General features: G+C 49.5%; 1 pseudogene; it reads left to right on the top strand.

The window, feature by feature from the left end:
• Positions 1-34,804: 34,804 nt before the first annotated feature.
• On the top strand, positions 34,805-40,724 carry LOC114690073 (annotated as a pseudogene).
• Positions 40,725-72,089: the final 31,365 nt, after the last annotated feature.

The following is a 72,089-nucleotide window of genomic DNA, read 5'->3' as shown; positions in this document are numbered from 1 at the left end:
ATCCCCACCTCAAAATTCAATCACAGTGGAGCTGAGGACTGTGACCTATGAATTTTAGGACCACATGAATATCCTCCTACAGACATACCCACCTCTATCTTGTGGTGACACCTCTCCCAGCCAGTAGCACCCAAGAACAGAGCTACAGTTCCACAGGAGACCCCGAGGAGCAAACAGCTCATCAGAGGCCACAGCCAGTGTAGTAGCAGAGAAATAGGCCCCGGCCCTCTCAAGCTTTCCTACCTCAGGCTTCTGTCCTCCTTCCTACTCCCTTGGGGCCTAGCTCTCAGCTGTTTGTCACAGACTCCCACATGGATAAATGGATATGGCTTAAGACACCGACATTCAATATTCTAAACTGAAGATAAGCATTGAGAAGCATGACGGGTGAGTCTGGGCATCAATGTTTACCTCTGGTCTCAGGCCCCTGTCTTGCAAAGGTCATGTTGAACTAGCTTGCCCTTATCCCTCCCCAGGGTTCTCTGGTTCCATAAAATACTTCTAAGGGAGAGACAGACAGACAGACAGACAGTCTACAGTCTGCCCATTGGGTTCTCTGTAACAGCAGGAGTCTAAAAGAACCACCTCCCCTCACCTGCAATGCAAGACAGAATGACCAGCTGCCTCCTGCAGCAGCTCAGGCCAGGTGAGGGCTGAAGGGGACAGGGTCCTGTGAGAAGCTGAAGTGGCAAAGCTCAAGTCTATGCCGACCGGGTATGCCTCATCCAGTTGCCTAGGCAGGCGAGCGAGGTCCATGCCCAACCCTGGGGCACTCTGGCAGCTGCAATCCTTTCTCTGCAGAAGTTATCCGGGGTTGGCTTGGAAAGGAGCAGACCTCTGGAGAAAGGACCTTGCTCACTCATGATGCCAAAAACCCTGAGTGCAGAGGGATGACCAAGGTCCTTATAGGACTGCTGGTGGAATAGGCCAGGCCTTCCTCAGCTGTTAGTGCCCCCCACCAGTCACCCAGCCCCAGAGCTGTCTTCCTGCTCTACGAATTACAGACCTTACATTGTGTCTCTCAGGCTGCCTCTGTAACTCACAGAGTGTTTACAAACCGACTGAGTACAGCCCTAGAGCGGAGGCAGCAGAGACCTGAACTGAAAGAAGAATCAATGAGCCAAGGAGAGAAACAGCTAACTCTTGCACCAAAGTGGACCGTCAGCCACTATCAGCCGCTCATTGGCTCACTCACAGGTGGTTACTAAGAGCCCACTAAGTGTTGGGCATGATGCTAAATGCTGGCATGCCACAGCACACAGGACAACCATGGCCTCCGAGTCAGAATAGTCACACAACAGCAAAGGGGCAGGCCTTGACCAAGCACAAGTTAACTATTGTGATCTTTGTTATAATGAGGAGCTGGCAAGATGGGCCAGCAAGTGAAGGCACCTCACCCCAAGCCAGACATCCTGAGTTTGATCCCAGGATGGTGGAAGGCGAGAACTGACTTCACACACTCTCTTCTGACCTCCACATGCGCACTATAGAGTGAGAACACACATGCACATGCAATCAAAATAAACAAATAAAAACCTAAGTTTAAAAATAGAGTTATCTCTGCAGAGTCAGTCAAGATGCTATGACAGAGCATTCACTGGGGGTGCTGATAGTTTAGTGGAGACCTGGAATGGATTGTAGCAGGGAGACAGAAAAGTGGGAACAGATTTTCCTGAGAAAGGAGGTAATACGGGACATTCTGGAAGTCTGGAAATAGTGTGGTTAGAACTTAGAGTCCTACAGGTTAGAGGAGCCTGGGGTGAGGATGGAGGAGAAGCAGGGTTTCCAGCCAGGAAGAATGGACAGGTAGAGAACCTGAGGGGAGTCTCCACAAGGGACATCTCTGCCCTAGAACTTGGCCCAGGCCCTCTCTCTTGTGAAGAATGATGCACATTGAGACATGTTCTTGCCACAATTCAAGTCAGATTCACCCTCTATTTCTACCATTCTGTGAGGAACTGTGACATTCTCCCTCCCAGATTCTCCTGTCATACACACTGAAGACACATTGGGTAGGTGTCTTTAGCCATGCTCTATGGAGGAAGACACTGAGATTCAGTAAAATTAGCTAACTTGAGACTAGGGAGATGGATCAGTCAGCCAAGTGCTCACCATACAAATGTGAGGATCCAAGTTCAATCCTTAGAACCCACGTGAAATAAAATAAAATAACATAAAATAAAATAAAAACAAGGCAGATGCCTGGGCCTGTAATCTCAGCACTGTGGAGGCAGACAAGAGGATTCCTGGGGCTCGCTGGCCAGCTCACTTAGCTCAGTCAGTGAGTTCCAGGTTCAGTGAGAGACCCTGCCTCGAAAAATAAGGTGGGGAAAAGCAGAGGAAGACATCTGGCTAGCCTTCCAGTGTGCACCCATGTTGGTAACATAAGTTAGGATAGAAAGTGAATTAGGTACATCTTGGACTCACCAAAATATGATAGATAATGGAATATTTTCTCTGAATTTGTCAAATGCAAATGGACTAGACATTACTGATGTATTTATGGCTTATATATTGTATATAGTTATTACATTTATTGTATATAGTTTTTCTTATATTAGTTATAACTTTTTATTTTTACTTTATTAGACAAAAAAGGGGGAATGTGTGATATTTTATTTGTGCATTAATAAATGAAGCTTTACCTGGAGATCAGGGGGGAAAGGTCAGCCATTTTAAGTAAACAGAGAAGTCAGGCAGCACCTGTTCTTAATCCCTTAGCAGGCAGGATCTCTGTGTGTTCAAGGCCACATGAGGGAACAGAGCCCAGTGTAGTGACACATGCCTTTACTCCCAGTACCAACCATAGAGACCTGAAGATCTGTACAGACAGACAGACAGTGACAGAGTTGTGTAGGAAGAGGAAGTGAAGTAGTTGGGCTAAGAGCCAATGAGAGAGCAGAAAAGCGAGGCATATAAGCCTGGGTAGACAGGAAGTCGCACTCCTTGGAAGCTGCAGAGTTAGTGAGGTGAGGTTAGCTGGTGGCTTTCTGTATTTCCCTGATCTCGCTAAGGCTTTAACCCAAATTTCTGGCTCTGTGTTTTTTATTTAGTAAGACCATTTAGAAATTTATTTACACACACACACACACACACACACACACACACACAATTAACCAACTTGCCCAGAACTCATCTGCACACTGTTCTATTCAAGACCCCGTGGTGACCCTATGAAAAGACAAGGAAGATGGGTGACGCAGCCTTCAAAAGAGACAAGACTGTGGATAGCTACAAACACAGTTGAGAATAACTAAGAAGGAGACATTGACGACAAACTTGTCCTCACAAAACCATGTGGGATGTGTCTGTTTTTCCTGAATTGCTTGCTATAGATGAAGGTGTAGAGAGAGCAATAAACAATAGACAGAGGAAAATCGAAGGCTAGAATAATTGATCTTTTTCCATAGTGCAAGATTTAAGTTGCTGGCTTTGAGTCATTACAAGTGGCTCTGACTAACCTCCGAGTCTAAAATTTAGCAGGTAATTGAATAAAAGGCTTCCTCTTGCTGTGCTTCCTATAAATGCCCCCAAAGGTCACTGTGGTAAAGGCTTGCTCCCCAGCCTATCACTCTCCTGGGAGGCGGCAGAGTCTTCAAAAGGTAGAGCCTAGTGGAAGGAAATTGGTCACAGAATAAGTAGGTTCCAAGAGACTTGTGGGAACTCCGTCTTCTCCTTTCTTCCTCATTGCTTCTTGGATGGTGTGAGGTCAATAGAGAGCTCACGTGCCCTCCACATGACTTCCTAGGCTAACACAGGCTCAATGCAACCCAGCCTAGGAACTACACAAAGAATTCTATGGAACCTCGAGCCAAATGGACTTTTCCTACTAATAAGTTGACTGTGAGGAGCATTGTGTTACAGTAGCAGAGACCTCTCAGTTAGAAATGCTCAGTATTTCAGTGACCATTACAACGGAATTTTAAATGATGAGATCATATACATATTATCTTAGTTGCTTAGTTTCCATTGTTGTGACAAAACACTATGACCAAGGCAACTTATAAAAGAAAACATTTTATTCGGAGGTTCATGGTTCCGGAGGGTTAAAGCCCATGACTATCATGGCGGGAACATGGCATCAGGCAGGCAGGCATGTGTCAGGGACAAGGACAGAATCTCTAGTTAGTAGAAAAATACAGACCCCCATAAGACATGGAACTAGATCATCTTACAGTCAGGTTGCCTAGCAACAGGACATTGAGTCAGAGCCCTTGACCCTCTCACCCTGTAAACATCCTATACAAACATCCTGTTAGCTTGCCCCACCTTATGCAGATGACAGCTTCTTGCTCCCCCCACCCTGCGGAACTATATAAACCTTTGTGGAAGGAAATAAAGTGGCACCTTGATCAGAATCTAGACTTGGTGTCTTTTCCTTTGTATCTCCTGTCCCTACATTCCCTCCTTAGGGTGCTCGAGAACCCGGTGAAGCCCTGCAGGCGGGGCAACCATGAACCTGGAGCAATAGCTGAGAGCTTACATCTGATCCACAAGCAAGAGGCAGAGTGAGAGGGCATGGGTTTTGAACCTCAGAGCCTAACCCCAGTGACACATCTCTTCCAACAAGGCCACACCTCCTAATCCTGCCCAAACAGTTCCACCAACTGTGGACCAAGCATTCAAATATAGGAGACTATGGCGGCCATTCTCATTCAAACCACCACACATATACATAGACATAAACACAGATATAGACACACACAGAGATGCACACACACATACATATAGCTATCTCAAACAATTGTATATGTATATACATATATGTATATATACATACATGTACATGGCCTAGATCATAAACTTAGCTATTCAATGTGTATCATTTTCATCCCTTCTATTGACCCCATGCACATTCTGAGCCCTGTCATTAATTAGGCCCACGCCTCCACCCCATCAAAATCTGCAATCATTGCTGACATCCAAAGACCAACATGGAGTCAGATCTGTCAGGAAACATAGAAGACAGAAAATGCATTGAAGAAAACCTCTCCTCACAGGCAGAGTCAGAACCAGGCAGTCTGGGAGCAGGGCACATTTGCCCTTGAAATATGAAATATGGAATGTGGAATGACGCTCACACAGAATCCCAGCACCAGAACTTCTGTGTAAAGTCACTGGGAAACTACAACATAAAAAAATGAACCCTCAACCCATGGCAAATTAGTCATTCAATGAATTGATCATTTGAGAAATTGGCTTTTAGCAAATTGATTTGGGGTATCTAGGCCTTGCTCCTGGAAGGCAATTCAGCAGTCAATAGAGTGTGCAGAGCCTGGAAGACAGGGGCACTCCAGGGAAGCGGGCCTCTCCCCATGCTCCCTGGAAAGACCTCTGGACTTAGGCAGCAGGAGCACGAGCTAGGGAGCCTGAGAAGTCTAGAGACGGCACCTTGGCCACTGGAAGGCTCCTGCCCAACCCCAGTCAGCTATCAGAGTACTATAGTGTAACTTCAGGAACTCAAATCAGGGCCTGTGCTGGTCTCCACAGCTGCGCACGTGTGCAGGAGGCTGAGGCTCAGAAGCAAGAGACTACTCTCCTTCCATCTTACAAGTAGAGTCAACAGGTCAGACATGTCCCACCCTTGAGCCCTCAACCTTCCCCCACACCCAGGGGCCACAGCTAACACCAGTAACTGCCCTTCCTGCCGGTCCTGTGCCTCCGCTGAGGCCATGCCCTCAGGAGGACCCACGGAGCATCACCACTTAGAGGACACAGGTTACCGGACTCACTGTATGGATAAGGAGACTGAGGCTCGGGGTGCAGATTGTGAGTACCCCCACTCACAGACCCCCAGGCATCCTGCCTTTTTGGGAGATATATGCAAAAGCTTTTTTGGTTTTTGGTTTTGGTTTTGTTTGAGACAGGGTCTCATGGATCCTGGAAGGGCCTTGAACTCACTATAGAGCCAAGGATAACCTTGAACTTGGATCTTCCTGCCCCTACTTCCTGAACAGACATGTGCTACCACACTCAGTTTATGAAGCGGTTGTGGAACCCCAGGCTTTGTTCTGCTGTACCAAACGAGCTACACCCCAGCCACGTGCAGAAGCTTTAAAAAAAAAAACTTACACGAATGAATTTACACTAAAATATTTCTGCACTTTATATTTTTTACTTACTAAATTATGCTTTTTCCAACTACTAATGCAAAACACAATACATTAGCACATATTATCATTAGCAGTTATTTTTAATATATAGCATCATTATGGTGTCTGTAGTATACATATTCCTACTAAGGAATATTTTAGTTGTTTAGGGGGTTTTGCATCATGTATATAGTTCCTTAGAATATTTCCAAATAATTGGTCTCAAGAATTTTGTGAATGCGTCAGTTTGCTAATACAACAGACAAGTTTTTCCATCCAATACAACCAAACACAACTAATCACTTTAAGTGACTCCAAGTTTCTATTTTCAGGTTAGCCATTCTCCTCATTCACACACACACACACACACACACACACACACACACAGGCACACACTCACATACACATATGCATACACATATACACACACATACACATATGTGCACACACACATATTTACACAAATGCACACTCATATACACACATGCATACACACACACACTCACATGCATCTATGCCACACATATACACATATACATCCATACACACACACACACACACACACACACACACACACACACGCTCAAGCACCAGCCCAGGAGCTGGCTTTCTTCCTGTTGATTGATTCTGAGTTAAGGTTGGGCACTTGACAGCCGAAGGTCACCGAGGAGAGTTGCAGATGCAAGCTGACATAAAAGCCACAAACTTACTGAGAAATTAGGAGAGGTTTGGTTCGTTTTTGTTTTTTTTTAATTTTTTTCATTTTTGTAACTGAGTTGTGAGTTTCTTGATTGTGGGAGCTTTGTAGATGACATCAAGTGATGATGTCAAAAGTTGGACATGGCTAAGCTGAAGCAGGCTTCCCAGTCCAAATCCCGTATCCCCATGCACCAGAAAGCTTAAGCTTCAAGAATTGTTTGACCTCAGCCAATTCACAAATGGCAGCAGGAAATGGACCCTGAAATCACTTATGAGCCATGAAACTTGCCAAGTGCAATCTGTGAAAGCAGTGACTGTCCACCACCCAGAGCAGAGCTTCTCACCCTTCCTAATGCTGTGACCCTTTAACACAGTTCCTCAGGCTGGGGTGACCCCAACCATAAAGTTATTTTCATTGCTACTTCATAACTGTAATTTTGCTACTGTTATGAATCTTAATGTAATATCTGTGTTTTCGGATGGTCTCAGGAGACCCCTGTGGGGTTGTGACCCATAGGTTGAGAGTCACAGGCCTAGAGCCTTTGCCTCACAAATCTGAACCCTTGCAGAGATGCCTGCTGGTGGAGGCGGAGCATCTGTGAGAGACCCTGCACTTGAGCGGTGCCCACCCCACTCCTCAGATCCACTACAGCGCCCGGCGCTCTCAAGATCACACAGCAGGGCCACTGCAGGGACAATGGTGTGACTCCACGGTCTATCAGACTGGACACTGTCACCAGGCTTCCCCCTACTCCAATGCTTTGCAGCCAGAGACCCAGAATCCTCTGGGCTCAACCTCCATGGCCATGACAGAAGAAAGAAATCTGCCTATCTTCATTTAGCTCTGAAGGGGGATGAGGTAGGGGCCGTACTGAGTAAATATATCACAGAAAACACCAAAGGGAATCTCCAGAATGAGGAACAGAGAGTCTAACAAGGATGACTATGTTAGCCATCCATGAAAATGAGCAGCACATGGATGACCAATGGACACCACAGACACAGCGTGGGGGATGCTGAGACCAGAGAGCTGAGAGCCGGTGACCCAGAAGACCACACCTCAGGCCTGCAGCTAAGACGCTCTGTGCCCTCCTCTGAACCAGGCTTAAGCTAGCCTTGAGGACACAAACAGCATGGACACACAGTTTTCCCTCCTTTCAGAGAGCCCACAGTCCAGCAGAAAGGTAGAAAAGCAGAGGATGATGAGACGACAAAGGGCACCAGGGTCAGGCAGAGGCGCTTTAGCCCATTGTTATGGTTTTAATGTGAAATGTTCTCCACGGGCACATAAGTCTACATACTTGGTCCCCAACTGGTGGCTCTGAGTCGGGGTATGTGGAGGCTTTAGGAGATAAGGCCTAGCTGGAGGAGGCAGCTGTCTAGAGGGCGGCCTTGAAGGTGATACCCACTCTGGTTCTGGCCTGCCCTCTCTGCTTCCTGACCCACCAACCTACGTGGAGCTTCTGGGACATGCTCCTGGAAACATGAGCCAAAATAAATTCTTCCCTGAGTTATTTCTGTCAGGCATCATGTTACATGTGACCAGGAAAGTAACTAACCTACCCAGAATTCCCCTGAAACGACAAAGGCCAAGATAGGATGGATGAAAAACAGCACAGCTGAAGCTGAGTTCGGGAGAGCATCTACATGGTGTCAAAGCAACTACGTGGAGTTACTGGGGACTTAACTCTTCCCTTTGCTCGTTGGTTGCTATGTTACTTGTAGCACGAATCTTAAAAGGTCTTATTAATAAAAACAAACCTGGGTATTGGGGTAAATTCTGAAAGATCAGAGAGACAGAACAAACCACAGCTACCTCACCTTGCCAATTCCTCAGCTGATCCTGTTTCCTCAAACTGGAAGCCTCTTGTCCTCATCGGAATGGATCTCAGCTGAACTGCTGCTAAAATCCTAAGAGCTTAACCAGGCTCTAGTTCCTGGTCCTCATGCCTTATATACCTTTCTGCCTCCTGCCATCACTTCCTGGGATTAAAGGCATGTGTCACCATGTCTGGCTGTTTCCAGTGTGGCTTTGAACTCACAGAAATCCAGATGGATCTCTGCCTCTGGAATGCTAGGATTAAAGGCGTGTGCTACCATAGCTTAACTTCTATGTTTAATATTGTGGCTGTTCTGTTCTCTGACCCCAGATAAGTTTATTAAGGTGCATAACATATTGGGGGACACAATACCACCACAGTTACTGCCTGGTGTGTTCACGTTCCTTGATTGGTGATGAAGCCCCCAGTGCAAAGGACAGAAGGGCTGGTCTTCCTGTGGTATATAGAGCAACGCTAGTTTCCATTTCCCAGCCAGGATCAGGGAAAGGAGAATCCACCACAGCCATCATGGCGAGGGGAAAGAGGGTGGCTAGTGAGGGAACTAAATCCCTGGCAACTTCTGAGAAGGAACAAAAAGCTCAAAGATGCCAACAGGAATTGGGGGTGAAGCTGGTTCCTAGGCTCCCCCCTTTCTGCATGCCCACTGATGCTGCCTTACAGCTACTTCAAAAGCAAAGCCTGGCACAGACACTTCCTGGTTCCAGCCTGTGGCACTGTTTGGAGAGGCTGGAAGCTTTAGGGTCTAGCCTACTACTTGGTCATGGGGGGTGGGGACCAAGGGGAGGGCTAAGGCAGCTCGACCTCACCAACCAGTCAGACACAGCCCGAGGCTGTGGGGACAATGGGCAGAAATACACACACAGTTCCTGCTTTGTCTTCTCCAGGCACACTGGCAAGCGGTGAGTCTGATGTTACAAATGGAGAAACTGAGTAAGCTCCTCCACTAAGATAAACCTAGGTCCTTCGTCTCCATAAACAGGGACCTCCGGGCTGTCCTGCTGACAGTCTGCCACAGTTGCTCTGTGTCCTCATCTGCACTAAGCCAATTACTGCCAGATATCAGAGGAGGCAGCTTCTGCTCCCCTTGCCCCAAAACAGAAGAGGAAATCCCAAGCACCCCGGAACCTAGCCTCAGTTCAGGTGGCATCCTCCCAACATGGCACAGGTATCTGCTGACCCACCTGCTCCTAGCCTTCCCATCCGCTGCAGTAAGTGAGGCAGGTGAGGGCAGGATCCTGTTACAAAGCCTTCCCACCTGTCCTACTCTGAACACTTAGCAAGGCGAGACCACAGCACCTGGGGGATGCTTCGTCACTCTTTGTCAAAGGAATGCATGTGTGAATGAGTGAATGAGCAGATACAAAACTTCCATCCACAGAGCACATTCTTTTTTCTTGTCTTCACACTGCCTTTGAATCCCTCATCCCACCTGATCCTTGTGATGCCTCTGTGATTATAATATTAAAAGCCTTGCTTTGTAGAGAGAGAAACTGAGGCCCAGAGGGATTGCTGGAATAGTCGTCCTATTTCCATCCTCCTGCCTGATGGCTACTGCATTCAGCTAGAATGCTTAGCTGCCCTGTCCTGAAAGCAGGGGTGTTAGCCTCCATTGCATAGCAACGGAGAGCCTCCCTAGATGCCTACTCTGTGCCCAGAAGCCAGGCTAGGGGTGCAGGAAAACCCCGGCGTGGGGAGGAAGGAATCCTCACCAGCCAGTGAGAATCCATGCCACTCCAAATGGGTCTCGCAGCTTTCCCAGGCTGGGTCATAATTTCCAGATTCACAAGAACTGGAAACTCCCATCCACTGCTTCTCTCATTTTGACTCACTCTGCGGGTGGAGAGAGCTGGAAAAGGTGAGACACATAAATCACCCTTAAAAACAAAAGTTTCAGGCCAGAGAGATGGCTCAGGGAGCCAAGGGGCCAGCACCCAGCCTGACCACCTGAAACCAATCCCCGGGACCCTCGAGATAGAAGGAGAACTGACTCTCAAAAGTTGTCCTCTAGACCTCAGCATGGGCTCTGTGGCTCGCATGCGTGCACATGTGTGCATGCACACACAAAATAAATAAATGTGATTTCTTTAAAAAATTAAGACTCCTTCAGCCCATTAAATGGCATTATCCTTCAGGAGTTCAGCTGAGTCTGCTCGCCAAAGATCATCATGGCTGGGCCTGTTCACTGTTGACATTCCCTCACAGAAGGAGTGACTGGGGAGGGTCATGGGACCCTCACCTGAGTATGCGCCCCCAGTCCTCCAAACCAGTTGTGTGGAGTTCTGCCCCACTTACAGTTAGCTTTGGGGTCCCGAGGAGAGGCTAGGGTAAATTGGGGCTTAAGGAAAAGGCATTCCACATATACAGCTGTGGGGAAGCCATCATCCACGCTAGGTGAAGACTTTTCAGTGCAGCTGCTTTGAGGTCACGGGCGATCCTGTCAGTATCTCCCACCCATACTCTGTAAGGAAGCCGGGTAAACTCACTGGCTCCCTAGAGGGATCTTTGGTTTGTCCCAGGGACTTTAGAAGAAGGCAGATAGACACTGCTCAGCCCCCACAAGGAAAAACGTCCCCTCACTACAGAACCCAGCACATCACCAGATAGATCTTTGCTGGGCACCCGCTGCCTTGCCTGTTCCTCCTCTCTCCCATTCTGATGACCGCTTCAAGCAACCCGCCATCCGAGCTGGAAACAGGGAGTCCTCCTCACCGTCTCCCTCCTCCCTCCTACCATCTTTCACCCTCCAGGGTATCTCCATGCCTTCCCACTTTCCTGACCTGAGTCAGTGCGACAGTCCCTGCCTGTCCCCACACCTCCCCCAGGCTTGCTCTAGCCTGGACTCCAAGTCCCTCCATGACCAAAGCCCACCCAGTCTTCAACCTCATCTCCTCTTGGGTGTCTTTCCTCCCGTCCCTCCAAACACACCCCGTCACAGATGGCCACTGTCCCCATCCCTGCCCACTTACATACCCGCTTGGGACCTCACCCTCTCCACCCTTTTCTCACCGGGGGTCTCAGCCCTAACTCAAAGAGGCCAGGTTCCAATCTCCAGCCCCCATCCCTGACCCAGGCAGAGCCAAGTGCTTTCCAGAATCCCCATTAGAGTAAGTGCAGGGCACTTACTTACAAGTTTTATGCCCACCAATTCCCAGCCCCACAGGGACCATGTTCAGTTCATCTCCATATGTCTCATCCCTGGTGGCCTTGCATCCTGCTGGGAGTACATAAATAACCAGATGCAGGGTGGGCCTGATGGAGTAACAAGACACTCAGCAAGGACTGAAGGATGAGACCGCAGGAAGAAAGCACCAGCACCCTGTCTCAGGAGCCCTAAGGAGGTGACAGGCATCTGAGAGCCATTCCGGGACTCTTGAGAGGCCTGATGCTGGGGGATTAGCTCCGTGTACCGGTCTAGATCTCAAGGGCAGAGTACTAGGAGTGCTGAAGACATCCAAGAGGTGGTCTCCCTCTCTACTCCATCCCCAAGCATCCAGGGCTTGAGCCAAGATAGACAGACTGAAGGACTGAAGAAGACCTTCTGCCTCTCCAGCCGGTTCTACCCAGGAGTGAGTGTCCGTACAAAGATTGGAGCCTCAGGAATCGGCCACTCTGAGGAGGTGCTGGAGGTGGGGAGGGGGTCATTCCAAACCGAAACATCCCATCTGTGGTACAGCTGGGCACCAAGGGGCAGTGCCCCGTTCCCATCCATGCCTAGGTGACTGCCTACAGATCATGCCTGACGTTCTGGAAGACAGACCTCCTGCCCGTGTGAGAGGGGCTGGAGCCAGGAGATGAAGGACAGTGACCGACAGAAGGCAGATGGGGATGTGGGAGATTTGGTGTCGCTGACGACCTCTCTTACTAGAGAGCCAAGTAGGGCTAGAGGTGATGGATTTCACCCGACCTTGGTCTTGTGTAATCTGGAGAAGTGTCAAAACTGAGCACATGCCAACACTAAAGGAAATCAAGCAGGTGTAGGGGCTGGAATGACTCCTGGCAGAACAGCAGTCAGAGTCCCTAGCTTACCCCTCCCCCTCCTTTTCATCCCTTCCCCGAGGCCAAAGTGCCTCCCTGCTCCTGACCCTCAAGGCATGGATCTTGAGGCGTAAGGACCAGAAGGGAGTCCAGGCTCACCTGGCCCTGAGCCCCTTTTTACACAGAGGGAACCAAGCTCTGGTAGGGAACGGCTCAGCAGAGTGTTCCCAGCTGCTGGAGTGTCCCTTCAAGGCAGAGCACAGATAAAGCGCCAGGCCTGCATCACCCCACCGCCAGCAGCATCTATCCATGAAGACTGGTGCTGTCAGCGGCCGCCCTCTCCGACCTCCATCCTTCCCTACCTCCCCAAACCAGAACATTGTTCAGAGGTGGAGCGGGCCAGTAAATGGGCGATGGTGAAATTCAAAGTCCTGGAGAGAAGACGCCTTGGGGACAACCTCATCATTCCATGCCAGCCTGGCTGTTGGGTACACTGTGCCCGCTATGATTTAACTGGCTCCTACCTTGCCTTCTCAGGCTTGATGCATGGCAATGAAATGCAGAATTAGCCAAGAGGAAAAAGCACTTACTCATCTAAGACCCACTCTTGAGAAGCCATGGTGACCGCCCCCCCCCCCCCCCCCCACACACACACACACACACTCACATTCACACACCATCCTGGTCCCAAGTACTCTCTGCAGCCCACCAGAGGTAAGTCAGTCTCATACAGCCACTTGCCCGCAACTACAGTGACCCACACAGCAGCAGTCCCGAGCTCTCCCTGTTTACGGCTGAGTACCACCTCCCACAACAGCAGCACCAACTTCGCCCACACATGCCTGATGCCACCAAAACAGGCTGTCACGACAGAGACAGGCCTCTGGTGCCCTCTACTGTTTGACACTCCTGCACCATAGCTTGAGGATGGGGCCCAGGCTGGCAGGGGAAACTGGGGAATGTCATCTGTCCCCATTGGGTTGCCCCAGTTTAAAACAGACCCTCCATCCACTTTCCAAGAGGACCCAGAAAAAGCATGAGGCCTCGGGGAGACCAGAAGACAGCAGGGGGTTTCTTGTTGACAGACAGCCTAGAGGAAAGTCTGGCCGCCACAAAAACCTGCTCGTGAGCCTGCCTGTAGTGCACGTCTATAATCCAACACTCAGGAGGCTGAGGCAGGAGGATCTCAAGTTCCAGCCAACCTGGGCTGCCTAGGGAGACCCTGTCTCAGAAAGGAACTCAGAAAAGAGACAGACTCCTCTCCATCATGCAGAGGCTGCTTCCAGGGTCCTCAACTAGTGTGGCTAGATAGGGAGAGTCACACATAAAGATGTGCGTGTGTGTGTGTGTGTGTGTGTGTGTGTGTGTGTGTGTGTGTGTGTGTGTGTTGTGCACGGATATATATGTGCAGAGAAAGAAGGAGGCCAAGAGGAGAAGAGGAGACTGTCCTGAACTGGCTCCATACAGGGTCTGCAGAGGAGGCTACCGCCTAAAGCTTTTGGGAAGAGATAATGTTGTAGACAGGAGTGTCTAACTCAACCGACAGCACATGTGAGCCAGGATATCTAGGAATTAGGCCCAAGACAAAAGTTTAAACTTACTTAAAATAACATGAGGTGGGTTCTGTTGCAGTTTTTGTGACTTGGGTGCATGATTCTCAAGCACGAACTTTGCAGATGATGTCACTGTGCCTGATGTCATGCAAAATTAGCATAGGCATGGCCTAGCAATGCCCGGACCATGGGCAGGACCTCCCTGGATTTAAGTGTAGTTCAAGACAACTCGTCATCAGCCAATATGTCCTAGAGAAGCCAAAGAGTGTGATGTCCCTGCTGTAGATCGTGGTCTCTAATTCAAATTCAAAGTGTCAGCCTAGAAACGCACTGGAATTCTATGTGGTAGACTGGAGAATTCTCTCCACTTTAAGAAATCTCAGACTCACTCCTAAGGCCTTCAACTGATGGGGTGAGACCCACCTACACAGAAACTAGCAATGGGCTTGATTGATTTAAACATTAGCTTCGGTCATAAAAAAAACTTTGACGGCAATATCTTGGCTGGTGCCTGAGTAAACCACCAGTCACCACAGCACGTGTGAGCCGACACATGAAATTAGCCACCACACTCCTTCTCATGGGCCTTGCACGTACCTGCAACCACTTGGCCCAAGGTGTCAACTCTACACTGTGTCACAGAAAGTCCTGTGCCTGTCATGCATGTCCCTATTATTTCACAGTCTTCTGTCTTTGTTAACCCAGGTCTTCGGCGCCCAAAGAGTCAGCCTGGCTATTGGGCATATGGATCCCTTACCTTGCTGCTGTGCATCGATACCTAACAAGAGCAACTTAGGGGGGAAGGACGGGTTTGCTCTGGCACCCAGTTCCAGGGTAGAGTCCACTGCAGCTGGGAAGGCATGGCGGCAGGAGCTGGAGGCAGCTGCTCACAGTGCACCCCCAGTCAGGAAACAGAGAGGTGTGGTGGTGGTGTTCCGCTCGTCCTCTCTCTTTCTTTAGTCTAGGCCCCCAGTCCCTGAAATGGTGCTGCCCTACTCAAGGCGAGACTTCCCACCTCACCTAACCCAGTCTAGATCATCCCACGCACGCCCAGAAGCTTGTCTCCTAGGTGACTGCAGAGCCCGCAAGCTGACAGTCGGTAGAAAGCAACAGGGCTGGAGAGAAGGCTCAGTGGATGAACCGATTCAGATGCCAGGTAAAAGCCAGCCAGGCATGGCAGCCCCACCATGTTATTCCAGCACTTGTATGGTGGGGGAATCCAGAGCAAGCCCATCAGAGAGCTCTGGGCTCAATTGGTAGGCCCTGCCTCTGAATAAACTAGAGAACAATCAAGGAAAACACTTTGCTCTCCAGCAGCCACACACATGTGCATGCGCTTGTAACACACACACACACACACACACACACACACACACACACACACACACGTATATACCTATACACATGGGAAACATACATATATACATGCACAACATGCCTGTAATACCTATCATACATGAAAGAAAAATGACACTCATCACCGCCGTGTGTTCGTAGCTGGCTGTGTCCTATGGGTATTGCAGGGTGTGATCTTGGAGGTGCTAAGCCTAACCTTCAACCTCACCAGCATGGGCCCCGGGCGAGAACGCCCGCTGAGCCCATTCACCCTGCATCCGCGAGGATGCACAGCGGTGCTGTGCGGACTTAGAGAGGCAGAGTGAAACGCGCCGCATGGTGCCTGCTGTGACTGAAACACCCATCATTTTTGTGATGATGATTTCATTGCTTTTTTACACACAATTAAAACCCACTAATTCAGACCTATCAGAGAGGGCAGTCAGTGGCTGGAAAGTCCACATTAAAAAATAATTTAAAAATAATGTCGTTTTATTACTTTAAAATATATTACTTCATCCAGGCTAATAAAGTGTTGCCTAGGGAGCCCTCGGGGGACTCACGTTAATGAACAAATAAGAACAATTTGAGGGTAGTCTATCAATTATTAGTGTGGAAAAGGGTGTCTCAGATTGAAAATGCATTCAAACTGTGTTTTCCTCCGTGGATGAAGGACTTCTTCTATAAACCCTGTAACTGTGATTCTTTATAGGTTTATTTATGATGTGGGATTGTGTGTGCGGGTGCGTGTCTTGCATGCAGGTGTCTGAAGTAGCCAGAAGAGGACATCAGCTTCGGATCTGGTGTCAGGGCAGTTCTAAGTCACCCAGTATGAGTGAGGGAGCCCACCCTGGTCATCTGCAGATCAACAAGTGTTCTTAACTGGGGAGCCGTCTCTCCAGCCCCTATTGTAATGCATGTTACTTAGCCAATCACTCCTCCCGTGGAGTGTTCTCGAGGCCTCTTCAGGACAGGCCGGAACAGACTCTTGAATTGCGCAGAGTGCTGGTAAGATACCTCGCTGAGTTAGAGCTACACCTCATGATCTTGTTCTCAGGAGCCTGTTCCAGCGTGGTCACCTTGACCTGTAGCTCCCAGAGCAGGACCGGTTTCCCTCAGAGGAGACAGTTAAGTGCTGAGGCTCTGGGTGTAGCCAGAGCTAAGTTCAAACGCCAGCTAGGACTCCTGTAAGCTGTGTGACCTTGGGCAAGACACTTACCTTCTCTGCGGTACAGTAAAGTGGAGAGAATGTGGCCTCCCTGGTGGGGTTGCTGTGGAATTACGTCAGATGATCTATCTAAAGCGCCTGGAATCCCTGGCATAGTCAGCAGCCCTCACGGAAGGCAGGCACCAGTTAAACAAGAGTTAGAAAAGCAAGGCCTGGTGCTTAACGCAGCACCGAGGCATAGGAGATGCTGAAGTTATTATTCTGGGTGCTGGGCCGGACCTCAGGGGAGCCGTGGAAAGAAAGGTGCCACAGATAGACTCAGATTTCAAGATGAGAGCCTGGACATGACTTCCGTGGTCATTAACAAGGAAAACAATTTGCTTTTTACAAGAACTGCCGGCCTTCTATTTCTCCATCTCCTCGGAGACCCTTTATGTTTGAGGATGTTCTCACAGGGGCCCCAGGGTCTGCCTCTTCCTCCAGGCATCCCAGTTCGGGTGGTTTGCTCACCAGAGAAACACAGGCCTGGAATCAGCCCAGCCGCATGAAAAGGGCTTCCCTGAGGCAAGGTTTGTGGCAGAGCCTGGACCGTCCTGGGAAGTCTAGGGTGTGATATCAGCTCTCTGTCTCTTTCCCTTCATGTTCTCAGGTGTATGTTAGTCATGTGTATTTGTGGATGTGAGTGTGCCAATACACATGGAGGCCAAAGGTCATTATCAGGTGTAACTTCCTCTAGCACACTTGTGTGTTTGTTTGAGGCAAAATCTCTCACTGAACACAGAGCTAATTTAGCAAGATCTGCTGTCCAACAAGTCCCAGATAGCCTCCTGCCTCTGTTTCCCAAGCACTGGGATTACAGGTGTGCACTACTACACCCAGACTTTTCCATGGTTCCAGGGATCCCCACTCAGGTCCTTATGCTTGCATGGCAAACACTGTAGCTCCTGAGCCATCTCCCCAACCCTTGGCATCAACCATCCTACTGAGCAGTTAGCATTGGCTGGGCCTGGGCTTTGCCATCTCCTGTGTATCCTCAGGACATCCAGCTCAGAGGACCCCGTGATTTCACCCCACTCCCAGGTTCTCAGGGGAAGGGAGCTGAGTCCCAAAAGTCGGGGTACTGTTCAAGGTTACGAAGCTGGGGTGAGCACAGCCTGTCAGCCTCTGAGAAATATTCTTCACCAACACAGCCCACTCAAAAGCCACAGAGGCCCCCACCCCCACCCCCGCTCTTCCCAGACATACCCACCTGCAAACACTATCAACGAACCTGACTCTTTCTCTTCCATCATATCCCCAACTCCCAATATCATCCAGCTAGTCTAGTCAGTGTGCATATGATGAAGTCCATAATCCCTGGTCCCAAAGAAGCACAGAACTCACAGAATAGACTGGTGAACAGGAATCTCCCATAGGGCTTCGGAAGATACGTGGCAATCACTTACCTCTGCTAGATGACCTCAGTGTAAACAGTCACCTACGTGGGGAAGAAGGGCTGTTCTGAGGGGATAGCCCTAAGGACTGGTGACATTCTCAAGTCCCCCAGGAAGCCTCTAGGTCCTCCTCTAGAAAGGATGAGACTGGATGGAGGAACTGGCCCTCAACAGCGGAATGAGTTCTCTTGAATCAGCCATACAAGTTGCTTTCATTACGCTGTGAAAAAAATACCCGACCGAGCTATGTAAGGAGGGGGGGGTTTGTTTTGGCCCACCGTTAGAGACTCCATCATGGTGAGGAAAGCATGGCCACAGGAGCTTGAGGCTGCTGCCTACATTGCATCTATCCACAGTCAGAAAGCGGACGGAATGATCACTGGTGCTCAGCTTGCTTTTTTCCTTTCGAATGCAGCCCAGGACTCCAGCCCATCAGATGGCACTACTCACACTTAAGGCGGGTCTTCCCACCTTAATTAACCCAGTCTACAAACTCCTTCACAGACATGCCCAGCGGTAATTCCAGATACTGTCAAGTTGACAATATTAACCACCACACCAGCCTAAACCAGTTTCTGCTGCTAACTCCTTCACAGACATGCCCAGTGGTAATTCTAGATACTGTCAAGTTGATGATATTAACCACCACACCAGCCTAAACCAGTATCTGCTGCTTGCAGTAAGAGCCTACACAGATATTCCTTCTCAGGCTGGGCACCAGAAGAGGATGCCACAGTGGCATCTCAGCACTGCCCAAGACCCATCTCCCAGCCAAACCCTCTCCCCCTGCCAAAATGGTTTTCTGTTTAAAAAAAAAAAAAAAAAAAAAAAAAGGAAATAAATGAATAACAATTGTGCAGGTACATTGGATATGCATGCCCTGTGGTATAGTTCTCAGAATTCCCAACAATAATAACACATGATTTTAGACAGTGTGTGTGTGTGTGTGTGTGTGTGTAGGTAGATAGATAGGCAGACAGACAGTCTCCCTGGGTCTGACCTAGAACTCACTCTGTAGACCACACTGTCCTCAAACTCATAGAGAGCTACCTACCTCTACCTCCTGAGGGCTGGGATAAAAAGTGTGCACTATCACACCTAAAGATATTTTTTCTTTTATTCTTAAGATTATATAATATTATTTCTCCATTTCCTCCCTTCAGACCCTCCCATGTATCCTTCCTCAATCTCTTTAAATCTACAGCCGCTTTTATCAGTGACTACTGTGGTGTGTGTGTGTGTGTCTGTGTCTGTGTGTGTCTGTGTGTGTCTGTGTGTCTGTGTGTGTCTGTGTGTCTGTGTCTGTGTGTGTGTATATTCCTAACCACAACCATGATGCGTTTTTAGATCTACCCCAATATGGCCACCTCTTTTGCTCTTCTCTCTCTCTTTCCTTGTTGTTGAGGTCCACTGAACTCACGTTATTTGGGGCTGGCACAAGTCCCCAGTCCAATGTCTTCAGAAATGGAGATTCATTATGAATATGCGCTGATTTGCAGGGCAACAAGACATGGAAGTTGCGTCAAGGACAGGACGGACAGTGTGGCTGTGTCCACAGCGGCCTTTGTGTGTGTGTGTGTGTGTATCAGGTTGAACTTTGCGCCTCAGGTCCCAGACTTCTGGCATAATTGCTTACATTAGCAATTATCCAGCGACCAGTAAAAGGACTTTCATGCCAGCAAAAAGTACCATTTACTGATCATCTTGTTGTGTGGATTTGTTCCTTGATTTAAGACAAAAAGTCTCCATTTGGGGCCTGGAAAAAATGTCTCAGTGGTTAAGAGCACTGGCTGTTCTTAGAGAGGACCTGGATTTGATTCCCAGCACCCACACAGTGGCTCACAACCTTATGTAACTCCAATTCCAGGAGATCTGCTACCTTCTTCTGGCCTCTGAGGGCATCAGACACCCTTGTGATGCACAACATATGTGCAGGCAAAACAGCCACACACATTTAAAAAAAAAATCTCTTGAATTTCCATTTAAGGAGCATTGTTGACATTGAGTCAAATATTTTAAGCAAGAACCAAATTATAATCCTGTATGTGTGAAGTAGCAGTAGCCCACCTCCCGGTCCGTACTAAGCTTTTTGTTTGCTTGGTTGGTTTGGTTTTGTTTTTAATTTATTTATTTTACTTCCCAACCACAACCTCCCTCCCTCTTCTCCCCTCCCTCTTCTCCCCTCCCTCTTCTTCCCTCCCTATTCTCCCACTCCCTCCTCCCACTTCTCCCTCAATCCACCCCTCCTCCATATCCACTCAGAAAGGGCCAGACCTCCCATGGGCATCAGCAAAGCAAGGCATATCAAGCTGCCATAAAACCAAGCACCTCCCCTGTATTCAGGCTGGGCAAGACAATCCAGCATGAGGAATAGGTTCCCAAGAGCCCAGTCCAAGCACCAGGGACAGCCCTGCTCCCATTGCCAGGAGTCCCACAAACAGACCAAGCTACACAACTGTCACCTATATACAGAGGGCCTAGGTCAGTCCCATGCAGGCTCCCTGGTTGTTGGTTCAGTCTCTGTGAGTTCCCATGAGCCAAGCTAACCATTTCTGTAGATTTTCTTGCAAAGTCCCTGACACCACCTCTCAGTCTCCTACAATCCCTCCTCCCTCTCCTCAGCAGGACTCCCCGAGCGCAGCCCAGTGTTGGCCATGGGTCTCTGAACCTGCCTCCATCAATCACTGGATGAAGACTCTCCTATGACAGCCAGGGTAGTCGCCAATCTGATCACAGGGGGTGGCCAGTTCAGGCTACACACACACACTGCCACCAGGAGTCTTGGCTGGGCCATCCTTGTAGACTCGTGGAAGTTTCCCTGGCATCAGGCTTCTGCCTGACCCTGAACCCTCCCCCCCTTCCAGTCATCTCTCTCAGTGCTCTCCCCCTCCACCCATAACCGGATCCCTCAAGTTCCTGTGACCACCTGTGCCCAGTTCACCCAGGAGATCTCTATTTCCCCTTCCCAGGGAGATCCATGCATCCCCTCCCCCTTGGGCCCTCCTTGTTACCTAGCCTCTCTGGATCTGTGGATTGTAGGTAGCATGGTTATCCTTTACCATTAATATCCACTTAAGAGTGAAGTACTACCACGTTTGTTTTCTGAGTCTGGGTTACCTCATTCAGGATGATTTTATTCTAGTTCCTTCCATTTGACTTCAAATTTCATGATATCATTGTATTTAATGACTGAGTAGTACTCCATTGTGTAAATATACCACATTTTCTTTATCCATTCTTTGGTTGAGGGGCATCTAGGTTGTTTCCTGGTTCTGGCTATTACAAATAAAACTGCTATGAACATAGTTGAGCAAGTGACCTTGTGGTACGATTGAGCATCCTTTCAGTTTGGTTTTTTTGAGACAGAGTCTCACTATAGAACCCCGGCTGGACTTGAATTCATTCAGATCCACCTGCCTCTGTTTCTTTAGTGTCTAAACTAAATATGCATGCCATCATACCCAGCCCACCAAGTTTTAAACAAGAGTAAACTCCAATAGTCACTAAAAACAACTCCCTGTGACTGGCATTGCTTTATAATCCCTGCTTTCAGTGTTCATTTTGAATCTTTTTTTTTTTTTTTTTTTTTTTTGGTGCTAGGATTGAACCTTAGCCCTCAAATGTACTAGGTAAGTTCTCTGCTACAAAGTCAAAGTTACATTCCCAATCCCTTTGTATATTTGTACTGTTTTTATTTTGAGACGGGGTCTCCTTATATATCTCAGACTAGCCTTGAAGTCACTCTGTAGCCCAGACAGGCCTTGAACTTTCAACCTTACCTCATCCTCCTTAGTAGGTGAGATGATAAGCCTTCACCACCAGACCTGGCTGAATCTGTGTGTGTGTGTGTGTGTGTGTGTGTAAGCCAAAGGTAGGAAGGAAGGAAGGAAGGAAGGAAGGAAGGAAGGAAGGAAGGATAAATGGAAGGAAGGAAAGAAGGATGAATGGAAGGAAGGAAGGAAGGAAGGAAGGAAGGAAGGAAGGAAGGAAGGAAAGAGGGAGGGAGGGAAGGAAGGAAGGAAGGAAGGAAGGAAGGAAGGAGGGAAGGAAGAAGGAAGGAAGGAAGGAAGGAAAGAGGGAGGGAGGGAAGGAGGAAGGGAAGGAAGGAAGGAAGGAAGAAAGGAAGGAAGGAAGGAAGGAAGGAAGGAAGGAAGGAAGGAAGGAAGGAAGAAGAAGAAGGACTGCAGCTTTGTGTCCTGTCTGAAGGGTTGGGTCCCCAAATGGTTGCTGTCAGCATCATGGTGGACTAGTTGTTCCTAGAGTGAGTGCCATTCAGTACAGAACACTAGTCAGGAAGTCCATAGGAAACGGCCCTGGCCTGAGGCTCACACGGGGACACCAGGGTCTTGTGACTACTGTAAAGCTCCACAGCCCTGCAGTGGGTTTCCTCTTTGACTTTGTGGGGAGCCTTTTCTTTCAGACTTTTAGAATTGCTGGGGTCCATGGGCAATGAAACAGACAATTTCAGTCAAATGTACTTTTAAGGTTTATTTTATATTTAATTATGCATATTTTGGAGGTGGAGCTGGGTAAGTGCTCATGAGTACAGGTGCACTAAGAGGTCAGAGGCATTGAATCCCCTGGAACTGGATTTCCAGGCAGTTGTGAGCTGCTTGACATGGGTGCTGGGGATGGAACTTGGGTCCTCTGTGACAACAGAGCACATTCTTAACCACTGAGCCATCTCTCCAGTCCAGATGTTTTTATCTCTTAACAAAAATTTTAACTGTAGCCTGCACTAGGAAAAACTGTCCCTACGGCCCAACCTTAGTACATGGGTCCAGGTGCCCTAAATGAAGTCAAGAGGATATCATAGAAACTGCTGGATGTCTTTCCTCCCTGGCACCGTGTGGAGCAATTCCAAACTCCCTGGCTCCACATCCCTGTGACATAAACTATATTGCTCCATCTTTAGACTATGAAATATTTGCTTAAGGTTATATCGAGACCTCACAGGCAGAAGAAGCAGAAAGAGAAACAAGATGTAGGAGTGATGATTCATCCATGACACTTCTGAAATCCATGTATCTTAACAATACAGCCACACCCAGCCTAACCGGTGTCAGCAGTGAGGTGGCCCAGGCACCACCAGGCAGGTTCCCTTTCACGGTGTTCATGCTACGGAGAGAGCCTTGTGCCTCCAACAAGGTCTCCTTTGCAGCCCCCAGCTCCTCTTTAAAGACCCTCTGACCCATCCTGAGATGTCCCTGGTGCTCCAAGATGCGTGGGTCCCTCAACAGAGAGGTCTCTAGGCCTTAGCTCAGTGAGTAAGTGAGTTAGTAAAGACCTAGCCGTCTGGGTGCTAGGGATGGGGGGACACTGAACACCTGCCTTGACAAGCATGTTTCATCATTTTTAGTGACAAAAAGGGCATCAATATCACCCCTCCAGGGCTCGGGAATATCACAGCAGAGAGAGAAGGAAGAACGTAAGAGCCAGAGAACAGAGGGTGGGTGCTGCCGAATGCTGTCTTCTGAGTGTGGTGTGGCTGTTGCACTAGTGAATGTGAACTCAAAGCAGACGTGGTTACCTGCGTAAAACCTGTATAAGGTTTGACTGGTCAACATCCTATCATGGATGGAAGAAGGGTTCATGAGCCAGCCCCGCCTACTCGTCCCTCCCTGAGAATCCATAGGAGTTAGTGACGACTGGAGAAAGGAGAGGTGTTGTCTTCAGTGGTGGAGCCACAGGTAAGTTGCTCCCACCCCAAAGAGTACCTCTCATCCACACTCTTCTATCAGCCTAGTGAAACGCATTGGCGTACGCACGTGCACACACACACACACGCACACACACACAAATACACACGCATTCACATGTGCATGCACATGCATACATACATGGACGTAGAAGGGAGTTAGCAGTGAAGAAGAGAGTCAGTGGCAATGCGGGGGGGGGGGGGACAGGAGGGGAACTGGGGTGAACACATCAAAATACATCATGGACACGTGTGAAAGTGCCATCAGGAGCCCCGTTACGGTATATAATCAATACATGCCAATTAAAAAGCTTGAAAGTAAGTAAATGTCCTAAAAGAAGGGGCAGAAACCGTCGGAAAACTTTAAGTCTTTCCCATTCTGGAAAGAGCAGAACTCTACATGCACAGACTTGGGAACACATGATTTTGTGGTTCGAATCCCAGCGCCTCCACTCCTCACTGTGGAGACGATGCGGTGTTCTCTCAGCCTCAGCTTTGCTTCACAACATGAGAATGCTAACACTCACCTCTGCCCACTGCAGAGGGCTCTTTAAGGATAAAATGAGCCAATGTATAACAAAGGGCTTTGTGGGCTGTGTAAATGTTAGGTCGTCCTTTCAATAAACATTTATTAAGCATGTACTCCGAGCCAAAGCCTGAGTTAGGCATGAGAGCCTCTCGGATGCACAGAACATAAAATGAACCTCTGCAGTGAATAATTTAGCAACATTTAGTGTGTTCACAATGCTGCCCAGCCAACGCCTCTATCAGGTTCCAAAAGATTTTCTCATCCCCAAGGACCAAGGAAAAGCTGCTCCCACTAAACCATTACTCTTAAATTTTTTATTATGTTTATTTGGGGGGCGGTGTGTGTGTGTGTGTGTGTGTGTGTCTGTGTCTGTGTCTGGATGTGTCTGGGTGTGTGTATGTGTCTGTGTGTGTGTGTCTGTCTGTGTGTGTATATGTGTGTGGGGTGTGTGTGTGTCTGTGTGTGTGTGCACACGTGTGCACTCGCATGGGAAGTCAGAGGATAACTAGGGGAATTGGTTCTCTTCTTCCATCATGTGGGTCCCATGGATCAAACCCAGGCCATCAGGCTTGGCAGCAAATGCCTTTAACCACTGAACCATCTCACCAACCTCCACTGTCCTTTTTTTAGAACATGGATCTTGATTTTTTGTCCTTGGCCATAGTCAATTCCTTTTACCCTGCACCTCCCCACCCCCACCCCTGCCCCCGGCCACCTATGACTCCAAGCCAACCCCCAGATCCAACCCCAAGCTTTATGAGGCCAAACCCAGGCTACTTTGCCAGCCCAGGAGATGCCAGAGCCTGCGCCTGGCACTTTTAATGACACCAGGACAGATGAGCAGGTAAATGGCCATGCGTTTCAGTAAATTACCTCTCATAAAGAGACCGTCATATTTATTATGTGCCCTTCTCTCCTGGAATCGGTCCCTGTTTGACAACAATGTATCTTCCCAGCAGCCTGTGCGCTTGGCGAATGTCCTTCTTGTCAAGTTGGGGACTGTCAGGTGCTGGGAAAGTGGGGACGGGCCGTGTTTGGGCAAATATTAGACTTGGCCACACTCACTGTCCATGTCAGGAACCCAATTGGTGTTATTGATTGACAGATTCGGGGACCAACTGTTTAGAAAGCTGAGCCCCCTCGGATTGGACTAGGTGTTTGGGCAAACAGCCCTAATGCTGGGCAAACAGGCCTGTTGGAAGAAGTAGCCGGCGTGTTAGCAGAGCAAACCGAGCGCTGAGCAAACAGCTTAGAAGAATGTGACCACCTCCATGTAACCTCAGCCGAGGTATTGATCCCACTGGAGGCAGGAGAGGGGCCGAGTGGGGAACAGAGAGATACAGACCCCGGCAGAATGTAAATGTTATCTTTAAGCTTCGGCTGTCAGGGCCCTAATGGGCATCTGTTTGGCATTTGTCTTCTTGCAAATCTTTAAATCCAGGTCGGGGCCCAGCATAGAATTTAATAACAACTTCTCTGAGAGATGGAGGCTTGGGACTGACTTCTTTCCCGAGAAGCCCACTGGGCCTTTCTGTTTTTCCTGGAGGCAGCTGCCTCAAATGGGAAATTTTTAGGGTGGGAGTTCCTGGATACCTGGGAGACTGCAGGAAAGGGGAAAGGAACCCCAAAAATAAGTGTTCTTCTCTCCCCCTTGCATGTGCATGCATGTATACCTGCATGCCTGTGGAGGCCAGATATGGACGTCTGGGCATCTTCTTCAATCACTCTGCTCTGTGTTTTTTGAAACTGAACCTGGAACTCACTGATTGGCTGCAGTGGGTATTCATGGAGATCCTCCTGTCTCTACCTCCCAGTACTGGATTACAGATGTGCACTGCCATGCCTGACTTCTTCCATGATTGCTGAGATAAATTCATGCCCTCATTCTTGCTCAGCATGCACACTACCCGCTGAGCCATCCCCCCAGCCCCACAAACTTGTCTTCTCTGCCCCCTCCGCTGGCAGCATACAGTTCGAGAGCTCTGGGCTCTGGCTAGCTGGATCTGACCTCCCTGAGCCTCAGCCTCTGGATTTGAAAAGCAGAACATGTCCCTGCAAGGAACACGAGGCTCAGGCCATTTCCCCCCACACCCCCCGGCAGAAGCACTGCCTGGCCAGCAAGCACTGTTTCGGATATCCTAACAAGCTTCCTCCATGACTGACCTGCCTGAGACTGCCTTCTTCTGAACCACAACCCTCCCGGTTCCTGGAGCACCTCCCCACTTAGGGGAGGACTAGTGTGTGGGTCTGTGTACTGGTTGGATTATTGGATGCTCCGAGAGAAGAAGACACTGTCCCAAGGTCATAGAAGAGGACACCAGCTATACAACTGATTTCTGACGACACAGAAGTGAGGAGGCTGGGTCTCCTGAGAGAAGCGGGGGCGTGGTTCAAATACAAAGCCGAGAAGCGGGGAGTTGGTGGCTCAGTTGGTAACACGCTTGCCTTGGGAGCACAAGGACCTGAGTTCAATCCCGAGAAGCAAGGTACAAAAGCTAAGAACATCTGTACACATTTGTGATCCCAGCCCTCAGAAAGGTAGAAACAGGGATGTTCCTGGGGCTCACTAGGCCAGCACAGGCTGTTCAGTGAGCTCCGGGCTAATGAGAGACCCTTGTCTCAAAATAATGGACAGCAGACCCAAGGAACTGTACCTCTAGCCTTCATGTGCACACATAGAAGAATGTGTACACATAGACACACACACACACACACACACACACAGAGTGAGGCCAGTGGTGATTCAATCATTTCTTCTCACTAAAGCCTTATTATTTAAGAATTTTCGGGGTTGGGGTTTTAGTTCAGTGATAGAGCCCTTGCCTAGCAAGCGCAAGGCCCTGGGTTCTATCCTCAGCTCCAGGGGAAAAAAAAGAATTTTCTTTTTAAATTTTTAAAAATTTATTTATTTATTTATTTTGTGTGTGTGTGTGTGTGTGTGTGTGTGTGTGTGTGTGTGTGTAGTGCTTGCAGAAGCCAGAAGAGGGTGTCAGATCTCCTAAAGCTGCAATTATAGGCAGTTGGGAGCCACCCATCGTGGGTGCTGGTAACTGGACTTGGGTCCTCTGGCAGAGCAACAAGTACTCTCACCCACTGAGTCCCGTCCCGTCCCTCCCCCCCCCCCCCCGCCCACTCAGAGATCTCCTACAGTGATTAAAAATGAAAAGTAGACAGCTGTCCTGGGAGCAGCACCAAATCTAATCCCTTTGCGGCTTCTGACCTGGGTAGCAACTATGAAAGGCACTTCACTCACCCCCTCAGGGTCAGAGGAAGGTCAGTCTTGCCCTCTTTCCCAAGAGCTGAGATACACGTGCACTCTTCTGTCCACCACACCCCCACCAAAGGGTGACGAGGTCTGGGTTGTTCAAGGACACCATGAAGGTCAGCAGAATGGCAGAGCAGTCTGAGTTCACAGGGGAAAAAAAATGAATTGTCTACACTGAACAAACCCGGGGCAGGAAAGACTATTGGCTTACTGTCTGTCGTGTGGCACTGGCTCCACAAGGTGCCTGTCAGCCCCTGGAGCTGAAGTTATATGCGTTTGTGAGCTGTTCTGTAGGTTCTGGGAACCAAACCTGAGTCCTCTGCAAGAACAGCAAGAGCTCTTAACCAAAGAGCCATCTTTCCAGCCCCTAAGACTAAAACAAAGCCACTGCCATGTTCAAGGCCCAGGAAGGACGCTCCCACTGGATAAATAAATCAAAGCAGGGCCTGCTGGCACCACGGGACCCTCAGCGTCTAGCGGTCAGTCTCCCCTTTTCTGCACAAAGGCCCTCTTTAGGCAAACTGCAGGGTTTCTGGTTGGGGAAGCAGCATGTTCTGGGCAGCCGGAAGTCCGGTGAGCTTGCATTTGGGAAGGTCTCGCTCGGGCCTCCGAGGAGATTAAGATGTGAGTAGGGAAGTTCTGTTGTGGAGCAGCAACACCCAGAAGTCCCTTCTCAAAGGCCCGCTGTGCCTCACCCGCCCCCCACCCCCCCACACACACACCCTTCAGTAGCCCAAGTCAGAGGCAATGGCAGGACCAGGCCTGTTCCCACTGCTCTACCGTGTCCCAGCATGTGCTATTTTCCTGCTTCTGAAAATGTAAGTCCTCAAGCAAGGAAAGCTCTTCCCACCCCCATCTGTACATTCTCAGCCCATGCCACCCTCAGGGTTGCCAGCAGGAAAAACGATCACGGCAGACCCTCATGGGAGGGGTTAATTGTTACAAGGCAGGCAGGGATGCTCCTCTACCTGAATGCATAGTACCTAGCGCGGGCTTGAAACACCCCGGTGAGGGCGGCTTTCTCTTGGGATGTGCCAGCTAATGAGGATGATGAGGGCTGCACACACCAGCGAGTGCAAGCCGGTGAATCACTGAAGAAGCGGAGTGGTACCCAGAACGCTCGATTAATGAGTCACTCTGCGAAATCCAGTTCTGGGACTGGGGGGCAGGGGGGGGGGCTCAATGGCTAAAGCACTGGCCATGCCAGTGTTTGGATCCCACGACCCTGTAAAGTCAGACAGGCTTGGAAGACTGCCTTTACCTTCAACTTCAGAAGGCAGAGACAGCAGAGCCTCAGATCAAACTGGCTAGAGAGACAAACCACTAGCCACATCGGTGAGCTCTGGGTTCAACTGAGAGACCTGCCTCAATGAATGAGGGGGAAGAGCAACAGAGGATGATGTAGCTAGAGTTTTCCTGCCTTGCCCACAGTCAGGACAAATCTCCGTCACTCGCCAGTCCCACAGCTGCTCAAACCCAACCAAGTAAACACAGAGACTTATATTGCTTACAAACTGTATGGCCGTGGCAGGCTTCTTGCTAACTGTTCTTATACCTTAAATTAATCTATTTCCATGAATCTATACCTTGCCACGTGGCTCGTGGCTTACCAGGATCTTCACACACACATTGGGGGTGGAGGGACAAACTTTTTCTTTCGTAAAAAATGCTTCTCTGCAGAAACCCAGGTCTGGTTAATGCTAAAATCAGAGTCATCCTTCAGCCAATGAACTTCATATTCACTATAAATGTCTTCAAAACCAGCTGGACGTGGTAGCACACACCTTTAATGTCAGCATTTAGGAGGCGGAAGCAGGTGGATCCCCATAAGTTCAAGACCAATCTTACCTACATAGACAGTTCCAGGCCAGCCAGGGCTATGTTGTGTGACCCTGACTCAAAAAATATTTATACAGGGCTGGAGAGATGGCTCCATGGTTAAGAGCACTGACTGTTATTCCAGAGGACTCAGGTTTGATCCCCAGTACCCACATGGCAGCCCAGTCATCTGTAATTCCAGTTCCAAGCACCAAGTGCTGTGTCTGGCTTCTTATGAGCATAGACGTATGCATAGTACACAGACATACATGCAGGAAAAACATTCATGCACATACAATAATAAAATAAGCTATGTATATGATGGGAGGGCTAGAGAGATGGATCAGCAGTTAAGAGCACTGGCTGCTCTTTTAGAGGACCCACGTTTGATTCCTAGCAGCTACATGGTGGCTCAAAACCATCCATAACTCCAGTTTCAGGGCATCGGACACCCTCTTCTGGCTCTGAGGACACCAGGCATGCACATAGTGCATACAAATACATGTAGGCAAACCACAGATACACATAAAATTAAAATAAAGCAATTTTTAAAGTTTTTAAAAAGTATATGTATAGGCAAGACATGGCCTTGAAAGAAGCAAACAAAGTAGGCCACGGCCCATACCAGCTTCACTTGAGTGACCTGCTGGTTGAAGGCTCAGCTCGGTCTAATGTTCTCCTTTTGTTCTCTTGGAATTCAGAATAGCTTTTGAACAGAGGCCCCAATATTTTCATTTTGCCCAGGGATCTGCAAATGGCATCACCAGTCTTGTGCCAAACTGTTAAAGACAAAAATGGGATGACACTGTGAGAACAGAGATAGCGATTCCCACACGATGCCCCCTTCCTTGGCCCTCATTTGAGCTCACATGGACCACCATTTTATAATGCCAAACCAAACTGAATTCTGAATTGTGGAAACTGGCTTGTTTGTGGGAAAGTGTTGTTACATTAGAAGTCTTTAGGAGGCTCTGGGGAGATGGAACGTTGCTGCACAAGCCTGAGGACCTTAGTTCAACCCCCAGAACCCGCAGAAGGCAGCCGGGAGTGGTGGTGCACGCTTGGAACCCCAGCACTGGGCAATCAGAGACAGGTGGGTCCAGGGCCTCACTGGACAGAGCACCTAGCCTAATCCTGGGGTTCTAGGTAAAAGGGGAAGACCCTGTTTTGAGGGAAGGGGGTAGATATTTTCTGAAGAACACCTGAGGCTGACTTCCAGCTTCTGCAGGCATGTGCACACACATGTACACACATGCACATACACCTGCACACATACAAGTCTTTGCAGGTAAGTTGAACCCTAAGCCAGCCTCTCTCTTCCCTAACCACAATCCGATAGGAAAGCCCCTTCTCACCCGCTGCCTCTGTTATCAGAAGCCACAGTAAGGGGACAGTCCTAACCTTGCCTGACATAGACGAGCCTAAGTTCTTACTGGCTTCTTCCTTTGTAAAACAAAGGAGGATGAGGGCCTGGGCCCAGGAAGAACTAAGTCAGCCTCACCCTGCCTGTTTCTCAGTTGTTTGAAACTGTCCACCAAGAAAATGTCTTTTAATCCATTTTCTGTTGCTATAACAACGTGCCTGAGACAGGATGGTTGTAAATGATAGTGTATTTGGCTCATGGTTCTGAGACTGGGACGTCCAGGGACATGATGCCAACATCTATCTGCTCAGCGACTGCCCAAGGACCTTCTTCCTGCATTGTGTAGCAAGACCAAGCAGGGATGCCAGCTTTGGTCTCTCTTGAACTTCCTATTAGTCAAAGTGGCCATCATTTTACAATTCTGGGCTGAACTGAGCCTGAGATGTGGGATCTGGCTTGTTTGTGGGCAAGGGTTTAGTTACATAAAGTCCTTCAGAGGACTGGAGAGATGGCTCAGACAATAATGACTGATGCTGTCACAGAGATCCCAGCCTCATGACCTCATCTAACCCAATTACCTCCCAAAGACCTTGCTTCCACTTACCATTAATACATAAATTAGTGACAGTTTCCAACACACAGACTTTGGGGACACATGCAAACCAAAGCATATGTTACACCAACTCCAGAGGATCCAATGCCCTCTACTGGTCCCTAAGGGCACCAGCACATGTATAGCATGTACACACACACACACACACACACACACACACACACACATACACACACACATACACACACACACACACATATACATAAAAAAAATAAATTTTTTAAAAACTGGATTTCAGAGCTCCCCCTCCACATAAATCATGACAAATCCCTAGAAGTCGCCTGACAAAGCATTCACAGTTCATATGTTTGCGTGGGCCAGCAAGATGACCCAGCAGACAAAGATGCCTAAAACCAAGCCCGCCAACCTGGGTTCCATCCCTAGTACAACCACGGGGTGAAAGAAAAGAACCAAACTCCCTCAAGTGTCCTGTGACCTCCATTCATGGGCACAGACACAAAATAAATAAATAAAAAGTCATGTGTGTGTGAAGTCTGCAACTGTAAGACCCAGCTGGAGGGGGGGAAAGGGGGGACACACACTTTTAATCGCAGCTCTTTGGGAGGCAGAGGCAGGCAGATCTCAATTAATTTAAGGCCAGCCTGGTCTACAGAGTGAGTTCTAGGATAACCAAGGCTAGATAGAGAAACCCTGTCTCAAAAAAAAAAAAAAAAAAAAAAAAAAAAAAAAAAAAAAAAAAGACATGGCTGTGTCCTGGTTCTTAAAGTTCCTAAATCTAGATGAGCTTTGTGAACCCCAAAATGTACATCATCTTCAGGGCCTAAAGAGATGACTCAGTGGTTAAGAAGTCTTCCCGCTCTTCCAGAGGACTTGCCCCTAAACCACGGCAAACATCTTTAAATGCAACCACATCCCTCATTTAATATAATTTATGACTAACCCTAGGAGTGAGGTTGCAATCAGCATAATGCCACTTGCCTAGTAGACTTTTAAGTAAACATTCTTTCATGTCGGTTATGGTCACTTGCAAGGAATGTTAATTTTAAAAGCAATGTGTTTTAAACTTCCTCCAAGTCTCCTTTCCCTGGGCCCTGGAGACACTGTGGCTCCTGGGTAGTGAGTCTGCAGCGCCTGCCAGGTGAACACAGGCTGCCCTCAGCCAGCCTCTGCCATCTGAGGAAGGCCACCCTCGGGGTGTGGGGCTGACTATTTGCACAGCCCTTCCAGTTCAGCAGGACTGTCTATTTAAAGTCTACTTCAGACTAAAGAGAGATGGGAGAGGTGGCAGAGTCAAGTGCGGATTACAGAAAATTGAACTTTGATTATTGTCAAGACAGCCAGGTTAACAAGGTGTTATCTAACAAGACCGTAGGGGGCAGCTTTACTGGTTAGGACAAGATTGTTGGGTAATTAGCTTATCAACTCTGTGTATGTAAATGAAGGCTTTTAAAGTCCTTGAAACCTGCTTTTGCTCTTGAGTAATTTAACTGTCTCCTCTGGATGCTCTTCATTGACGCTCTCCAGCTTGGATGCTTCCCCCATAATTAAGCGTTTATGGAAGTCCATCTTCCCTTCTGCAGAGGACCATGCCAGGGATTGAGGTGAATAAGAGCCTGTCCCTGCCCTCTACCTGCCTGTTTTCTAACCAGGGACCAGCAATTTTTTTCTGCAAGAGACCCGGTCACTATTTCCAACTTAGCATCTTTGATGCAGTAACCAAACTCTGGTCATCTGAGCACAGAACGGCTACAGACGATGTACAAACCACTGAGTGCCGCCACATCTCAAAACCTCATTGTGGGGGGCTACGGTGGCAGCTCAGAGGGTCAAGTGCTTGTCTAGTATACATGAGGTCCTGGGTTCGATCCCCAGCATGCCATAATCCAGGCATGGTGACACACCTGTCATCTCAGGACTCAAGCAGTCGAGGAAAAAGGAGCAGGAGTTCAAAGCCATCCTCAGCTATAGAAGGAGTCCCAGGCCAGCCTGGCATACATGAGACCCTGTATCAGAACAAACAACAACAACAAAAAGCAGGCCCAGCGAGATGGCTCGGTGGGTACCTGCTGGCAAGCCTGCGTTGGAACTGCAGGACTCCTATGATGAAGAGAACACTGACTCCCATAAGTCCTCTGACCTCCATGTACACAATGCAGCATGCGTGTCCATGCACACACACACACACACACACACACACTGTAATAAATATAAATACATATATATACACACACTCACTGACCTAATCTACTTGGGCTATCGTTGACTGGACCCTGACCTGTGAGGCAGACATAAAGAATTCCTGTAGAAGGTAGAAGCTGGGTTGGTGCACTCAGGGACACGCTAGCCCAGTGATGGATCGGGAGGAATAAGTCTGTGCTGCCCAGTGAGACACGTGGGACACAGTACTTCCTGGAAGAGGAGTGTGAGAGCATGAGGCACCACCTCTTGACTGGCTCTTTATGGTTCTATAATGGCTTTCTCTATCTATTCCTCTCCTTCAGAGGCTAAGGGAGCCAAGGCCTGATGTCTTCAGTCTCACTCACAGGGACTAGGTAAATTATGTGTGGTGCTGCAGTCTCTCCTGCAGAACCGGATTTGAAGTTGGAATCCTGTCAAATAAGGTTGACATGAGAACCCACCTGAAGGCCAGCAAGACGACTCAGTAGAAGAAAAGGAAAAGCACCAGGACCAAGGCAATTCACACAGAAGTTGGCTGGGGACTTGGGGTTCCAGAGGGATACTAGTCGGCGATGGCAGAGCAGAGGTAGCAGGGAGACGTGGCATCTGGAGCAGCAGCTGGCAGCCCACGTCGCCATCTGCAAGCTGGAAGCAGAGAGATCATACCTGAAACCTCAAATCCCACCCCCAGGGACAATCTTCCCCTAGCAAGGCCACACCTCCTAAGCTTCCCCAAACAGCCGCCAACTGGGCAGGGGCATGAGCATTCGAATGCCAAGACTTAGGACACAGCATTCAAATCACCACACTGAGCCATCTTGGACACAAGTAGCTAAGCTACAGGTCAGATGGGTCTGGCCTAAAGCCCACAGCCTAGCCACGGTCTCTTTCCTCAGAAAGCTGAGGAGGCTGTGTTTAAGGAACGCTTAGAATGGGAGCCTGGGGAGCCTGAGGGAGCTAGCTTAGTCTTCTGGAACATCCTGGCCCATTCCAGGGAGGGCCTCTTTTTCTCACTGCTGTGATTTAAAATGCCTGAAAAGAAGCCATTTCTGGGAGGCAGAGTCTATTCCATCTCACAGTTCAAGGGGACACAATGGACCACGGCAGGAAGTGACAGCAGCGGGTCACATTGTGTCCGCAGTCAGGAAGCAGAGACGGATGAACGCTGGTGCTCAGCTCACTTCCTCTTTCTTATATTTCTTAAAAAATACAAAACATTGCTGTATACACTTTCTCCACAGGGTCGTGGTGGCTGCCACTGCAGCGCGTGCCTCCCTGAGCCGTCCAGCGCTATCCTTGTCTCTGTGGAGACACTCTCATCAGCTGCAGTCATGGCCGAGCAGATGACCCTTCCTGGGACCCTCAAGGTCCAGTTACAGCTGGATAACACAGATCGCCACCACCCTGCAGTTCCCAGACACGACCCTGTCCATGACTCAAGACAAGGCCCTCAAATCATGTGGAAGCTTACTAGGGATAAGACCAACTCTGGCGTACCACATCATGTTCTGCAAGGTCACTCCTACTTTGTTAGTGGTGTTATCTCCTCTGATGGCCCGTTTGCCCTCTCAGGCTCCTGGGATGGAACACAGCACCTCTGGGATCTCACAATGAGATCCATGAGACGATTTGTAGACCATACCAAGGATGTGCTGATCATAGCCGCCTCCTCTGGCAACCAGCAGATTGTCTCTGGATCCCGGGACAAGACCATAAAGTTATGGAATTCTCTAGGTATCTGCAAATACACTGTCCATGATGAGAGTTATACAGAATCTTGTATCCGCTTCTCCCCAAACTGCAGCGACTCTCATCATCTCCTGTGGATGGAACGAGCTGGTCAAGGGATGGAATTTGGAATTTGGCTAACTGCAAGCTGAAGACCAACCACATTGGCCACATTGGCTGTCTAAACAAAGCAACAGTCTCTCCAGATGGGTCTCTCTGTGCTTCTGGAGGCAAGGATGGTCAGGCTATGCTGCGGGCTCTCAATGAAGAGATGGCGGGGACACAAATGACAGGGACATCATCAATGCCTTGTGCTTCAGCCAGAACTGCTGCTGGCTCTGTGCTGCCACTGGCCCCAGTATCAAGATCTGGGACTTGGAGGGAGAGATCACTGTAGATGAACTGAAGCAAGACATTACCAGCACCGGCAACAAGGTAGAGTGGCCCCAGTGCACTGCTGTGGAATATTAGTTAAGAGGTGTGTTACATTTGTTTGTGTGTGCAATATTTGTTTAATGGTGCAAAGATATGTTGCATTCTTTTATGTTGCATTTGTTTAACTCTGTGAAGCTGTGTTACTGGGTCTGTCTAAAACACCTGATGGTCTAATATAGAGCTGAACAGCCCATACAAGGCATGAGAAATGATAGGCAGGGCCGGCAGACAGAGAGAATAAATAGAAAGAGAAATCTGGGAGAAGGGGAGGAAGGAGCAAGAGAAAGAGAGGAGGACAGCAGGGGTCAGCCATCCAGCAACACCACCAGCCACGGAGTAAGAAAGGTATGCAGAATAGAGAAAGACAAAAGCCCAGAGGCAAAAAGTAGGTGAGATCATTTAAGTTAAAAAAAAAAAAAAAAGCTGACAAGAAACAAGCCAAGCTAAGGCTGGGCATCTATAAGTAAGAATATGCCTCTGTGTGATTTATTTGGGAGCTGGATGGCGAGCCCCCAAAAGAGCAAAGAGTAAAGAGAAAAAAAGAGTAAAAACAACCAACAACAGTGTACCTCTCTGTTGCAGTCTGCTGATGGCCAGACTCTGTTTGCCGGCTATACAGGTAACCTAGTGCAAGTGCGGCAGGTGACCACTGATCCGCACTAAAAGTTTATGACAGAGGCTTAGAAATAAGACTGACTTTCTGGGGAAAAATACTATTATTTCTACTTTATTTTCTGTGTATGGGTGTTTCGCTTTCATGTATGTGTGTGCCTGGTGCTCACAGTGGACAGAAGAGGGCACTGGAGGCCCTGGAATGAGAGTTACAGACCGTTGTAAGCCACTATGTAGGTGCTAAGAAGGGAACCCAGGCCCTTTGGAAGAGCATCCAGCACTCTTTAATTACTGAGCCACATCAACAGCCCTCAGTTTCTTTTTTTTATTCAGTCTTGGACCCCAGCCCACAGAAGGGCACCACCCACATTCAGGGTGGGTCTTCCCACCTCAGGTAAACCATTTTAGAAACCCCCTCATGGACATGTGCAGAAGTGCGTTTCCATGGTGATTCTAAATCAGTCAAGCTGGCAAGGCCGTTAACTATCATGGTCCGCAATGATCTTCTCTCCTACAATTGCGCCCAGCCTGTTCCCAGTCTCCAGCCCTCCTCCTACCAGAGAACCAAAGGTCTGACTCTTAGACTCTTGGGCATGAAGAACACCCTCAGAGAGGGAAGTAGGGCTAGGGAAGCCCACTCATGATCGGGATCCTAATAGGATGAACTGGAGGACTTGGAGGCACAGCCACTTTCCTTCACGGCCTCCCACGCTGTCTCTGACTTCCCACCTCAAGGCCTGAGAGTCCCTTTTGCTGTTTTGCGGTCTCTGGGGGTCTCCCAGCTCCAACCTGCACAAGCTGACCCCAGCTTTGCCCTTCCCCTAAGGTACTGCTTTGGATTCTGAGCCTCCTGCGTCATCCAGCCCTGACTCTCTCATCCTCATTCCCACAGAGCTGACCGCTCGCCCCCTCACACTTCCATTTCAGGCCATATCAACTGGGAGTTGATAACCACGGGTCGAGTTTCCTGTCTTGTTCAGATCCCTGGAGCTCCAGGGTGAGCACAATCACAGGCTGACTGGCGAAGGACCTTCCCAGGCCTTCCCTTACTGGCCTCCCTGGCTTGCTGGAGGAATCTCCCTGCTGCTTCTCTGGAACTGAGGTACCTTGGATAAGTCCCTGAGACTGCAAGCTGCCATTTTCTCCTCTCCAAATGAACAACAACAGCTGTGATCAGCCTCCAGCTTGGAGCCCCGAGCTACTCAGCTCAGCACTTGCTGAAGGGGAGCACTCTCATCTAACCCCAGGAGGTGGAGTTCAGCAGTGTGTGGGGGAAGCTCCCTGCTAGACTGCATCCTCTCCACCTCCCTAGAGGTTACCGCATCCCACAAGCTCTGGCTGCAGGCTTCTCCTTATCCCAGGCTCAGAACCCTTCTCCTGCTTTCAGGCAGGCTCAGACAACGCCACATTTAATGATACCCTGCCTGATCCCACAGGCTCATTATCCTACATGTGTTCATTATGTCTCCCAAGTGGGAGCTCGCTGGCTGGAAACCAGGCCTCCGCTTTTAACCCCTTGATGCCCTCCCTGAACAGGGCTAGACAAACCACAGGTACCTAACGACTACCTGTGCTAAGCATCACAAAGGCATGGTCTAAACCTCACTTCCTCCTCTTTTAAAAGAAGACACACCACAATAATGAGTTCCTGAGAGGCATTTTATATTTGGCAAAGTCTGGCTGCATTCATTGCCTCTACCAGTAGCCAAGGAGACTGCAGTCCAGCTGTAGAAAGTAAAGGCCAGTGAGAGTCAGTGGTTTACCTGAGAACATGACTAATGAAAGTCAGAGTCATGATTTGAACCCAAACCTGTTATATATATATATATATATATATATATATATATATATATATATATATAATTTTGTCACATGGGGATGGAAGGCTTCAGAGGCAAGGCAGGGTCCCTAGGGCAGTCAGCACATAACTATAGCCACCCGGAAATACACAAGCCACTTACTCCCAAGATACAGGACCACGGGAAGGCTGACCCAGACTGTGGAGAAGCAATGGAGTTTGGACAGATGGGAAAGCCAGGAAGTACTGCTCGAGGCTAAAGCCTAGGGAAAAGGGAAGGGTTCTGGAGGCAGACTAGGGGAAGGAGGGTGACGGGGGACACCTCCCGGAACAAAGAGGGCGTGTCAGTAAAAGGGAGCAGGCTGAGGAGACGGCTCCGTCAGTAAGTTGCTTGTACAAAAGCATCAGGACCTGAGGAGAAGACCCTTGGTGTTCCTTGGCCAGTCGGCCTAAGTGACGAGCTCCAGGTTAATGTTTTGAACCCCAGGCTGAACAGAATGTGACACAGAGTGGCAGGACAGAGGCGTTTGCAAGCAGCCCCTTCACAAGACTCAAGACTCCCGGAGGGACTCACTGAAGAGGCAGGTGAGAATAAGCCAGGGTCACCCTGAGTCCGGAAGCCAGAGAGATTTCTAAAACGGAGGTGTCCCGAACCAACGTGAGGATGGTAAAAACTGCCACTGATTTTGACTGGAGAGGAAACAGGCTAGATCACACAATGTCGGAACTGATAATATCCTGTCTCCATGTGCCATCTCATTATTCCACACATGTTCATTATCTGCCCAGATTGTGTGTTAGCTGGCTTTTGAAACCGTCTTCTCTTTCGGCTTCCACACTTCTCTCATACAGGGCTGAGTTCATAGCAGGAGCTCAGCAAAAACCAAAGGCTATAAATTTCAAGAATATAAAATGGCCCTGCACCCCATCATCTGTGAAGGATTGTTCCAGAGAGACAGCTACGAACTCAGTGTTTCTCCAAAAGCATTTAGCAGTAGTTATCTAAAACATCCTGGGATGCCCAACCCTGAGATCCCACCGTTGGAGGTAGAGAGCACCCCATCACTAGAGAAACCAACTCTCAAGGGTCCTGTGGAGGGAGTGCCTGGTGCCTGTGTCCAGAAGGACACTGGACAGACCGGCTCCCACAGCCCCCACCATCTCTCAGACCCCATGGTTCAGAAACGCCGTTGAATTTGATCTCGTGCTTCGTTGGCACGGCCCATTCAGAAATAACCAGACCAACTTAAAAAAAGAAATCTCTGTGCCGTCTTCTATTTCTTTCAAACTCTTTAAATGTCAAGTTCCAGCCCAATACTCTGCCTTGCCGGGTGGTTGGATACCAAAGCCATGAGCGCCGGGTTTAGAATAGCGCCTGGCCGGAGGGGGAGGCTGACTTCATGCATGTCTATTTTTACAGCCACGAGACACGTCGCCTTCCCTCGCTGTTCACATCAATATCACACAGGGACGCTGACACAGGGCCATCTGTCCTCACAGATTCACTCTTTTGGGGAGGGGAGGCAGCGAGAAGGAGAGAGGAACGCGCGTTTTTGTTCTTAATCTGAGAGTCTGGCTTCGGCTCCCAGGTTTGAGCCGGCCAAAGAGGCCTTTGGCCAATCCCTGTTGGGAACTGGGGACAGTGTGTCGGTGTCCTGTGTTGTCACCTCCTTCTGAAGTTCAGACTCGGTGGGAGAGTCCATTCAAGTGCTCACTCACGCGCTCGGTCGCAGGATCACTTGTCTGTGACATGCCAGCTCTGGGTCACATGACCCTTCCCCAGTCTTGACTCTTCTGGGAGTTCTGTGCATCCTGCAAAAGGATGAGCAGGTGAGGATGGACAAGAGCTGGCAGAGAACAGAGGGGAGAAGGTCTTCCAAGAATATATGGCCCACTCAGGGCCAGGCCTGTTACTGGAGCTGTCGTGTCCAGGTCATACCTCAGCCTCTGCAGCTGTTAAAGGCTGGGCTTGGGCCACCTGCCCTCAATAGGTCAAGTAAAGACAGTGAGAAGCAGAGGGAGGAGGGGCCTTACTCAGTGTGGCCACATTGGGAAAAGAAACAAAGTAGTCCAGGGACCTCCCTCCCACCAAGTCCACCTTGCCGTCCTGACAGGAGGCTAAGACTTAAATAAGGCAAGAAGTACACATAGCTAAGCCGTCCTGGTCGAGGCGCTGTCCTGCGTCATTATCCAGGCTCCAGGCTCTCCTGCAGCGTATTCTGTCAACTTTGTTGGGCTTGTGTGAAATCTCTTCCTAGAGACAAGGTTCCTCTCTGGCTGGCACCAGACTTCAACCTTTTCCTCTCCCCAGAGTGAGATTCCTGGAGAAATCCCAACTTCTTGGAGTCCATTGTTTCAATAACCTGATCGCCAAAGAGAGGGGCACAGATGTCCCTTTAGAATCCCTTCATTCCTGCCAAGACGCTTCCATGGCCGGCACACAAATCCAACCCAGCAGAAGCAGCCCCTGCAGCAAGCCTCGCCAACTCCCGTTGAGACAGGTGAGTCCAGGCCTGAGGGCCAAACCAGAAGAGCTCCCTGTGGGCCGGAACAAAGACGGTGTCCGGAAGAATGTGGCTCTGGGCCTAGTAGCTGTGTCCCCAGAATCTGGCCTGAGCCAGCAATCCTGAAAAAGCACCCCACACTGCGGGTGGGAGCCTGAAGGCTCGGATGAAGCAAGACACCTGCTGGAGCCCGCTCATTGGACACTGACTAGGGACTTTAATTCCCAAAGTCTTTGGGGGCCTACCACACTTTTCTTCTCTTCCTTGACTTGTTACCCCACCCCCACTGTGCTGATGGCTTGAGGTGCTGCCTGTCAATCACTGCAAGGAAGAGGACACACCCCCAACTTATCTTGGTAATTGTATGTAGATCTGGCTCCATCCCTTTCAAATTCTCCTCTGAAGGAGGATGCGGTAAGGTAATGAATTCAGAAAGCCCTGGCGTGTCCAGTGTGGCTGACTAGAAGCAGTCAGGAGTTTCTCATCAGTGCCAACCAGGCAATGACATCTCTCAGGAACTGGTGCATAACTGAGAGACTGAGACCACCAGCCCTATCTTCCCAGCTCCATACACAAATTCTAGACATAGGAGCTGGGGATGTAGCGCAGTTGGTAGAATGCTTACCTAACATGCGCAGAGCCCCAGGCCTGTCCCCAGCACAGAATAGAACTAGGAACAATGGCACATACCAGTCATCCCAGCACTCAGGAGGTAGATGCAGGAAGATCAGAAGTGCAAGGTCAACCTTGGCTACATATTGAGTTGGAGGCTAGCCTGGGCTACTGGAGAACCTCAGTACCTTTTCAAAAAAGAAAGAAAAAAAAAAGTTGTGAACCTTAAAGCTAGCCAGAGGCCACTAAAGGCAAAAAGACAAGAGATGAGATTAGTAACCTCTTCGTCACAGCCGTTTATAAAGGCCAGCGCATTATTTCCCTCTTGAACTAACTGGACTTGAGCCTGCAGGTTTCCTTGCTGATTGGTCCTGATCATTCTGGAGCAAGGTCTTGGCAACACTTAGATTCACCCCCTGAGCAAGGTGTGGGTTCAGGGCAGGAGCTGCCCTGCGGTCTCTGCCTGGCCCCTCTCAGCCATGCTCAGGCCTGGCCACAGGCATTGAACATCCTCACCTGCCCGCAGCTGCAGCCGAGGAGACTGAGCACGTCCCAGTCTTTGGCTGTCCCTGTGTGGGGAGGGGGTTGGTCTAAGCCACTGAAGCATCTTCTGGGCTTAAGGGTACTGTCACTCTCCTATTGCTCTGGATACATCATGGGCCAGGCCCTTGTACTGTTGAAACATATCTAGACATGTGGGACCTGAGAGAGACAGGATGTCCCTGGGAAATGGACCCCAAGGAGAAGGCTCGGCCCTGCTTCTGTAGTCCTCACTAAACAGGCATCATTGACTTGTGGGCTATGAAGCTGGCCACCTCATTCTGTACAGCAAGCAAGGGGTCAGCTCCCTGGCTGACAGGCAGGTGCAGCAGCAGGTACCCACGGATCCAACACCATCTGAGGCACATGGAGAGCAGAGGGTGTCACTGAAAGCCACCAGGACACTTGCGGATGAAGACGAGACCATGGGGTTCTGGAGGATGCTTACAGCCTCCAGTGACGGGGTCTCTTTCTAAACAAAATGGCAGCGGTGTGGTCTACAATGCATTTATTTTTATTTACTTCCCTTCATTGTGGCATCATATATCTATAAGATTTCTGTTTTTAGGGGTGGGAGAAAGCACTCAGCCATTAAGGGTGTTTGCTGCGCTTGCAGAAGGCTGAAATTCAATTCCCTACACCCACATCTGACAACTCATGAGTGCCTGTGACTCCAGCTCTGGGGATCTGAGGCCCTCCTCTGGCTTCTGCAGGCACCTGCACTTACGTAATGTATACTCACATAGACATACACATACACATAAATAAGAATACGTTTTTTTAAAGGTTTACCATTTTAACCACACAATTCCAAGCACACATTTAATTGTCATCAGGTTCATCCACACACTGCCACCACCATCCATCTCTAAGACTTTTATGTCACCCCAAACCTTACACTCGTTAAGTAACACACCCATTTCCTCCAAACCTACTAGGCCTCGGATGCTAATGTTACTTCTGTCTCTATGGATTTGCCCATTGAGGAGTTTGGTTCAAGGAGAATCATTTAACACTTGTCCCTCAGTTACCTGCCTTACTAAACTGGCTGTAATGTGTTCAAGATTGACCCACACTGGGGAATGCATCAGGATCCCATTCCTTTTTTATGACTGAATAATATTCCACTGCAAGACTCTTCTAGGTCTTGTCGATTGGCTCACCTGTTAATGGACATTCCGTTATTTCTTCCTTTGACTACTGTCAATCATGCTGCAGTGGACACTGATGTGTGAGCGTGTCTACATCCCCGTCTTTGTTTCTTCCAGGTGTATACCTCCGGGTGGGCTCTGGTTCCCATGGTAACTCTATGTTTAACCTTCTAAGGATAGTTGATGGACAAGAGAAGCGACGTGATGGGAGGAGAGAGTGAGGGTAACGAAGAAAGCTTAGAAACCCTGAGATCAGAGAGACCCCACGGGTGCCCCACTGTGACTTTTGACTTGGGACTCTGTTCATTGGCAGGTGAAGACACTGTCTCCTCTTCCCAGGGTGTGAGGAGAGTGCAGTGTGGATGGAAATGACAATCACCTACCTCACAGCTGGCTCCAGAAGCCCTCCGGAGAGAGGTTCTGCTGGGTTTCAGAGGAACCCGGAGCAAGTGCCTCTGACAGGATAGGCAGGTTGCCTATGTTCACGTAGGTCATTCCATGGACATGGACACATACATGTCCAAGAGGAGACAGGATGTAAAATCCAGTGTTATAACATCCATTTCCATTATGCCCAGCACAGGGCCGTGTCCATCCCTCAGCAGGCCTCACCCAACCATGAGTGCAGTGTTTCTCCATTCACAACTGACTCCTGATGTCCTCAACATCTAATAGCTCCCAGTTTCCCTAGGGTAAAGTCCAAATTCTGCCATGTGCCTCCTGGGGCAATTGATTAAAGCCCTGCATCCACCACCACTCCCATCCCACATCACTCCCATCCCACATCACTCCCATCCCACATCACTCCCATCCCACATCACTCCCATCCCCACATCACTCCCATCCCCACATCCCACATCACTCCATCCCCACATCACTCCCATCCCCACATCACTCCCATCCCCACATCACTCCCATCCCCCACACTCCATCCCCACATCACTCCCATCCCCCACACTCCATCCCCACACTCCCATCCCCACATCACTCCCATCCCCCACACTCCCATCCCCCCACACTCCCATCCCCACATCACTCCCATCCCCCCACACTCCCATCCCCACATCACTCCCATCCCCCCACACTCCCATCCCACATCACTCCCATCCCCCCACACTCCCATCCCCCACACTCCCATCCCCACATCACTCCCATCCCACATCACTCCCATCCCCACATCACTTCCATCCCCCACACTCCCATCCCCACATCACTCCCATCCCCACATCACTCCATCCCCCCACATCCCATCCCCACATCACTCCCATCCCCACATCACTCCCATCCCCACATCACTCCCATCCCCACATCACTCCCATCCCCACACTCCCATCCACATCACTCCATCCCCCCACACTCCCATCCCTACATCACTCCATCCCACTCCCATCCCCACATCACTCCCATCCCCCCACACTCCATCCCCCCACACTCCCATCCCCACATCACTCCCATCCCCCCACACTCCCATCCCCCCACACTCCCATCCCACATCACTCCCATCCCCACATCACTCCCATCCCCCCACACTCCCATCCCACATCACTCCCATCCCCACATCACTTCCATCCCCACATCACTTCCATCCCCACATCACTCCCATCCCCACATCACTCCCATCCCCACATCACTCCCATCCCCACCACCTGCCTCATAAACCAGCTTCTTGAGCCCTCTTGAACTTCTTATTTTGTTTCCACTGAAATTCTCTCCACCTCTTCAGTCTTCCCATGCAAAAACTAAAGCTCTGTTCCAAAAGAGGCCATGTCTAAAGTCACTGCTGACCCACACAGCCAGGTGGAAACTCAGACCCAGTGTGATGGTTAATATCGACTGTCAACTTGACAGGCTCTAGGAATCAATCACCCGAGACAAGCTTCTGGACATGCCTGTAAAGGATTTTCTTGATTAGGTGGACTCACGTGGGAAGACCTGCCCTGAGTATGGGTGGTACCTTTGGGCAGCTACTCTACTATAAGGAAATCCTAAAGAGAAGCCTTTGCTCTTCGCCTGCTTACGTTCAAATCTTGCTGGCAGGTTCGTCTTACAGACACATGGCTTCTGCCACCGCCATCTGGACCATCATTGCCATCTTTGCTGACACCAGAACCCAGCTTCTCCAGCCTTCCAAAACGGCCCAGCAGCATGGTTCTCCAGGTCTTCTCCAGGCCTTGGCCCTAGACAGGGGCTTCTGAGACATCCAGATTCGTGGACTGAGACGTTTCCCTACTTCTCAGCCTCTCCAGTGTGAAGGCGGCTGTTTCTGGACTCCCAGACCATATCTCACAAGCCAGTCTAACAAATGCCTTTTATGTGCTCATTCTCCAGTCTGTTCTACTGGAGAACCTGACTAATACACTCACTGGGCCCACACTCCTTTGGCTACAGGGTGAGCGTACAGAGGCTGTTCACTTCGGGAACCTGTTCTGTGGCTTCATAGCTGGAGGACGTGAGGAAGTCTCTTCCCTGAGCCTTTTGACCCTGCCACTTAGGAGGTCTGTGATCATGGAACTTCCAGTGTCAGGGTCCTTGGGATTGTCACCACAGGAGTGTATCATTGCCACTTCTGTCTGGTCCACCATCAAAGGGAACTCTGTTGGGGCTTGAGAATCTAGTCTGTATGTGAGGTGAAGCATGACTGAATGGGAAAGCCCAAGCCATAGCTGCTCCATTTCCAATGGCCTGGGACACCAAAGTGGCCACAGTGCCTGAGGATTACTAAAGCTCTCTGGGCAGACATCGAACCTACAGGTCATTTCCTTAACAAAGACCGGAAGGAATGGAGAAATGCCAGCACAGGAATCTGTTTTCCAGACAGAGACAGGAGAAAATGCATTCCCTCCACCAGGCTGCAGATGGGACTCTGAGTCAGAGTGTGAAATGGGTCAGGGGAGGGAGCTTCCTCACAGGCAGGCAGCTCACAGCAGTGGTTCCCAGGGCTCTTGCAGCCCCCAGGCAAGGCCCAGGGTGCTCTGATTCACCACCGACAGTCTTCAAGGGTTTAGAATATGGGATAGCCCTTAGGGAATCCTCTGGAAATGCTGACCACAGACCCAGGCAGTTTCTCAACGGCCTAGACTTTGATCCCAACAGCATTCTGTGGGTTCTGACACCATTCTGAAGACTGTGGAAAGGGCTCTGTAAGCTGCTGCCCACTGCCCAGAGAAGTGTCGTACAAAAGTGACCAGCCTCGCAGATGTAAATGCACAGGAGAGCCAGAGGGACAGCTTAGTCAGTCAAGTGGTTACCTTACAGGTGCCAGAGTTCAGCCCCAGAACCCTTGGAAAGAAGGGTGCTGCTGGGGGGGGGGGGCAGAGACAGGGGGATCCCTGAAGCTCACCATCCAGTGAGAGACGCTGTCTCAGTAAACAAAGTATAAGGCTAGAAAGAAGGCCCAGTGGCTAAGAGCGCTGGCTGCTCATGCAGAAGACCAGGTTTTGGTTCTCAGCACCCACGTCGGACAATTCACAACCACCTGTAACGGGAGACAGTAATATAGCTGGATCTGTCTGAGGCGCCCCTGGCAGTGGGATCAGGATCTATATCTGGTGCATGAGCTGGCTTTCTGGATCCCATTACCTATGGTCGGACATCTTGCTCACTCCTGATGAAACATGGAGGGGCTTGGTGCTGCCTCAACTGAATGTATAGAGGCTTAGCTGTTCCCCTATGAGAGAACTTACCCTGTTGGAGGAGGGGATGGGGAGAGAAGAGGGGAACAGGAGGAGGGATGAGAGGGGGATCTGTGGTTGCTATGTAAAATGAATAAAAAATAGAAAAGATGCATGTGCATAAAGCATGAAATCATTTTGTAAGCGTGTGTGGGAACAGGTCAGTATGAAAGCCTATCAGAATGGCTGCCAGAGACACAAAGTGGGAGCGCAAACGGCCGGCATTAATTGCAGTAAATGAATAAATAAAGACAGGGACTTGCAGAAACCAGTCTCCATGGAGCCTCGTGCAGGAAATTAACTCAACCCTCTACACCTAAGTGACAGGAAGCAGCCCTCTTGTCCACCTGGGTCACCTGGGGTGGGGTGACACCACCTACTGCACCACGGCTTTGCCGAAGCTTCCTGCAGGGTGATTGGTTTGTGGTGAGTTGGTTTTATTTTGTATCCAGACTCCAATCTCTCTCTCTCTCTCTCTCTCTCTCTCTCTCTCTCTCTCTCTCTCTCTCTCTCTCTCTCTCCCTCCAGAATGCATCCCCCTCCCCGCTGTGAGACACACACACTAAGACCGTGACCTTCCCCTCCGGATCCTCTCTTCTGCCGTGGATGGTTTCCCCAGGGAAACCCCACCAGCACTCAGCCACCCAACGGCAAATCTCTGCTGATTTCTCTGCCCTAGGTCTACCAGGCCCTCTGGTTGCCAGTTCAAAATGTCACCTCCTTCACAGATGAAGCCCTCTTGTCTGCCAAGCAGGAATATGAAGGACACTTGCCCATATATCAACTATGACTCATCAAGTTGCACCTAACAAGCTCACAAGTAGTTCACACTCACTAAAACAAAATCTACTGGACGCCTGAGCAAGCCTGGTTTCTAACTCCAGGCTCGACTCCTTCCCACTTTGGGTGGGAACCACCCAGCCAACCTCCCAGACACAGTGTCGTCTAGTGGTCACTTCCAGTCTTACGCCCTCTGTGATGGTCAGCTTGGTAGGATCAGGAATCAACTAAGAGACTGAAGGGAGAAAAGACAAGACACCCTTAGCGTGGGCAGTGCCCAGATATGAGGTGGGGAGGAGAGCCACACTGCCCGTTTGCGGCCTTGCTTCCTGTCGATGAGTGCGTCTACCTCGTCGTCCTCCTTGCTGCTGCTGCTGCTGCTGCTGCTGCTGTCGCTGCCTCCACCACCCTTTGCAGACATCAGAACCCGGCTTATTGGGCCTTCTGGTGTGGACTGAAAACCCGCAGCTCTCCAGGAATCCTCCAGGCTGTCCAGGCCAGATGGGGACTGAGGCATGCAGCATTATGGATTGAGCAGCCAACAGAAACTCGGCATCTCCAGCAAGCAGACAGCTTTTGTTGAACTACCCAGCCCCTGCCACACAATCCAATCTAATAAATCGCCCTTGTAATGTCTGTTCATCCCATCCGTTCTGTTCCTCTATAGCCCTGTCACCCCCTCAGCTTCCCATCCTTCAGGGAGAATGTGATCTCGTTCCAAAAAGTGACTCCTTCTTTTTGGGTCACATGACCATCCCAGAACTAAGCACCTCTGATTGGTTGGGTCTGAATCCCACATCCCCGGTTCTGCACTGGAGGTGGGGTCACAAAGCCCGAGAGTAGGGCAGAATGGGGCTCTCCTGCCAAGAGAAATCAAGGAATAGTCACATGAGAAGGGTATGTGAAAGCTGTGACGCCATGGGTGATAACCGCCACCATGTCATGGGACGCGGTAAAATGTCCTCCCTGACCTAAAGAACGGCCTTAGTGAATCTGCTGACTGCCAGCATTGGTGCATCAATGGTGAATTTGGGGATTAGAAGATATTGTTTGTTTTTAAAAACTGGAAGTTTCAATCATCTCATATTTTTTTTTTTTAAGATAGGGTCTCTCTATGTAGCCCTGACTGTCCTGTATAGACCAGGCTCTTCTCAAACTCACAGAGACCTGCCTGCCTCTGCCTCCCGAGTGCTGGGATCAATGGTGTGTGCCACCACGCCCATCTCTGTCACAACTCCTTAATGAATGAGTGCATTGTTTGGCATGGGAGCAACTGTCTCAAATTAAAGACACTATTTAAGCTAATCAGAATCTTTGGGAGAGGAAGAAATCCTCCAACCTGTCAGTCTTGGGGGACTCTTAGATGATCCCATGTACACACCAGTTAAGGTCTTGGTCTTGTGTCATTCTGGTGTGTGTGTGTGTGTGTGTGTGTGTGTGTGTGTGTGTGTGTGTGTAAGAGCACATGTGGAGGCCAACATCTGTGTTATCCTCTATTGCTCTTCACCTCATTTTTTGAGACAGGGTCTCTCACTGAGCTTAAAGCTCACCATTTGAGCTATACTGGCTGGCTAACTATTTCCATGCCTTTACCCGGCACTGGTAAGACGGGTGCCACCACACCTGGCTTCTATGTGGATACTAAAGCTCAGGTCCTTAAGCTTGTAAGAGAAGCACTTTGCCTACCGCCTTCCCCCCGCCCTGGTCTTATTCTTGAAGTCTCTTCTGTGTCCAGGTGTTCCTGTCTCAACCAAGACTGGTGCTCCAGAAGGCCCGAGAGCCTGTCACACACATCTTTTGAGTGCCCCCAAAGACGCTTGGGAGGGTGAACACTTCCGAGGTGGCTATCCAGCCAGCTGACCCACTGTCTGGCTAGCCGTCTGGCTGGCAGTGCAGCCTGGATCCCAGCAGTTGGCGGAGTTCCCGTCTGTCTGCACATCCCACACCCCCAGCCCCGCTGCCAGCCAGGGCTTACGCCCCACCATTAGAGACTTCGTTTGTGCCATTAACGGGAGCGTGGGCAACAGCTGCTGGAGCAGGTGCAGAGACAGACAGAGCCCAGCTCTGGAGAGAAATCTTTTGCTTGTTGGAGCCAGCTGTAGAGACAGTGTACCCAAGTGGGAGGGGGAGTTCTTTCTGAAAGCCACAGAACGGGCTAAGTGTGGCCTGGGCCACCGTCGTATCGGAGTCAATCAGTCTGACGGGCCAGCTGGTTGTCCACACAATCACTCCAGAGCAGAATGCCCTTCTCAGAGCCTGGAATGCTCCCACCTGTCCTCGCTCTCTACAAAAGAGCTCTCACTCTGCCTCCAAACCCAGAATTTTCTCCGGGAGCATTCAGCAAGACGTACGCTTAGACCTACCCCCAGACCTCTGGAAAGACGTACGCTTAGACCTACCCCCAGACCTCTGGAATCCAAGTTTGCTCAAGTTTCCCCAGGTGTTCAGGAAGGGCTGAGAAGCACGTACTTGGGGAGTCAAGATTCTACTAGATGCCCGGTGCTATTGCAACCACCAAGGGTACCCCAGGGGTCACAGAGACTCTTTAGGAGAGGAAAGTTCCAGTTTATCACAAGTCCCGCAGTACCCTCACATGACCTCCAACATGCACACCAGCTCAGACCCAGGTTCTTGGGAAGCCCAGAAAGGTGCAAAGGAGGGGTCTGTGAAATGATTCGGTAGGTAAAGGGTGGTTTCTGCTAAGGATAAATAAATGACCTGAGTTTGATCCTCAGGACCCATGTAATGGAAGAACACCAGTTGCCAAAAATTGTCCTCTGACCCCCTCATAGGAACTGTGTTATGCTACTGCCCCCACACACAGATAGATAGATAGATAGATAGATAGATAGATAGATAGATAGATAGATCGATAGATAGACAGACAGAGAAATCTAACCGTGTCAAGAAGGTAGTCATGGTGGCACACATCTGTGATTCCAGCTCCCTAGACTAGGTGGAGGCAGGAAGATCTTGAATTCATAAGAAGACACCTGTCTCAAAAAAAAGTGGGGTGGTGGTGGGAAATAATATTCTAGTGAGGGCTGAGTGCTAACGAGAAAGATGAAGAAGGTAGTTGAGAGCCAGGGGAGGGAAGGAGGCAGCTACAAGGAAGAAGGAGCTGGAGAGGAGGGGAGGCACAGCGGAGAGAAGGAGAAAAGCGGCCAATGGTTCTGGCTTATCCAAGACTGAGGGAATTTCTGGGAAGTGGGACTTTCAGTTTGAAAACCAAGAAGACAGTGCCAGGCAAACCAGGACAGCGGGCCACTCTAAAAGGGTGTGGGTGTAAGACTTGGAAGATTGAGGTGGCACCATCTCATCTCCCCATGAAACCCTTCACATGCAGATTTGTGGCCAGGAAGCTCACTGACATGGAGACTTCTGAGCCTGTGCCAGATATCCTGAATCAGAATTTGCACCTCCACCAGATCCCTGGGGAATCCAGGCTTTGTCCATTTGGGCAAGGATTGGTTTCACTTGGAGTAGGTCAGTTTGTCCTAACTCTGACAAAAATACCCGAGAGGAACGACTAGATGGAGGGAAGATTTGTTTGGGCTCACGGGTTCAGAGGTGTCAGTCTGGGATCAGCTGGTTCCATTCTTTTTGACCTGGAAAGAGGCAACACATCATGAGCCATTTCAGTCCCCAGTTGCTTCCTAAATTATATACCTTTTTCAATTGTGTGTGTGTGTGTGTGTGTGTGTGTGTGTGTGTGTGTTCATGCCACAGCACACATGTGGCAATAAGAAGACAACTTGCAAGAGTCACGTCTCTCCTACCATGTGGGTCCCAGAGATCAAACGCAGGTCATCCAGCTTGGTAGAAAGCGCTTCTGCCTGCTGAGTACCTTGCCAGTTCCTCTCTTTCTCTGATCACTTCTTAATAAGCTGGACCCCAAGCCTTCAGCTCCTGAGCCCTTTGCAGGTGCCTCTTCAACTGCAAACGCTCTGAGTGAGATGGCACCCCAGTGTTTAACAGGATGCTGAGGGGCAGTAAAGAGAGGCCCGGAATACCCAGCTGAGGACTAAATGTAAGAGTGACTGCCAGCCCAGCCTGGACACAGACAACAGGGTGAGTGACCAGGTTCTAGATATATTCTCAAGGGCAGCAATCTGTGAGGATTACAGTAAAGAGCCCTTCCTCCTCCTAAGGCCAGCTTCCTCATCCAAGTCACTTGTATCTATCCTATCTTCCGACCAACATGTGTGGCCTACATACGGAAGTCCCCATGACGGGAGACTAGACCTGCCTTGGGGGCCCATTGCCAAGCCAGCCACGGCGAGACCACGTCATAGTCTGTGGGATGCAGGAAGCCCCAGAGGGTCAGAAAGGACAAGTCTGGGGCAAGGATGATAGTCAGTTCCCTAAAGACCTGTCCTCACACCAAAACCAAATACCAACAAATGCAGAGCGATAGACGTCAGCTACAGGGTAAGAGCAGAGAACACCCTGAACCTATGGAGTCCTGCCAGAGCCCACCCGGACCACCCAAGGCTCCCCTGTGCCTTTGGGACAAGTCCTGAGAGCCTTCTTCACTGGGGCCCAAGCATATTTCCTCAGTCGGATCACCCACTCACCCTCCAAATTCACCTTTCCTCACCCACCTCACCCAACACACTCGTGTCTCTGCCCATGTCCAGCCCAGAACTAAGCCAGTAGAGTCCTGCTCTGCACCCTGTCTCTAAACAGCCCCACTCTGGTCCTGTCTGTCTGTCTATCTATCTATCTATCTATATATCTATCTATCTACCTGTCTGTCTATCTATCTATCTATCTATCTATCTATCTATCTATCTATCTATCTATCTATCTACCTGTCTGTCTGTCTGTCTGTCTATCTACCTATCTGTCATCTATCTATCATATCTATCTGTCTGTCTGTCTATTTATCTGTCTGTCTATCTATCTATCTACCTATCTATCTCTATCTCTCTCTGTCTCTGTCTCTTTCTGTCTCTGTCTCTGTGTGTGTGTGTGTGTGTGTGTGTGTGTGTGTGTGTGTGTGTGTACACATGCAGGTACACATGTGCTCCTGTATGGGGTTGAACCCGGGACCTCATACTTATACAACAAGCATTTTACCAACTACACCATCACCCCAGCCTCTCTCCCTCTTCTTGTTCTAAGCAGTCCATCCACAGGGCCAAAGGAGTTATGCCCACCAGAACCTGCACATCTCTTGCAGACTCCCTCCAGAACCCTCCAGAACCTAGAAACCTTGAATTCCTGCTCAACTGGGACTTGTTCAGCCCTCCCCAGGCTAGGCCTCCTAAAGGGGACCAGGTCATAGGCACAGCTAGGCCAGCTGGGCCTGTGTTCAGAACTGGGATGTCTTCACTGAACTGTTTACAGAGAGGGGAACGGAGCTGGGCTGGGAAGAAGAGCAATGGCCATAGGCCCATGGCATCCTGACACAAAATGCCAAGCACGGTGAAAATCCTCAGCTGGAGCCTGCCCTCCAGGTTGTTTAGCAGATCCATGTGTCCAGATGGGCAGACTAACCTATTTCTCAGGTCAGACAGCTAGTGAGTCCTGCTTTTGTGGTATTTAGACATCTGTGCTGTGGCCTCCATTTGCACGTCTACCCTGGACCTCACAGATGTTCTGGCCAGTGAATGGCACCACTTTGACCCTCTTTGGAATGTACCACCAGCCCCCCTTGCTCCGTCTGATCTGAAATCCCTTCAAGGCCCCACGGAGCTCAGTGCTGCCTGCCCTGATCCTTTTCAGCTGTCGCCTGAAGCTGCGTTTTCTGGAAGAGACTCATTCTTTGTGGTTTGGTGTGGCTGAGCTCCTAGAGGCCAGTCCGTTGGAACTGTCACAAAAGACAGCCCAGCACAAAAACAGCCATGGATGAGGAGGGGAAATCCACCCGAGAACTCTGCAGGAGCCTCTGGGACCAGCCACACCTGAACCGCCTCGGCCTCTGGACTTCACAGTTCCCCAAATCAATAACCATTTCCTCTCCGAGTAAGCTAGTTAGGGCTGAATTTCCAAGAGTAGCTCTAATTCATAGACTGTGTGGGATTCACAGCCTGAAGGGACCTCAGAAGCCTTTCGTTAAAGCTGGAGAGATGACTTGGTGGTTAGAAGCACTTGCTGCTCGTCCAGAGGATCCAGGCTCAGTTCCCAGGACAGACATGTCAACTTGCAATCATCTGTAACACCAGTCCTAGAGCATCTGATGCCCTCCTCTGGCCTCCATAGACACCAGGAATTTGACATCCACACAGACAAAGCATACACACGCATAAGAAATATTTTTCATTTCATTAGTAAAGTGTTTGCCTTGCAAGTACTCTCAAGAACTCAAATTCAAAATTATGTTTTAAAAAAATCCAGCATGGTGGCCCACGTTTGTAACAGGAGGACCCCTGGGCCTCAATGGTCAGGCAGTCTAGCCAAATCAGAGTGCCCCGGGTCCCAGTGAGAAAGCCTATGGGGCCAGCAAAATGATTCAGCAGGTAAAGGTGCTTGCCACCATGCCTGATGACCTAAGTTTGATCCCTGGGCCTCCCATGGTGAAAGGAGAGAATCAATTCCTGCATCTGCACACACACACACACACACACACACACACACACACACACACACACTGCCCTGTACACACATAATGATGTATACAATAAATAAACTTTCACTAATTGCTGTGTATGGACTTTGAGACCAAGAAAGATGAAATGGCTTATCCCTATTTACACAGTGCATCAGGACCAGAGCTGGGACGAGAGCCAATGTTCTCAACCCTCAGCTGTGGCCCCGTGTCTCATCTCCAGGTCTTCTCTCCCCAAGACAAGAGCTGTCCCCTCCTTCCCACAACAGCAGAGGCAGCCGCTTGACCCCACGCAGCCCTGTTTGTTGTATTGCCTTCCTGTAACCAGATCACCCATGGTGCCCCAAACCAGGGACAGCAGACCTCCCTCTCCCGGTGACTCACAGGAACAGCCCCACACTGGGCACACTGAAGGGAAGGACAGAGCCTTGCTAGGTTTCAAAGCAGAGGCTCCATGTGTGACTGGCTAGCCCTCCTCCTCTCCCATCAGACGGGCATCTCTGAGATAATGTCTCTCCCAGACCAGCCTCCTTTATCTAACAAGCCATTTCCCAGGTTATTAGCAAAAGCTCCAAGTAGAGGCAGGAGTGCTGTGGCCCCTTTCCCTCTCCATCTCCTTTTGTTTTCTGCGTTCTGCTCACGATGCTCTTTCCCTCCCCCGCCCCCCTTCTTCTCTCACAGCCTAAGTTGCTAAATTGCACATCGCCAGCTACTCCTGTGAGCTCGGTCCTTAAGCGTTCCATGTCTGTAACAGATACCCCGCAAGCTGCACTTATCTTCAGGAGGGGCTGGCGAGGCGCGCTAAAATTACATTTCCATTTTCGGGGCCTGTGTTTTTAAGCTGTTATTTTAGCATTTCTGACTACTTCACAGTTGACACCTACTGATGGAAAATTAAATGAAACTTGGCCAAGAACAAGCCTTCCTTCTCCTCGGCAGGCTGGGATCTAGCTCACTCTTACAAAGATGCACAGCTGCAGAGGGGCAGAAAGATGCCCAGACTTGGAAACCAAGGGTTACTGTGCAGTCCCAGTTCCGGCAACTAAAAGGCCCCTGGCAGGGAGAGGCATGTCACTCAAGCCCTGAATGATGTCCTTTCACCTGATGGGAACCACACCTGCCCCACAAGGCTTATGAGCTATAAAACATCTGACCACACAGTAACTTGAGTATTTTTAAAAAGCCCCGGCACTTGCTAGCCCAATTATTTCTACTCTCTATTTTTTTTTCCTCATGGGTGTTATATGTCCATGTTCGTGCACACATGCGTATGAAGGCCAGAGTTCAACGTTGGGTGTCTTTCTCCTGGTGCCTGATTTTTTTTTTTTTTTTTTTTTTTTTTTTTGAGGCAGGGCCTCAAGCTGAACTTAGAGCTCATTGGTTAGCCAGGCTGTGTGGCCAGTGAGCTCTAGGGGTCCTCCTGTCTCCACTGCCCCAGAACTGGAGTAACAGACATGCACTGCTACACCCAGCTCTTCCATGGATGCTGCAGACTCAACCTGAAGTCCTCATCTGCACGGCAGGCACTTTCCTTACTGAACCCTCTCCGCGGCTCCTGTCCATTTTCCTTCACCGTCAAATCTTAGAGCTTTGGGACTGGCTTGTTGACTAAACTTCTTAAGTGACTACACAAGAGAATTGTAAGGTTTGTCTCCTTCCTTGACCTTGACTTGACAGGCCCTGCCCACGTGTAGGTGACACCGTGGCCATGTGGACAGCCTCCACTGAGGCTCCAGGAAGAGTGTCCAGACTCCAGACAGCCGCACGGGCATAGAGGTGAGGCTCCGCACTAGAATGCTGGCTGAGCATGCTCTTAATTCAATCCCCTGCAATGACAATCAAGCGAAGTAGTGGCGGCAGCACATGCAGCACATGCAGCACATGCAGCACATGCAGCACATGCAGCACACTCCAACTCCCAGCACCCTCCATTTCTGCCCACTTTTCCTGTCACACCCCAGAGTGGAGCCCTAGGCCATGCACTTAGGACCGTGGCAAATGCACCTGCCTGCCTGCAACCGGGCTCCTCCTCTTCACACTAAGAAGCGTTTTCAGTACCTGCTGTCTTTAGGCTCCCCCCACCTGGCACCTCTCCCTTAGGACTATCCTGATGGTCTGGCCAGCCTTTGTCTGTCTGAAATGTACTACACTTGGTCAGTGTTATTTGTCGGGCCAGAAAATACTGGTATGAATGTAAAAGGAGTTCAGAAGACACTCTTATTAAAAGCATGGTGGGGGTGAAGAACACAGTTAGAGAACGTGACTCAGCTGACAGAGTGCTTGCCTAGGATGCATGAGGCCCTGGGTTCAATCTGCAATGTCATGTAAATCAAGGCATGGTGGCACATGCCTATAATCCTACCACTTAGGAGGTGGAGGCAAGAGGATCCGAAGTTCAGGGTCATCCTTGTCTTTATGGTAAGTGTGAGGCCATCCTGGGCTACAAGAAACCCTATCTCAGGACAAGAGGGGAAACATGGAATGGTAATTGTATATGAGAAGTAAGAGGGAGATTTGTATGTAAAAACAGAATCTCCTTCAGTTTATGGTTGAATTTAATATAATTAAATAGGGGTTTGAATGAGAATGCCCCCATAGGCTCGTATATTTGAATGCTTTGGTCCCCAGTTGTGGACTATTTGGGAAGGACCTAGGAGGTGTGGCCTTGTTGGAGGAGGTGTGTCACTGGGGGTGGCCTTTGAAGTTTCAATATCCCATGCCCTTCCCAGTTAGCTTCCTCTCTCTCTCTCTCTCTCTCTCTCTCTCTCTCTCTCTCTCTCTCTCTCTCTGTGTGTGTGTGTGTGTGTGTGTGTGTGTGTGTGTGTGTGTGTGTGTGTGTATCTGTCTGTCTCCTGCTTATGGATCAAATGTAAACACTCAGTTGCTGCTCCAGCACCATGCCTGCCTGCTGCTGCCATGCAGCCCACCGCGATGGCCATGGACTCTACCCCTCTGGAACTGTAAACTTCCAGTTGAACACTTTCTTTTCTAAGTTGCCTTGGTCATGGTGTTTTGTCACAGCAACAGAAAAGTAACTAAGACAAATTCCAATTCAGATTCTCATGGGATGCTTTTATGAAACCTTAAAAGTTTCTAATTCGTAGGCTGTCTGATTTTGAAGAGTAAATTTATGAGAATAAACACAAAAAGTGTGCTGGCTAGTTTGTTTGTCAGCTTGACAAAAACTGTAGTCCCCAGGAAGAAAGAACTTCAAGTTGATGAATTGCCTCTATCAGATTGTCCTTAAGCAAATCTGTCAGGCATTTTCTTGCTTGATGATTGATATGGGAGGTGCAGCCTACTGTGGGTTGGGCCATCCCTGGGCTGGTTTTCCTGGTTCTATAAGAAAGCAGGCTGAGCAAGCCATGGAGAGTAAGCCAGGCGGCAGCACTCCTCCATGGCCTCTGCATCAGCTCCTGCCTCCAGGTTCCTGCCTTGAGTTCCTGCCCTGGTTTCCTTCCATAATGGACTGTGACCTGTAAACCAAACAAAACCCTTCCCTTCCTTTCCTCCCAAGTTGGTTTTGAGTCAAGGTTTTATCACAGGAATAAAAAAAAAAAAAAAAAAAAAAAAAAACTAGAACAAAAATCTTTAAAACCTACTCTGCCCCAATATCAAAGTATGTTCATAATTGTGATCAATTAAAATGGCTTATCCTGGAAGAAGATACATCAGATGGGTAGACGGATTGGACCTGCCTATGTGAGAAGTGGAACAGGTAACCACACATCTACCAGCAGGGGAAAGTAGCTATGGACAGACAGATGGAGGCTCAACCTCCAGCTGTCCACGTGGGAAAAGCAAAAGCCAAACCCCCTCAAGGGTCAGCTAGGGCAGGATAGGCTACACTGTGGCCCCATCTTCAGGTCTTTCCTTGGTGCCCCTGATAAGAGCTGCCCCCTCCCTCTCACGCAGTGGGGGGGGTCAAGCCCCTCGACCACACACAGCCCTCTCTCTTGTATTGCATTTCTGCAACCAACGTGCCCACTCCAGCGGACAGCATGTCCCAAAGGAAGAACACCAGACTCCCCTTGACCTCACAGAACCAGCCCTACCTGGGCACACTGCAGGAGAGGATGGCGCCGTGCAGTAAGGGCTTAGAGAAACTTCCCTGCACTCATGGTTTGCCTGGACACTGGGCTGAAAAGCCAATGCTGCTCTTAGAGCAGTGTTGAGCTTGGGAGGAAGTGGAGACAGGAAATAGGAGTCCCACAGGCAAAGAAGGCACTTGCAGCTGAGCCTGACCACCTGAGTTCAACCTCGGAACCCTTGATAGAAGGAGAGAACCAATATCTATCTATGTGTTGTCCTCTGACCTCCAGACATGCATAAGCCTCCCCACCTCACTAATAAATAAATAAATAAATACCCTTCAAGACAGGAACCCCCTGGCAGCTGAGGTGTTTCTAAGAAGTATAGGAGGCCAATGTGGGAATTTGGAACAGTTTTGAGGGCAACAGGGAGCAGTGGCCCCTCCCCTAGCCACCCAGGCTAATCAACTTGAAAAGTACCCCTTCCCTACTACATGAAAATGGGAGTCCTAGTCCTAAGGGGATAAAGAGCATCAGTCACTTTGGTCCCATCCCTGCTGGGTGACCTTGGCAACCTCCACTGATTCCCCCAGCTCACCCCCATTCCCAGGCTTCCATTTCCTGGGCTGTAAATTGAGCTCAACAGTCTATCCCCCCTCTTCCCTGCCTTTTGAGGAGAGCCCTAGAATTTTCCATGGGGGCAGAGGCACAAAAGAGAGCCATTGAGAAGTGGAGCTGACGCCTGGTATGGGGACCCTGGACTGGGCTCCGTTCCCGAGAATGGCGCAGGCTGCAGCTGGGGAGGACAGGGACACCTCTGGAGGCCCCGCCAGTGGTACCGCCTGCCCAAGAGGCTCCGCTCTTGTCAGAATATTAACACCCTGGGTACATTTGTGTGTCACTCATGATTGCGACCACGGTTCCAAAAGAATTATGCAGCATGCATATTTATGAGACAAGCCCAGACAAAGACTACCGCATTTTAAAAGATGCAATTATCTCTAAAAAGTTCAGCTTTATTTTCATGCTAATGAGTACAATATTTTTAAGCAAACCTAATTGGTTTGCCTGGGCTGCTCTAAAGGCCCTCAACTCATTAGAGCTCCGAGGTCCCCTTCAGAAGGGGCTTTAGAAGGAACGAGGGGATGTGGAGGGGGCTGGGGTACTGCTGTGCCAGCCCCCTTCCTGGGCCCTCTGTCTGGGTGACCAGGAGGCTCCAGGAGGGCCACCCTGGTAGTCTGGGAATGAGAAGATCAGGGGAAACTGAGGGCCAAAGCAAATGTCCTCCCTCTTCTGCTGGGTGGCAGGAGCTGCAATGCCCCCCATTTGGAACTCTGGCTCTCTAACAGTCATTGGGATGACATCTAGAAAGAGGATCAGAGGGTGGCTAGCTCCAGGCCCCTCATCCCAACCCCCACCCCCAGCTTTGACATCTACTTAAGTGCTGGAGTTACCCCTGGCTTTCAGAGACGCTGTCTGCTGGGGAAGCCTGTCTCTGTGTTTTCCTTATCACACAGCCTAGTGCAGGCCAGGCTGTTTGCACTACTTTACAAGTGAGGAAAAGAAGTTGATGAAATGACCTGCAGACCCCAGGTGTTCTCCGTGACCAGCCTGAATGACCAAGCTGCCTCCTTCTGTGTCTCGCCACCTTCCTAGCTGGGTCCTTTGCTTACATGCTTGCTTACAACTGTACCCCCAAACACACACAGGGCACAAGGCACAGCTGTGCGGGCTGTACACTGTGCAGGCCATACACTGTACAGTATATAACTGTGCAGACTATACACTCTACAGCCTGTAATTGTGCGGGCTGCACACGGTGTGCTGTACACGGTGTGGGCTGTACACGGTGTGGGCTGTACACGGTGCGGGCTGTACATCGTGCGCACGTACACTGTGCGAGCCCTAACTGTGCAGTACCATGATGATAGGTCTCTGAATGGTGTCTCCAGAGTCCTGCAGCACTACACCCCACTCCATGGACTTTTCTTCCACTGGTTTCTGGGGCTCGGGGAGCATTTGGGGATTGTGCTTGCAAATTGTGCAGAAAGATTTATGGATCCAACCTGCACATTTCTGCTTGAACAAGTCCTCTTAACTACCTTTGAGTCCAAATTCAGGAGCCTCATAACACAAACACTGTACAGGAAATCACAGACAGGCTAAGGAGGCCAGAAGACAGGCAAGGCAGAGACCCAGGGAAGCATAGGCTGAGTGCGAGTTGGGGTTAGGGCAGCCTCCAACCTGGAAGTGAGGAGAGGGAGAGCCAGGCCTGGTGTGGCCAACTCAGCAATTTCATGCCTCTGTTTTCCCATCTGCAAGTGAGGAGCCTGAGCCTACTGATCTCTGAGGTTCCGTTTCATTTCTAGGAAAGCTTTGCACAGAGGAGTGGTGGAGAGAAGCAACATCCCAAAGCCAGAATCCAGGTGTGAAAACAGAAAAATGGGCCAGCAGCATGACTGGTGACTGCCAACTCCCAGAAGTTGTCCTCTGACTTCTGTGAGTGCACATGCGTGTGCGTGCGTGCGTGCATGAGAGAGAGAGAGAGAGAGAGAGAGAGAGAGAGAGAGAGAGAGAGAGAGAGAGAGAGAGAGAGGAAGCAGAGTCAGGAAGCTCCTGGAGTTCATTAGCCAACAGCCTAGCTGAATGGGTGAGCTCCAGGCTTAATCAGAGAGGCTACTTCAAAAAGTAAGGTGGAGAACTATTAACAAAGGCATGAATGTCAACTTCTGGCATCCAACATGCATGTGCACATATACCTGCACACACACAAGTATGTACACACACACACACACACACACACACACACACACACACACACACACTAGCTAAGCAAAGGGATGAAGTGGAAACCCTGTTGTGAAAGTGTGTGCATGAAAAGCCGGCTGGGCTAGCCTAGTGAGGGTGAACTTGATTCCGAGTCTAGCCACAGGGTAAATACAAGGCTCTCTATACTTTGTAGAAGCTGGGTTTCCTGCTACCCACAGGGCCTTCCAGTGGTCAAATCTGTAAATCAAATGCTTCAGGAGCTGGACTCCTGACCTAGGAGTGTCCCAGCAGGGACCCAACCAAAGCTCAGAGCCACCCCACACCCCAGAATCTCCATGCCTGCCTAATAGGCTTGGATTTATCAAAGTAATTTTTAAGGGGGAATTTTATATGAAAGTAATTATGCTCCACTGAACTAATTTTATTAAATAGTGCTGCCTTAATGACAAACAAATCTGTTATTAATTTGTAACTGAGCAGCTATTTCTTTCAATTTGTAGCATCTGTAATGAGCCCTGTGGCCATCGCAGCCCAGCAGTCGTGCTGTGGGGGGAAGCAGCATGGCCTGAGAGCAGGCAGAACCCGGGCCCGGTCCTAGTGCAGCTAAGGACACCGTGAACCTCCAGAGGACCCTTCTCTCTTGGGCTGTTCTTCTCTGCAAGAAGTAAGACTGAGCCATCAGCACTCTGGGGAATCCACAGGACAATATTAGGGGCTAAGGATGCTTTGTACCTCAAATTCCTGGTCCGTAAACTGGGGATAGCAACAGTGCCTATCAGTAAGACCTGTGAGCCGAATGTTAATCGAGTGTGCCGTAAGAGCATAAGTCACTGATGATCAGGGAGTGTCACATAAATCATCCTCCCCCTCTTCCTCCTCCTCCTCCTCTTCCCCACCTGGAGCCTGTCCAGATGGCTCAGCAGTTGAGTACATAGAGCTCTTACACGGAGTTCAGTTCCCACATTAGGTGACTCACAACCACGTGTAATTCCAGCTCCAGGGATCCAACACCTTCAAGTGCATACACTTTAAAAATAAATAAAATATTTGGAAATGAAGATGGCAGGGACCCAGCAGGAGGCACAGCATGGATGGGAGGCCACGCTACTGTCCTGGTCCATTTTTGTCAACTTGCCACAAACCTAGATACACCTGGGGAGAGAGACTCTCATTTGAAGAATTGCCTCTATCAGATTGGCCCCTAGGCAAATCTGTGAGGCATTTTCTTGACTAGTGGTTGATATGGGAGGGCCCATGTCACTGTGGGAGGTGCCACCCCTGGATAGTGGTCCTGGACTGGATTAGAACGCTAGCTGAGCAAGATACGGACAGCAAGCCGGTAAACCGCATTTCTCCGTGGTCTCTGTCTTGACTCCTGCCTCCAGGCTCCTGCCTTGGCTTCCCTTCATGATGGACTACAACCGTAAGCTGAAATAAGCTCTTTCCTTCTCAAGTTGTTTGTGGCCAGTGTTTTAATCACATCAACAACAGCAAAACAAACAAACAACACCTTCCCCATAGCTGGCACCTCCTGAACCTGAATGTGAGTTTTCTTCAATATACCCTCTTATCCCCCTACACACCCTTCCAGAAGAGCACAGCCATCCGCATAGATAATAGGGAAGTAGGAGGAAGCCAGTCCCAACTTCCAGCCTTCCCCCCACGTGACCTGGTGGAGACATGGCCTCAGCATTTGTTAGCTGTCCAAAGCAGGCCGTCCAGGCTGGCTGTGTGTTGCCACCCTCCTAGGGGACAAACAGGATCAGCAGGTAGCTCTTAAGTGTGCCAGTGGGTGGAGACAACCAGGAAGCTGAGGGAGAAAGGTGGTCCCTTGCCCAATGCTCTCAGTGACTCAATCCCACAGATTTCTCCCCAGATATCTGTGGTGGGGTACCCCCTAGAGGACCTCAGCCTCTCTGGCAGCCTTCTACACAGTGTCACATCCTCTGCCTGTGCTAGCACAGAAAGAAAGAACAACAGCTGGAGCTGGTGACGGGTTCGTCGTCAGGGACACATCTGCCAGCAGACCTCCAGGTTCGGTCTCTCGGGAATGTATGTCCTGGGGTTGGAGCAGGACACAGAAGCAGCTCTGGTTGTATTGTTCTATCTCTTCTACGTAGGTGAGGATGGCCTTGAACTCCTGGGCCTACTGCTTCCACCCTCCAGGGCTGCGATTACAGACGTGTGCTGGGTGCCCTGTTTACGTGGTGCTGGGGGTGGAATCTAGGGCTTTGTACATGCTAGGCAATCACCACTGTTGCACACCAAGAGAGCAGAGCCCAGAGGCCAAATCCGCAGCATAGAAGCAGAGCTCCATTGTGAACGCCCTGGGCAACGGGGCCCCACCCAGCTGAGGAAGCGGCCCCCAGCCCCACTTAACAACCTGCGCTTGATTTAATGTGAGCAGCTGATCTCTCTGCTTCCACAGCAAGTTTAATTTGGTGGGAAAGCGAGTTGGGGAAGTTCTAATAACACGGAGCCGCAAATAATACCGAAGAGAGTTTGCATTACGATAACTTTCCAATTAAAATGGATTAATGGAGGGAAACAACGGCGGCGGTGTCTAGACAACATATTACCAAGTCCTTGGAGAGGGACCCGAAAGGAGCTGGGGGAATGCGGGGACCCAAACAGGTGAACTTCAGAAGCTGGAGGCTCGTCGGGTGGTGTGGAGCTCCCAGATACCAGCAGGGGCGCCCGATCCCGGGTGTACCATCAGCTACAGAGCCTGGCTTTCTGCCATTTTGGGGAGGGTTGATCAGTCTTTGAAGACCTGAAGGCCTTTGGTATCCTGCATTTCTTATTAAAATGCAAATAGTACCTTCATTCTGCAGGCTGGTCCCTGAGCTGGGAGAAGCCTGCAGCTACCATAGAGCATTTCCTGTACAGGCGAAGGCTGTCGGGTCGGGAGACCGACAGAACCAGCTGTGGTATCTGCCTCTGTGTTTCTCGGCAAGACCCTGAAGGACTCACCACATCTGTGCTAGAGTCCCCACCTTGCTGAGGGATCTGAGAGGCCCATCCTTACTCTACCCAACCCCTTTCCCTCCCCCTGGGAACCTGAATCTTCAGCCTGAGTGAATCACCAAGGTCTGGCCGCTAAGATGTGGGCTCATTCAGGCAGGTCCCCTGAGGGGGAAAAGTCACAAACTGCAGCTGGGGTCCCTAAGTAGCCTCAGGCTCTCTGCCTCCCACGGTCAGGTTAATCAGTTCTCACCATTCTATGAGGTTCAGCAGCCGCCAGGGTCCTCTCCTAGCCAGGCATCTTATTCATCCATTTATTTATTCACTTACTTACGTTGAGATAGGGTCTCGTGTATCCCGGGCTAGCCTCCGACTCACTGGGGAGCAAACAAGGCTAACCTCAACCTTCTGACCCTCTTGCTTCCACCTTTCGAGAGCTGGGATTACAGACGTGTGCATCGCCACACCACCCCTGCTTATGCAGAGCTGAGAACTGAACCCAGGGCTTTATGCATGCACAGCAAGCACGCTACCAACGGAGCCACAGCCCTGTCGACACAGCCAGGCATCTTCCGAGGCCTTCAGTCAGAACTTCAGCTTTTCACATCTTTTCTGCAGAACTTGGACGATGTCACCTGACCTCACTGGCTTCTGATCACCTTTCTGTAAGTTGAAGGCACACACGCCTCCTTGTAGCTTGCCCCTGAGTCAGTCCAATGGGAATTAAGAACTCCATCTTCATTGAGGTCACTCTTGGCTTTGAAGAGGGAGATTTTCGTAGTGTACCTAGGGGCTCAGGGAAGAGGCTGGCTGGTCTACAGAGGCCAGGAGACCATGAAGTCCAGGGTCCTCCATATTCCCAGCATCACCATCCCGCAAAGCATCATGAATCTCTCTCAGCATCTGGAGGATCCTTCCAGAAATCACAAAGATTTTCCCTAGGCCTGGGAGGGCCTGGATTCCCTCCTGCAAAGCCGTTGAAGTAGTGAGCCAGTCCCTAACCGGTGAAGCATTGACCTTGTGCTGCCCCCTGCAGGCCTCTAGCCCTCATTAACGAGCCAAAGAGTTAAAAAAACAAGACCTCACTGGAGTTGGCCAGGTCTGGATAACTCCTTCCCTGGACCTCAGCTTTCTCCCCAATAGAATAAGCATGTAGGGTCTCAAAGGCCTTTTGGGCAGAATACAAGTCAGAATCCAAGTAGACAAAGAATCACGAAGGTCTGGACTGCAGTGAAGTCCACAGTAGAGGGTCACATCCAGTCACTGTGGTGTAGCATCCCAGCCCCCATTATTTCCTACAGTTGTGACTCCTCCAATCTGTGCCTTTAAGAAAAGCAACAAATAACTTGGTTACCATTGTGATTATTGCAAAGTCACTCCCGAGTGGTCCACAAAGCACCATCACTACCATCTCACTTTGCAGGGAAGAGGAGACTGGAGCCCCAGGGAGCTGCTGTCCCTCGTCCCTGGCCAGGCTAGAAAGCAGCGTTCCTGGTCTGGTTCAGGTGTCTCAGATGCTGGGTGGTCACTGATGAATAATGAGGTAGAAGATGAAGGGGGGAGGGGGAGATGGAGGAGGAAAGGGTTGGAAGAAACTTGCCTCCTCTGTTGATCTAATACAGTTCGTTTTCTGCGAGGTTTCCTAAATGAGCAACCATGAGGTGAACTCAGAGGATAACAAAGAGCACACTAACATTTGCAACAGCCCTGTTCTGCTTTGAAATGAAAGCCCGGTTCTGCCTTCCACGAGCCCCTCTGCCATGCAGGGAAGCCTGACTGCCGTCCTCCATAGCTTCCCTTCGCTGGCTGAGGACCCTCTCCGACCACCCCTAGGGCCCACCAGTCCCTTCTATGTAGATAAGAATGCTATGATCACAAAACAACAGTGTGTCAGAGAGTTAAATATAGAACTATCTCATGACCCTCTCCGAGAGTATTTGCCCCTAAAGATGAGAGCATATGTCCACGAGCAACCGGTATGGGGTTGTTCACAGCAACACCTTCCATCATAGTCAAGAGATAAAACCAACTTGAATGACCGTAAGTCAAGGAGCGGACAAAGAAACTGGTATATCCATTCAACTGAGTAGTACTCAACCATAAAAAGAAGATATTGTTGCATGCTACAATGAAAATGAACATCAAAAGCAATATGCTACATGAGCTAAGCCAGACCCAAGAGGCCACATGGAATCCTTTGATGGAAATATCCCCCAAACCCAGAAAACAGTGAAGGGACAGCCAGAAGCCAGTAGGAGGAAGATGTGGAGTGGGACTAGCTGGTGGGATAGAGCGTTGTGTTAGGATAAAGGCTGTAAAACTCTGCAGAAAGTGTGACTGCCCATAACTGTGAGTACACTGTCAGCCACCTGGCTATACATGCTAAGATACTTGGCTGCATCTCACATGAGTTTTGTTTATCTCAATTTCCAAAAAGAAATAAAAAAAAAACTAAAGTGATGGGCTGGCAGGACGGCTCAGATGGGCACCTGCTGTGAAGGCTGACCGCCCGAGTTCAATCCCCAGAAACCACACAACAGAAGAGAACTGACTCTCAGAAGTGGTCCTCCGTCTTTCACATGCATCCCACACTCGCTTCCCCCACAACACATACAATAAATAAATGTAAAAAACTAATAAATAATTTTTTTTCTCAAAGTGACCTAAGGCCAGTGAGATGGATGGATGGATGGATGGATGAAGGCACTTTTTGCCAAGCCTGATGACATGAATTTGATCCCTGGGATCAAGGAAAAAACTGACTCCCAAGGGTTATTCTCTGATCTCCACATGCATACCACGATCTAATTGTACATACATACATACATACACACACACACACACACACACACACACACACACCCTAAATTAATAAGTGTAATTTTACAAAGTCGTTTTTAAATGACCACGAGACAGCTAAGTCAAAACAGCAGCAAGGACGGAGAGAGAGAGAGATTGAGAGAGAAGGAATGAACAGTCAGGACAAATCATAGCCGGTTACCAGAAATTTATTTGTGCTATTCGGTCAGCGGGTTGCCAGCTAAATTTAATATGGATCTATATACAAAGAAAACTCCTTGTTCTACATAATGAATATTTAATCATGCATGGGTCAGGCAATTTCACAGAAGTAATTAAAAGCAGTCTTTTGTTTATTGCTCAAAAATGATAGCAACCTGCTGCCCCAAGCCGCAGACACACTGACATCCTGAAAACATTACCCACTGACACATGTTATTAAAGAGGAATTAAGGGTCACTTTCTTCCTGTTCCCTCAGAAGTTAATGGTCCTAAGCCCTTCTGTCTGCTCCTATGCAGAGTGCAGCTCCAGGGAGGCCTCTTCCCAGAAGAAGCTGGCGACTAAGCCAGCCTCGATGGACCCACACCTTCCCCAGATCCATAAATCAGAACAAATGTGAGCTACTTAGGAGAGTGCAGAGAGCTGGGGCTTGGCTCAGTTGGTTCGCCTGGCGTGACTGAAGCTCTGGGTTTGATCCCCAACACCACATAGAAACGGATAAGGTCATGCATAACTACAATCAATCCCACGAAAGAGGTAGCGAAAGGAGGACCAGCAGGTCAAGGTCACTCTTGGCTACATAATGAGCCCAGTCTGGACTACATAAGACCCTGAAGAAGCAAGCGATGTGTGGGGGTGGGGTGGGGACTAGAGCCCACAGGTGTTGTGAGAAGCGATGAAAGCGAATTGCATTGTTGGTAGGAAAGGATCGCCGTAACACTGTGCGTGCATGCGTGCGTGCGTGCGTGCGTGCGTGCGTGCGTGCGCGTGTGTGTATGTGTGTGTGTTTGAATGAGGAATGCCCCTCGTAGTCTGGGGCATTTGAACACTTGGCCCCAGTTGGTGACATTGGGGAGGTTTAAGAGGTGTGGTCTTGCCTACTTCCAGTTTGCGTTCTCTCTGCTTCCAGCTGGTGCCCTGTTCCTGCCACATGCCTGCTGGTTGTTGCCATGCCTCTGTCCCTCATCATGGAACTGTAAGCCAAATAAACTCTCTTCCTCAAGTTGCCTTTGGTCACGGTGTTTTATCACAGCCACAGAAAAGTGACTATGTACCACACCTACAGAAAGCGCATCCCAAAATGCTAGCCTTTGCTACTTTGTGTTTTCAATGCTAGGGAATGGACCCAGAGCCTTCGGCCTGCCAGGCCAGTGCAGTACCACTGACTCACACCCATACCCCTGTGGTGTTTTTAACTCCTTCAAAAAAAATGGAGTCTGATTCCCCTCCCCCTAACTGCACACCAGGCCCAGTGACAGGCTTCTGAAAACTAGAACGGAGTAACGGATGGTGTGTGAGCTGATACCGGGTTATGAAGGACATCACTGCTTCCAACTTACTCTCTCTTGGGAAGGCTGTTCCCAGGAGAAGCTGGCTGTCATGCCATGGGCACACCCCAAGAGTCTGGAAGATACTTAGGTGAGAGGGAACCAAAGTTTCCTGCCAATGTCAGGAACCAACTTGAAAGCTATGGGAAGCCTGTCGTGGAAGATGACACCCAAGTTCTATCCTCATCTTCAGAGATGACAGCCCAGGAATACATCTTAACTTGCTGCCACCTGAGACTCCAACCAGACCCGACATCTCCCCTGAGCTCATCTCTTGACCTACAGGGCCATCCATGCACATTGTTGCTCCAAACACTAAGATTTGAAGTGATTTTTTTTTTTTAAGTAGAGAAACATACATAAATAATTCAATCAACATTAGGAACAAGAGGAACCAAATCTATGATCTTTGAATCCCCAGCGCATACTCTACTGCTCCCCAAAAGCCATGCAATTTAAGAGGCATTTGTTGGGGCCATGAGATGGCTCAGTGGGTGAAAGCATTTGCTGCCACACCTGATGACCTGGGGTTGATCACTGGGCTACACAAAGTAGCAGGAGAGAACAGTTATCCTGCAAGTTATCCTCTGACCTCCACGAAACTGCTGTGCCACACACCCTGACTTTCTGAGCCGGTGTTTCTATTGCTGTGATGAAACCACCATGACCAAAAAAACCAAGTTGGGGAGGGAAGGGTTTATTTGGCTTACACTTCCAATCACTGCTCATCATTGGAAGAAGTCAGGATAGGAACTCAAACGGGGCAGGATCCTGGAGGCAGAAGCTGATGCAGAGGCCATGGAGGGGTGCTGCTTACTGGCTTGCTCCTCATGGCTTGCTCAGCCTGTTTTCTTATAGAACCCAGGACCACAGCCTAGGGATGGCACCACCCACAATAGGCTGGGCCCTTCCCCATTGATCACTAATTAAGAAAGTACCCTAAAGGTTTGCCTTCTGCCTGATCTTATGGAGGCATTTTCTCAATCAAGGTTCCCTTCTCTCAGACATCTATTGCTTGTGTCAGGTTGACAGAAAACTAGCCAGCACATCTACATACACACAAATTGTTTTTTAAAATGTTTCTAAACATGCCAGGCAGTGGTGTCACGTGCCTTTAATCCCAGCACTCTAGAGGCAGGAGCAGACAGAGCTCCATGAGTTCAAGGCAAGCCTGTTCTACGAAGCAAATTCCAGGACAGCCAGGGCTGTTACACAGAGAAATATTGTTATTGGTATTTTACTCTTTTGTAGGGGGTTCACTACCCAGCTCCCAAATAAATCACACACACAGAGGCTCATTGTTACTTACGAATGCCCGACCTTAGCTTGGCTTAGTTTCTTGCCAGCTTTCCTTAACTTATCCCGTCCACCTTTTGCCTCCGGGCTTTTCCCGATCTTTTCTGTACATCTTACTCTATTGCTGGTTGTGTTGCTGGGTGACTGGTCCCTGGAGTCTTCCTTCTTTTCTGGCTACTTCTCGATCCCCCTTTCCAGATTTCTCCCTCTATATAGTCTCTCTGCCTGCCAGCCCCACGTATCCTTTCTCCTGCCTTGCTATTGGCCAGTCCTTTATTAGACTATCAGATGTTTTAGACAGGCATGGTAACAGCTTCACAGAGTTAAACAAATGCACCATAATTAAATGTAACACACCTTAAAATATTCTACTATAGAGAAACTCTGTGGTGGTATTGTGTTCCCCAAAATATTGTTTACTCTAATAAATTTATCTGGGGTCAGAGAACAGACAGCCACTAGATACAAAGGCTAGAAAATGGTGGCACTCACACCTTTAATCCTAGCATTCCAGAGATAGAAATCCCTCTGGATCTCTGTGAGTTCAAGGCCACATTGGAAATAGCCAAGCATGGTGACAAATGCCTTTAATCCCAGAAAGCCAGCCTTTAATCCCAGGGAGTGGTGGTAGAAAGCAAGAAGATATATAAGGCGTGAGGACCAGAAACTAGAAGATTTTGGCTGGTTAAGCATTCAGGCTTTTGAGCAGTAATTCAGCTGAGACCCATTCCGGATGAGGACTCGGAGGCCTCCAGTCTGAGGAGACAAGACCAGCTGAGGATCCGGCGAGGTGAGGTGGCTGTGGCTTGTTCTGTCTCTCTGATCTACCAGCATGGACCCCAATAACTCGCCTCAGGTTTGATTTTATTAATAAGAACTTTTAAGATTCCTGCTACAAAACTCTGTCCTGAAAAAAAAAATTAAACTTAGAAGAAACATTTATCAAGAAAAGAGAAGGCAGAAAGGACCAATTCTTGCCCAAATCTATAAAATAATAATCCCCTACATGTTGGGCAATCTGAATTAGAGGCTATATATCTCAGTCTTCCTTATTGCAGGCTAAGTGTGGCCATATGATATAAGTAGTGTGCATAATGTCCAAAGTAAGAGCTTTACTAGAGAAGATGTACCTTTAGACATGCCACAAAATAAGAAACTCATGAAACCCCCCTGGGCCTCAGTTTCTCCATCTGTAAAGCTCTCCTCAGCTTTAACACAGACTTTGCATCCTCCCCTCTGTCCCCATCCCCACACACCAGGAAAACTGAGAAATACTCAGCCAGTTCTGATCTGTCCCTGTCATCATGCTGACATCACAGTTCTGTTCTGTGGGTTGCCCGGGGAAAGGTAGCTTGCCAGAAGGCTGCTACAGTGTGCCTCCCACTAGAACAGAAAACCACAAAAGTGCCCATGCTGGGTATTCAACAGCAACACACTTCCACAGTTAGCCATCCAGCTGCTTCCACATCCTCACACACTGCTGTGTTCCTGCTTCACCTCTCTACTGGGTGTTACTGTGAATATCCTACAACTGGGCCAGGACATCCACCTTTACAAGTTTCGGGGTATCCTCAGCTCAAGGTAGATAAGCAGGGCTCTGTGTCTCAGGCATAGTGCCATCAGCCAAGGCTGGAGCTGTTGGCCATGGGACTCCCACAAGTTGTCCTCTGACCATACACCATCGTGGCATGTACACACACACAAACACACACACCACTGTGGCATGAATACACACACACACACCATCGTGGCATGTACACACACACACACACCATCATGGCATGTACACACACACACACACACACACACACACACACCCCTCCATGGCATGTATACACACACACACACACACACACACACACACACACCTCCATGGCATGTATACACACACACACACACACACACACACACACACCACCATGGCATGAATACACACACACACACCACCATGGCATGTACATACACACACACACACACACACACACACACACACACACACACCACCATGGCATGAATACACACACACACACACACACACCACCACCATGGCATGTACACACACACACACACACACACCATGGCATGTACACACACATACACAAACACACACCACCATGGCATGTATACACACATATACCACCATAGCATGTACACACACAAACACACACACACACACACACACACCACCATGGCATGTATACACACATATACCACCATAGCATGTACACACACAAACACACACACACACACACCACCATGGCATGTATACACACATATACCACCATAGCATGTACACACACACACACACACACACAAACACATACACACAAACACACACCACCATGGCATACACACATAAATAAATAAATAAATAAATAAATAAATAAATAAATGTAACTCGAAAGCTTCTAACTAAATAAAAATAAACATAAAAAGGCCCCAAGCTGCATGTGCCTCAGGTCCTACAAACCTAGGAAGTTCAACACCTTGGCAATTATCAGCTGAGAGCCTATGAATAATGCAAGAGTCACACACCCTGGCATGGACCTCCACCACACACTCTCTCCTCCCTCCACTCGTATCTGTTATAGGTTATGGCTCCAGTGTGTCCTCCCAGAGGACATGTGTAATCCTCAGCACCTGTTTTTGTCCATGCTGTTAACATGAGATCAAGGATGGGCTGGGAATGACTCATTTGGTAGAGTATTTCCCTAGAATGCACACAAAGCCCTGGATTCAATTCCCTGGGACCACATAAACTAGATAGCATAGTGCTG

Source organism: Peromyscus leucopus, chromosome 7 (assembly GCF_004664715.2).
Source record: "Peromyscus leucopus breed LL Stock chromosome 7, UCI_PerLeu_2.1, whole genome shotgun sequence".
NCBI lineage: Eukaryota > Metazoa > Chordata > Mammalia > Rodentia > Cricetidae > Peromyscus > Peromyscus leucopus.
Note: the sequence above shows the minus strand (reverse complement) of the source record. Positions and strands in the feature narration are given on the sequence as shown.